Source organism: Coregonus lavaretus, assembly GCF_964263955.1.
Source record: "Coregonus lavaretus genome assembly, contig: SUPER_35_unloc_5, whole genome shotgun sequence".
Classification (NCBI taxonomy): Eukaryota; Metazoa; Chordata; class Actinopteri; order Salmoniformes; family Salmonidae; genus Coregonus; species Coregonus lavaretus.
The window spans coordinates 748191-812935 of NW_028167177.1; the positions used below are offsets into that span (position 1 = coordinate 748191).

The 64745-nt window shown below is 43.1% G+C and overlaps 4 protein-coding genes across 4 annotated transcripts in view; all 4 read right to left on the reverse strand.

Annotated features, from left to right (window-relative positions):
* LOC311110366 (uncharacterized protein) overlaps positions 1-1317 on the reverse strand; it is a 3778-nt gene extending 2461 nt beyond the window's left edge. Inside the window, exons 1-2 of the mRNA XM_084188912.1 lie at positions 802-1317; positions 108-235 (exon numbers count right to left, since the gene is read on the reverse strand). Coding sequence (XP_084045038.1) covers positions 108-235; positions 802-1084 — 411 coding nt within the window. The 5' untranslated portion in view covers positions 1085-1317. The remainder of the gene's footprint in view (positions 1-107; positions 236-801) is intronic.
* Positions 1318-8604: 7287 nt separating this feature from the next.
* LOC311110433 (uncharacterized protein) lies at positions 8605-20685 on the reverse strand. Its single transcript, XM_084188979.1, has 6 exons — positions 20173-20685; positions 18051-18181; positions 15907-16086; positions 12967-13128; positions 12513-12624; positions 8605-11293 (listed from the first exon to the last, which is right to left on the reverse strand). Exons 1-6 carry the CDS (start codon positions 20453-20455, stop codon positions 10338-10340), a joined length of 1824 nt encoding a protein of 607 aa, XP_084045105.1. The 5' UTR covers positions 20456-20685; the 3' UTR covers positions 8605-10337.
* Positions 20686-34189: 13504 nt separating this feature from the next.
* LOC311110430 (uncharacterized protein) lies at positions 34190-55779 on the reverse strand. The gene is made up of 7 exons (XM_084188977.1): positions 52132-55779; positions 41728-41858; positions 41377-41550; positions 37506-37667; positions 36981-37092; positions 36725-36852; positions 34190-35358 (listed from the first exon to the last, which is right to left on the reverse strand). The coding sequence occupies exons 1-7, from the start codon at positions 52412-52414 to the stop codon at positions 34447-34449; spliced, it is 1902 nt and encodes a 633-aa protein (XP_084045103.1). The 5' UTR covers positions 52415-55779; the 3' UTR covers positions 34190-34446.
* Positions 55780-55854: 75 nt separating this feature from the next.
* On the reverse strand, positions 55855-60704 carry LOC311110432 (uncharacterized protein). Its single transcript, XM_084188978.1, has 3 exons — positions 60190-60704; positions 58325-58455; positions 55855-58136 (listed from the first exon to the last, which is right to left on the reverse strand). Exons 1-3 carry the CDS (start codon positions 60470-60472, stop codon positions 56859-56861), a joined length of 1692 nt encoding a protein of 563 aa, XP_084045104.1. The 5' UTR covers positions 60473-60704; the 3' UTR covers positions 55855-56858.
* Between the last annotated feature and the right edge of the window lie 4041 nt (positions 60705-64745).

The window sequence follows — 64745 nt, forward strand, 5'->3', positions numbered from 1 at the left end:
ATGTACATGTAAGCAAGTGAATAGCTGAGGGGAGCCTTACTGAAATAAACGGCCACATTTGACTTACAAAGTAACTGTAATATTTTATGCAACACTATTACACTAACCTCTATCATGATAACGTGCTGGGTTGAGGTTCCACTCCCCTCATCAACAGTGATTGGTTGGTCATCTCCATGTATTGTGTCCCCTGGCATCACAAAGCTCCTGTGGCCTCCAGTGAGATGTCCTTCACCTGAGAGAGTGATTGGGGGAAAAGAGGTGGTTAGGTTAGCTACTTTCAATGCTTAATGGTATATTATACACTATTGACATGGTCTAGAAACGGGTCAACATTGAGCACATCTATCTCCTAAATGTTTTGGCAATCAGGTCCAAAAAGTTACTTTCTGAGCACTTCTACCGTCAGAAAATATGAATAGAAAGTTTCGTTCAAATCAAAAGGGGTGTGGTCAAAAAGTGATTGAAATCAAATTGAACTACCCAATATCATATTCTAAACAGATTATTGATTTACTGCATTATCTATTATTTGCTCACTTAAAACAATGTGATGCATGGAACATAATCAATCGAGCTATAAATTGAATTGTTTCTGTTAAGCTCATTTGGGGGAAAAAAGACGTGGAACGACCCTATTGTGTATTTCTACAAGATAGCTAAGTAATCAGGTGAATTATTGCGTAGTATCCAAAAACTGACCAAGAAGCAATTCTGGTTAAGCATATGTGGTTAACACATCTAAAGACACACATGCACATTGGAAGGGGGCGACAGCCCCCTCGGCCTTGCAAAATGTACCTCTTGCCATTCCTTTGTATTGGTCGAGGATGTTGACACTACTGGGACGACTGGCGAGGACGCGATCTCGCGTTGTCCTCTCTGCGCGCTCCCGTGCCTGCTTCAGTTCCAATAGCTGTAGTTTCCTCCGCAATCCACTGTTTTCTTTCTGGCTTTGAGTTATTTCCAAACGAAACACTGCATAGTCGTCGTCTACGAGTTTACAGATATTTGCAACGGCTTCATTCGCTAGCACCTCCATAATGGAGGCTATTTGAGTGTGAAAAACTACACAGTCAGCCATTGTTAGCTAACGATTGCAGCTAGCTTTACCTAGACAACATCAACCAAGTCCTGTCTCCAACGCGAATGAAAGACTACCTGGGGCAAGTATGTGATGCTGTGCAGTTAAATTAGCAATATTGTGAGTTCCATGGTGGTAATAAATGTCTAAATTACAACAATAAAAACGCTAACGTGAAAATTGTAAATGGTCAACGCTTACTTCCGTTTACTTCTTCGGTGAGGTTTTGTGGCAAATTTAACGCCAAAGGTGTATTGCCGCCACCAACTGGACGGGGTGAAAGAATGCACAAAAATCCCATTATGGGGAAGGGGAAATAATATTATTCCACACAAACTACAAAACATTTACAAAAACAAAAAAATCCCACTCCTTCAGTCATTCAAAAACTCAGAGACCCTGCTAAGGCTCTGGGGCCTGAGAGGGTGAGACTGCATGAGACAGTACTCCATCTGTCATTATGTTGTCTTATAATGGTCATATTCTGGTCACGATGTCATACGACCAAAATATGACTAGTTTAAGACATCTTTTTCTGAGATAAAAATATTGGATTTAAGCTGATTGGCCACTCTTTAAAGAGATTATCCGGTACTTTTGTATAATTTTTAGCCAGTAGTTCTGAGACCAGTAGTTTTGGCACTCACACGCCAAAAGTGGTCCCCGAAAATTGGGTACTACGTCACATATGTCCAGATATGTGCACCACGTCACTGCACTCTCTCTGCTGTGTCCACTGAGCCGTTGGGCCCACCCTGCAACCTCATTGGATAATGCTGCGAGGGGCTGAAGTACATTGGCTAGAACTTGAATTGCTAGGGGGGCTGGCCCCAGGTGGGGGGAAATTTAGGGAAAATGGCTTGGCAAAACTTCAAGAAAACAGTCGCTTCAAAACTGAAACAGTAATTCTGCTCATAGATTATGCATGTATGAACTACACATTGACACATCCAGCCAAAAGCAGGAGTTAAAAAAAATACACTACATGGCCACAAGTATGGCCCTTCAAATTAGTGGATTCGGCTATTTCAGCCACACCCGTTGCTGAGAAGTGTATAAAATCGAGCACACAGCCATGCAATCTCCATAGACAAACATTGGCAGTAGAATGGCTCCTACTGAAGAGTTCAGTGACTTTCAACGTGGCACCGTCATAGGATGCCACCTTTCTAACAAGTTAGTTCGTCAAAATTCTGCCCTGCTAGAGTTGACCGGTCAACTGTAAGTGCTGTTATTGTGAAGTGGAAACGTCTAGGAGCAACAACGGCTCAGCCACAAAGTGGTAGGCCACACAAGCACACAGAATGGGACTTCCAAGTGCTGAAGCACGTAGCGCGTAAAAATAGTCTGTCCTCGGTTGCATCACACTACCGAGTTCCAAAATACCTCTGGAAGCAACGTCAGCACAATAAAAGTTAGTCGGAAGCTTCATGAAAATGGTTTCCATGGCCGAGCAGCCGCACACCAGCCTAAGATCACTATGGAGTGGTGTAAAGGTCGCTGCCATTGGACTCTGGAACAGTGAAAACGTGTTCTCTGGAGTGATGAATCACGCTTCATCATCTGGCAGTCCGATGGACGAATCTGGGTTTGGCGGATGCCAGGAGAACGCTACCTGCCCGAATGCATAGTGCCAACTGTAAAGTTTGGTGGAGGAGGAATAATGGTCTGGGGCTGTTTTACATGGTTCGAGCTAAGCCCCTTAGTTCCAGTGAAGGGAAATCTTAACTCTACAGCATTGCTGCCCAACCCTCTTCCTGGAGATCTACTGTCCTCTAGGTTTTCAGTCCAACCCTCATTTAGCGTATCTGATTCAGCTAGTTAAGGTCTTGTTGAGCAGCTAATAAGTAGAATCAGGTGTGTTAAATTAGGGTTGGACTGAAAACCCACAGGACGATAGATCTCCAGGAAGAGGGTTGGACAGCCCTGCTCTACAGCATACAATGATGACATTCTAGACGATTCTGTGCTTCCAACTTTGTGGCAACTGTTTGGGGAAAGCCCTTTCCTGTTTCAGCATGACAAAGCAAGGTCCATACAGAAATGGTTTGTCGAGACCGGTGTGGAAGAACTTGACTGGCCTGCACAGAGCCCTGACCTCAACCCCTTGAATACCTTTGGGATGAATTGGAATACCGACTGAGAGCCAGGCCTAATCGCCCAACCTCACTAATGCTCGTGGCTGAATGGAAGCAAGTCCCCACAGCAATGTTCCAACATCTAGTGGAAAGCCTTCTCAGAAGAGTGGAGGCTGTTATAGCAGCAAAGGGGGGACCAACTCCATATGAATGCCCATGATTTTGGAATGAGATGTTCAACGAGCATGTGTTGACATACTTTTGGACATGTAGTGTACTTTCTTAGTAGCCAAAGTACTGGCGCATGTCTTTAAGGGCCGCAAAATGAGCAGGGATGTACCCAGAAGATCCAACACGTTTGCTTAAAGCTGCACTAGGGTCAGATAGCATTCCTGTGTAGATTAAGACACCGCGGAGCCGGCGGGAGATATGGCTCGGAAAATGTACCTCAATCCAGGGATTAGAAATGCGTTGTACTCCGAATTGTCCCATTATCCCAACTGTTACACAGAGAAGATTGAACGACTGCTAGCAGTAGCCACAGCAGCCATTATGGATGAATCCCGGAACATATTCCAGTCTGTGCTAGCAAAACAGTCCTGTAGTTTAGCATCCGCTTCATCTGACCACTTCCATATTGAGTGCGTCACTGGTACTTCCTGTTTGAGTTTTTGCTTGTAAGCAGGAATCAGGAGGATTAAGTCCGATTTGCAAAATGGAGGGTGGGGGAGAGCTTTGTATGCGTCTCTGTGTGTGGAGTATAGGAGATCTAGAGTTTTTATCCCTCTAGTTGCACAGGTGACATGCTGGTTGAAATGAGGTAAAACATATCAGTTTTCCTGCATTAAACTCACCGGCCATTGGGGGCCCCCTCTGGATGAGCATTTTCTTCTTTGCTTATGGCCCTATACAGCTCGTTGAGTGCGGTCTTAGTGCCAGCATCGGTTTGTGGTGGTAAATAGACAGCTACGAAAAATACAGATCAACTCTCTTTGTAAATAGTAGGGTTTACATGATGAGGTATTCTAACTCAGGCGAGCAGAACCTCGAGACTTCCTTAATATTAGAGACACACCATTACCCCTGTTCTTACCGTACTCTGCCGTTCTGTCCTGCCGATGCATAGAAAAACCAGCTAGATTTATATGATCCATATCCTTGTTCAGCCATGACACTGAGAAGCATAGTATATTACAGTTCTTAATGTCCCATTGATAGGATCGTCTCGAATGGAGCTCGTCCAGTTTATTTTCCAGCGATTGCTCATTTGCCAATAGAACAGAGGGGAGATGCGATTTATTCATTTGCCGCCGTAGTCTCACCAGGGTGCCTGCACGGCGGCCTCTATAATGCCTTCTATGAGTGTCTGGGATTAGGGCCTGGTCTGGGATAATCAATATGTCTTTAGCTTCCGACTCACTGAAGTAGAAGTTCACATCCAAATCGAGGTTAGTGAGAGCTGTTCTTATGTCCAGAAGCTCTTTACGGTCATAGGAAACGATGGCGGAAACATTATGTACCAAAAAAAGACACAAAATAGCACTATTGGTCAGGAGCCCGTAAAACTGCCGCCATTCCCTCCGGCGCCATTCAATAATTCGTAACATCTTGTAGGAATTGTAATTCGTAACATATCAGACAAATTCTAATTTGTAATATATCATACGAAATGGATGACGGACTTCCACAAATTAATACCTACCATACGAAACGTAACATATCATAACGTTTACTCTGGTCCAACGTTAAATCAACTCGGAAGTTCAAAGACACTGAGTTCTTCCATAGAAGCCGCTTCTCCATAGGTATAATTCTGTGGGCCTAATTCAGATAATGCATGTCATAAGAAGATGCCCAGCGCTTCAAGGCAAGCTTCCTCCATCCTCTCTCTCCTCACCCGCAAAATTTCATTTGCATCTCGCACCCTACACTGTGACTGGCAGGACAGCGTGTGTGTTTGTCTTTCATTATTATTAAACCATGCTGTTACGGCAAAATACAATTTGCTCTTAACAACTTTCCTATGCAGATTAAATCGCTTACCTGCTCCATAGCAAGCTGCTCTATCTGCACTGGGAAGTAATTTAATGTCGAGCTAAATGTAAAGAACATTTTGATTTCAGAGGTTTATAAAGAAACAGAAAGGAACAATATAAACCGTTACTTTTTTTTTTGTTCGAACCCCCTGCTGAAAAGTAGTAAGTAGTAGAACATTTGAGAAAGTTGTCAGTGATGAGATTCGAACACGCAACCTTTGGGTAGCTAGACGTTCACATTATACACCCACCCCGACCAACCACCTTCCTTGCATTTTTGCCTTAAGTAACCTTCTGTCTTATGTAACCATACCAAATGTAACATGTCATACTAACGTGAGTGTCCCGGATTTACGTTTACTATGTTACGTCTAGTCTATGAGACCAGGCTGGAACGCTTCACATCCCTAGCTTATGAAACACATTCCAGACACTGGCTCTTGCTATTTTACTATAACTGATTTGACAGAGAAATATCAGCTAGACAGGATAGTCAGCTGCAGCTATCACCAAGCTAAGCTAGGCCCCGTTTACACTGAAGAGAAAGGATCTTATTGGTTGGTGTCATATAGTTAAAATGGTGTGGTTAAATGAAAAAGGTATGCGCGCTGTTCTTTCAAATACGGTACTGCTTATTACATTACACATCCAATCTCCTATGACCAACATCTTTCAAGCTGAGAGCAGACTTTTTTTTAGAAAGAACAGTGTGTTAGCAAGAATAGAGTAGAAAATAATAATTAAACTATTCCATTTACATCACCTCAGTAAGGTAAATATTAAACTGCCCTTGTTCTAGCCTAGGTTTACTGTCTCTCTAAAAAACGGTATCTACACCAGCCTGTTAATTACCCTCTTACCCCAAAACACTTGACATGTTAACTGTAATACAGTGGGTATCATAAATATTCACCCCCCTTGGAATTTTTCACATTTTGTTGCGTTACAAAGTGGGATTGAAATAGATTTAGTGATTTTTTTTGTCATTGATCTACACAAAATACTCCATAATGTCAAAGTGAAAAGAACATTCTACAAATGTTTACAAATTAATACAATTGTAATAACTAAAATATAGCATAAGTATTCAGCCCCTTTGTTCAGACAAGCCTAAATTAGTTCAGGAGTAAAGTTTGGCTTAACAAATCACATAATAAGTTACATGGATTCACTGTGTGAAATAGGGATTGACCTGAATGACTACCCCTTCCTCTGTCCCCCATACATACAGTGCCATATTTTGCTACGTTAGAGCCTTATACTAAAATTGATTAAATACACATTTTCCCTAATCAATCTACACACAATACCCCATTATTACAAAGCGAAAACAGATAATAAAAAACAGAAATACCTTATTTACAGAAGTATTCAGACCCTTTGCTATGAGACTCGAAATTGAGCTCAGGTGCATCCTGTTTCCATTGATCATCCTTGAGCTGTTTCTACAACTTGATTGGAGTCCACCTGTGGTAAATTGAATTGATTGAACATGATTTGGAAAGGCACACACCTGTCATTATATGGTACCACAGTTGACAGTGCATGTCAGAGAAAGAAACTAAGCCATGAGGTTGAAGGAATTGTCCGTAGAGCTCCGAGACAGGATTGTGTCGAGGCATAGATCTGGGGAAGGGTACCAAAACATTTCTGCAGCATTGAAGGTTCCCAAGAACACAGTGGCCTCCATCATTCTTAAATGGAAGAAGTTTGGAACCACCAAGACTCTTCCTAGAGCTGGCCGCCTGGCCAAACTGATCAATCGGGGGAGAAGGGCCTTGGTCAGGGAGGTGACCAAGAACCCGATGGTCACATTAGAAATACATCAAAACACAATCATGTTGAAGTAAAGAGCCCTGCCAACTAATAGAAACACTTATATTTCATTTTGGATAACTGTTTCTGTACATTTAAGAAACATTGCCTTGTGCCTTGTAATTCCATTAACAAAGACCCACATCTTTTAAGATATTTTCTAAAATCTCTCCCTCATGAGGGAGGATAATGAAAGTTTACAGAAGTTACAAGTGAAGGTAGACTTACCAATTAGTTATAGTGTTTTTACTGATATCAAGTTTGTTTATTAATTATTAAGGGATTAAGACTTATAATTCTGTTACCAAATCGGTAATGCAATTACTGGAATTAAATTGGCTACCATGGGAAATCATAGTAGTCACAAACCACAGTTGGGTCACCTGCTACTGTCCTTCCTTCCGCTGGCATACTGTTATGTTCAGCTCCTAACTGTTTTCTTTCTCTTTCTGTCATCTGGTGGACAAAGCAAGACTGTGAAAACAGTCTGGAGAAACCCACACTCTCACTCACTCACCCACTCTCTCTCCTCTCCAGTTAATGTCTCCTCTCCCGTCTCCTACCACCTACCCTCTTTCCATTTACTGTAACAAGCATCCTCACCCACTGAGCACCAAGGGAAACCGGACGTCCATGGATGTTGAAAAGTAGTTGAACTTTGGTCAGTCCACCGTGGGCTGACCAATTCTGAACCAATCATAGATGTCTGTGTTTCACAAGTTTGGAAAGTACAGTAGAGTTCAGTACAGTCAAGTAGATTATAATGAACCGTACTGAACATATCTACTTTACTGTACTCTACTGTGCTGTCCAAACTTGTGAAACATAGTCGTATATGATTGGTTCAGATTTGGTCTGGTCCAGACCACTTAATTGTGGTCTTGTTTGGGGGCAGAGCTCATTAGAATAATAGCCAGTGCGTAGAATAATACACAAATATGCAAAGGATTATATTGCATATTTCTACCTTTGTGTACCTATTCAGGATACATCACCATGAAGAGAACGATATTCATATCCTAATTTTGCATTTCTGTATAGTACAGATCAGGGACCCATGATGTAATTCCATTACCGTAATTATGTTACCGGATGTAAATCCACTTCACTTACTGTAGTTCAATAAGCAAAATATATGTTTTCAAACTCAAGGTGTCATGTCATAGCTGACACCCCATTCTTTCTGCAGACATTTTTGAATCTTAATTCAGAGCAGATATTTAACAGTTTTTGGAAAACGTGGTCACATAAAAATACATGTTTTTTGTTTGGTAACATTTTAAAGTGAAAAATCTGAGTCTCAGCGTAAATCCGTTATTGTGGAATTGCCCAAATTGAACAGAAATGCATAAAGGTTTATATAAGGAACTCTTTGCTGTACACACATAAACATGACATTATAAAATGTTAACCACAGTCAAGCCCTTCTCTAAAACTGTGATTCAAGTACCTAACAATATGGAGCCATTGGAGTTTATCCAAAAAAAGGTTGATATGTGTTGATTCAAGAATTAAGTATAATGTTTTGGTTCGACTGAGATAAAGGAAACTCAGTCCCTGCAATGATACAAAAATAACCAAGTCAGTCAGCCCAGAGTCAATTTTGTATTTAATTTCAACAACACTCACATAACGTGAAGTACAGTACTTTTATTGCACAAAACAATACATGTGGCAAGTAGAATAACTGTTCTCACTATGGTAACACTTAACATTTTCTGTAAATCTGGTGCCATCGCTTTGATAATTTTTTTTGAATACTTTCGAAAAGGTTCAACATTACATTACACGGATCTTATCTACTTTGTCAAGTGAATTAAGGCACTATCATTATCTCACTATAAAAACACCAATATCAACCTAAAGGGACATACAGTGCCTTGCAAAAGTATTCATCCTCCTTGGCTTTTTTCCTATTTTGTTGCATTACAACCTGTAATTTAAATGGATTTTTATTTGGATTTCATGTAATGGACATACACAAAATAGTCCAAATTGGTGAAGTGAAAAATGCTAAAAAATAAATAACGGAAAAGTGGTGCGTGCATATGTATTCACCCCCTTTGCTATGAAGCCCCTGAATAAGATCTGGTGCAACCAATTACCTTCAGAAGTCACATAATTAGTTAAATAAAGTCCACCTGTGTGCAATCTAAGTGTCACATGATCTGTCACATGATCTCAGTATATATACACCTGTTCTGAAAGGCCCAAGAGTCTGCAACACCACTAAGCAAGGGGCACCACCAAGCAAGCGGCACCATGAAGATCAAGGAGCTCTCCAAACAGGTCAGGGACAAAGTTGTGGAGAAGTACAGATCAGGGTTGGGTTATAAGAAAATATCTGGTCAGATGAGACTAAAATTGAGCTTTTTGGCCATTAAGGAAAACGCTATGTCTGGCGCAAACCCAACACCTCTCATCACCCCGGGAACACCATCCCCACAGTGAAGCATGGTGGTGGCAGCATCATGCTGTGGGGATGTTTTTCATCGGCAGGGACTGGGAAACTGGTCAGAATTGAAGGAATGATGGATGGTGCTAAATACAGGGAAATTCTTGAGGGAAACCTGTTTCAGTCTTCCAGAGATTTGAGCCTGGGACGGAGGTTCACCTTCCAGCAGGACAATGACCCTAAGCATACTGCTAAAGCAACACTCGAGTGGTTTAAGGGGAAACATTTAAATGTCTTGGAATGGCCTAGTCAAAGCCCAGACCTCAATCCAATTGAGAATTTGTGGTATGACTTAAAGATTGCTGTACACCAGCGGAACCCATCCAACTTGAAGGAGCTGGAGCAGTTTTGCCTTGAAGAATGGGCAAAAATCCCAGTGGCTAGATGTGCCAAGCTTATAGAGAGACACACCCCAAGAGACTTGCAGCTGTAATTGCTGCAAAAGGTGGCTCTACAAAGTATTGACTTTGGGGGGGGTGAATAGTTACGCACGCTCAAGTTGTCTGTTTTTTTGTCTTATTTCTTGTTTGTTTCACAATAAAAAATATGTTGCATCTTCAAAGTGGTAGGCATGTTGTGTAAATCAAATGATACAAACCCCCCAAAAATCCATTTTAATTCCAGGTTGTAAGGCAACAAAAAAGGAAAAATGCCAAGGGGGGTGAATACTTTTGCATGCTACTGTTGTTGTCACTCCTAGTCAGTGAAGCATTTTTACAGACCCCATCACACCAACCATCACCATATCTACTCTGCCTCATCATACTAATTCTTTCCTCAGTTCACCTCATCCAGTTGAAGTTCCCTATATATCCAAAACCAAAATAATTGACTACAAACTAACTAGTAATATATTACGTCACTATACTCTATACATGGCCAGTGTGCATTTTCTGCTGGTGTATCCTGAGGTAGCTTCTCTCTGAGAACCTCTTCCCGCAGTGCGTACAGGCGAACGGCCTTTCTCCCGTGTGGATCTTCAGGTGCATCTTCAACTGGTGCTGGTGGGAGAACCTCTTCTCACACTGGGGACAGCTGTAGGGTTTCTCCCCTGTGTGGACCCTCTGGTGCCTCTTCAGGCTGGACGAGTGGGAGAAATTGGCCCGGCACAGGTGGCAGCCGAATGGTTTCTCCCCTGTGTGCATCCTCTGGTGGATCTCCACCTGTTTGGGGAAACTGAAGGCTTTCCCACAGAACGAACATGGGAAGCGCTTCTCTTTGGCGCTGCCACCCTTACTGATTCCGTCTCTATTACTGTCATTTGTCAATTGGCTTGTGTAGCCATTTAGTGTTGAGGCACTGGCATTGTCTGAGGTCTGGTTTAACATTAGGAGAGTGTGAGGAGGACGAAGGCCAGGGAGTGTCTGTGTTGTCGCAGGGTCCATGTTCCAGTTGATAGATCCTATAGAAGGCAGGCTGAAGGCAGCACCTGTTAGGGGGTTAACCTGAGGCACCATCAGCCCCTCTGAATCACAACTATAGGAGCAGGACGGAGCATCGCTAGCCAAGTCTGTGTCGGTTCTCTCCCGTCGCATACGGACACCTCCCCGTCCCTGCAGACCAAGTCTACGCCTCGCCCTGGTCTCAACCAGTCTGTTGTCATGGAGACTACGTTCGGTAGTTTTTTTATGTTCGACTCTCTGGTTAACAGTGTTGTTCCCCAGCCCAGAGTTGAGGACGCTGTCCCATCCACTGTCCTCCACTATACCACCTCTGGTCCTGGCCTGCTCAGTGATGTCATCCCCCAGGCCCTTGGCTGCACCCGTCTGGGTCTGGGAATCCAATATGGCCGCCCAGTCTCCTCTGTTAGCCTCCAGCCAATCACCTGCAGGAAGAGGTTACAAAATAGACTTTACAAACATGGCAGAGAAAACTCTACATATGGAGGTTTTTTTGGTCAATTACCTATTCAAGTTCATTCATTGTAATGTGTGTTTTTGTATGTAAACATAAATTGCATTGTTTTCTTCTTATGGAATGAAGAAAAAAATGAAAGAATAAGGGTTGTTCCACGAAATGAGTGCCTTTTGCATCACTTTCATATTTTAGCTAGAAATGATGCACCAATATTGCATTTTAAAATGAAGGGCCCTTTAATATAGACCACAATTTAATAAATCTGATATTTTATATGAATAACATTTCTAGTCTGTATCAAAATTCAGCATTTTGACATTTCCCTTTGTGCATCTACTGTGACTCGTAGGAAGATTTTAACCCACTTAACCCCAACATTTCTCTAAGTTTTCACCATAAAGCCCTAGTTATTTTTTTGCTTTGGCAAAGTAATTACTGAAGATTATATCCACAGAGTAGTGTTATCAACCTGACCTTCAGTATGCTGGTCTGTATATCGTTTGTATTTCCGGTTTTTATTTTCAATACTGATGCAATTTGCACGTGACAAACACTTGCACAATATGGCTGAGCCTAACCGAACAGCAAACACTACCAGCTGATTGTGAGAAAACGTGCTTCGGTCGACTACATTCGGTTACATTCGGCTATTGTTTACATATTGTGAAATGCGTTAACTGATTGAAAATACAAGTGACAGAACCTACCAGCGCCGCAAAAAGTTGGGTAAACAACACTTTCCTGTATATACCTTATCTCCACCTCCAACCACCAAAAGGACCAACAGCATGAACAACCAGTAAAGTAAGTGTAAATATAATTGTATTCAACATTCTGGCTTGTAGAGACTATTTATTTAAGACTGATAGCCACGGAGTAACCATGGTAACAGTCTGATGTTTAGGCAACCATTCCCCCTGTCACAAGGGGATTTATGGCTGATTTAAGATTAATTTGTCAACCCTGTTACGGTCAACCCTGTTACTTTATTTGGCACTTAATAGTCTTTTTTTTGGAGATAGGAAAAAGTGTTTTTTTATTCAATTGAATATGTGCTCTTTATTTTTTACACCAAGTTACACTACTCAAAAGCCACCAAATTGGTGGAACGACCCAATAGCCAGGTGCATCACTATTCCCATTGAAGATCTATTACTGTATGTAGGCTATATGTATTTCTACCTTACCTTGCTCCCCCATCTTTAGTCCACTCAGCAGATCAATGCTCTCTGGTCCGTCTTCTACTGTCTCCTCTTTGACTAGTAGCAGATCAGGCTTCCCATCCTCCATGTCTACTGACTGTAAGATATACAGAGATACAGTGAGAAAATCTGATATGAGCACCCTGCGATGGAGTATCTTCTGATTGTGCAATGAGGGATTGCTATGAGTACTATGCAAACGTATTAGTTGATTTTATTGCTTGACACTCTTTAATGGTTTCATAATTCAAAAGACATGGTCCCACACTTAAGACAGAATGTATCAGAGTAGTGCTGATCTAGGATATTTCCATATAACCTTATTCATTATAATCTAAAAGGCAAAACTGATCCTAGATCAGCACTCCTGCTCTGAGAGGCTTTGTGGATACGGGCCCTGACCTAATACCATTCAGACAGTAGTTCACATTGGGCTAACCTCAGTGAGACTGTGTGTGGTCCTGTGCTGCTCAGCTGGTTCCTCTGTGGGTTCAGGAGGAGGTGTAGTCTGGTTGTCCTCCATGACTATGGTCCCCTCAGGGTTCTCCAGACCCTCCTCACACCCCTCCTCCTTCACCAGCACCATCTCTGGACCCTCCTCCTGGAAGAGACAGGTGATACCATCAGGTACGTACACACCGGACATTTGACTGGAAGCATTTTCATTTATGTGACATTTGAGAAATTTACCGGACCCATATGCATTGGGTGCATGACCTGATTAGGCCGTCCACCCACAGTGCTCAGAATGACAGAAATCACCTTTAGATTATGGTAATTAATCTTACCAGAACATGTAATGGCGTGCATCATTCTTACCGAATTCCCATGCGCACTTTACTTTTCCTCAGCCAACAAGACGAGTAACGAACAGCAAAATCACTAGCCTATGTCAATCTACCATCCCCCATAGTAGAAAAGTGTACCTATTATATTGGTCAGCTTGTCATTCTGTGCGAGAAAGAAGTAGCCTATTCCAAACAGACTCTGGGACAGTTGTGGGACGATAGATCCCAAATTCATACAACCAGTAGAACTAGGCTACATCAAAAAAACGTTAAAAAGCAATGAGGTTGCCTCCCAAGTGGCGCAGCGGTCTAAGGCACTGCATCACAGTGCTTGAGGTGTCACTACAGACCCGGGTTCAATCCCAGGTTGTGTCGCAGCCAGCCTTCGACCGGGAGACCCATGAGGCGGCGCACAATTGGCCCAGCCTTGTCCGGGTTAGGGGAGGGTTTGGACAGCTGGGATGTCCTTGTCCCATCGCACTCTAGCGACTCCTTGTGGCGAGCCGGGCGCATGCATGCTGACTTCGGTCGCCAGTTGTACGCCGTTTCCTCCGACACATTGGTGCGGCTGGCTTCCGGGTTAAGCGAGCAGTGTGTCAAGAAGCAGTGCGGCTTGGCAGGGTCGTGTTTCGGAGGATGCATGGCTCTCGACCTTCGCCTCTCCCGAGACCGTATGGGAGTTGCAGCGATGGGACAAGACTGTAACTACCAATTTGGAAATCACGAAATTGGGGAGAAAAAAAAAAGCTATGAGGCTGATTCAACAGATCAGAACGTTTACCTTAAAATGTTGATAAACTATTTTTTCACATTTTTGTGCGAATATTCATTCCATAATGCAATTAGCGGGAAAACAGTCGTTAAAAGCGCACCCCACATGCGAGTGTTAAAACAGTTTTGAAGCCACTATTAAAAAAGAGCTTCTGTTTTTAATTCTCAACTGGTAATTGAAGCATGCTTCCCATTCGCCCTTCAAGTGCATAGGCAACTGTAGGCAATGTGAGTAGGAGGCAGTATGCATTTTGAAAACATTTACTTCATTGTTTGAAACAACGTTTTACTTCATATTATGTGGCATGTCTTACCTTGCTTCAAAGCAGCCTAGCCAAAATCCCACCATAAAAAAACGAGACAATTTCTCAAATGCTCTGTAAATTAAAATGCTGCTGGTCAAATGTCCAGTGCCACATTTTCCTAATGGAAACCCTGGTAGGTATATTTAGTAAGTGTATATTGGTTATAAAGCGCTGTTGGGTGTATGCAGAATAGGGTGAGATCAGATGTGATGTATACTAAAGAGAGTCTCAATTAAAGTCTTAGAATGAAAAGTCCCATTGTGTGTTTATTACACATAAACAAGTGTTAAATACACCATATGAAAACCACAAAAAATCTGCATGAACTTCATGAATTGCATTCATTTTCTTAGGAATTTTTTTTAGTTGAATGAAAGTAATGAAATAGGCATTTGTGAACATGATATAGCCTACACAGTACAAACACAATATGTAACAGACTTTTAAGGCTTTATATACAGTATCACACAATGTCTGGATGCAATATTCTACCCAGGAATATTCAACACTCTTAGTCTTACTCACATTATTCCAAATGCATCTGTGGATCTTTTATGCTGACAACAATGACAATTCATCTTTGTCTTTAATGCAGGATTTGATCTAAATGTCAGAAGACCTTTCTCCCGTGTGGACCTTCAGGTGCATCTTCAGGTTACCAGCCTGGGCGAAGCGCATGTGACACTGGGTACAGCTGTAGGGTTTCTCCCCAGTGTGGACCCTCTGGTGCCTCTTCAGGGTGCAAGCCTGGGCGAAGCGCATGTGACACTGGGTACAGCTGTAGGGTTTCTCCCCTGTGTGGACCCTCTGGTGAATCTCCACCTTCTGGGGGCAGCTGAAGCCTTTGTTACAGAACATGCAGAGGAACCGTTTCTCTTTACTATTGCCTGATGTGGCTCCCCCTCCCTGAGCCTTGGCTCTAGCCCTTTTGTTTGAGTTCAATACCTGATCGAAAAGGATGCGACCGTGTGAATCGGAAGGTGCCATCGATGTGGACAATGGGTTGCAGTCCCTGAACGTGAGTAAAGGGAGGTGAGTCACAACATTTTGATTGTTTTCTAAGCTTTCCCTGTAGTCTAAGAAGTCACTGGTGTTGCCCTGCGAGTGTCCTTCTCCTAAGTGAGTCTTGTCTACATTCCATGTCAGAGGAGCGTCACCCTCCACTTTCACAGTCACCTCATCTACGACCAGACCCTCCCCTTTCTTATCTAGGCACCCTTCAGAGTATACACTACTACTGTACCTGTTCATTTCCCCTCTCATTGGATTAGTATGTGTATCTAAGCCCACAGGCATGTCACCAGGTATCATCTCTGTCTTTGTAGCGTATGAACAGGACGGATCATTGCCAGTCTGTAACGCGTCACCTGAGTCCTGATGGGACAGAACCGGGCTCGAGTTACCATAAAGTAAATACTCTGAGCGGGGATTAGGAGGACAGCCCAGTCGCCCCAGCCCCATTAAAGTCTCGGTGTCTGTCTCTGACTTGAGGGCGGCGTTCGGCGTTCCACTGACCTCCGTGATGCTGCATCGGGTCCTGGTCTGCACTGGGGCAGTGGTGGGGTCCTCTGTGGCTACAGCTGGTGCCACTCCAGCCGCTGCTCCAGTCTGGATGTCTCTGCTGTGCCGTGGGTCCTCCTCTCCTTCAGACCTCTCCAGCTTGACCCCAGGACCTGCAGCCTCTGCATCTGCAGACTAACACAAGTACGTTTTTTTAATGGGCTTCAAGCTTATATCATCAAATTCATGAAAACGCGGTCAAATAAGATATACAGTGCCTTCAGAAAGTATTCATACCCCTTGACTTATTCCACATTTTGTTGTGTTACAGCCTGAATTCAACATTTATTAAATCAATTGTTTTTCTCACCCATCTATACACAATATCCCATAATGACAAAGTGAAAACATGTTTTTAGAAATGTTTTCAAATTTATTGAAAATGAAATACAGAAATATCTCATTTACATAAGTATTCACATTAGAATCACTTTTGGCAGCGATTACAGCTGTGAGTTTTTCTAGGTAAGTCTCTAAGAGCTTTGCACACCTGGATTATACAATATTTGTACATTATTCTTTTTTAAATTCTTCAAGCTGTCAAGTTGGTTGTTGATCATTGCTAGACAGCCATTTTCAGGTCTTGCCATAGATTTTCAAGCCGATTGAAGTCAAAACTGTAATTAGGCCACTAAGGAACATTCAATGTCATCTTGGTAAGCAACTCCAATGTATATTTGGCCTTGTGTTTTAGGTTATTGTCCTGCTGAAAGCTGAATTTGTCTCCCAGTGTCTGTTGGAAAGCAGACTGAACCAAGTTTTCCTCTAGGATTTTGCCTGTGCTTAGCTCTATTCCTTTACTTTTTATCTTAAAAAACTCCCTAGTCCTTGCCGATGACAAGCATACCCATAACAGGATGCAGCCACCACCATGCTTGAAAATATCAACAATGGTACTCAGTGATGTGGTGTGTTCGACTTTCCCCAAACAACGCTTTGTATTCAGGACATAAAGTTAATTTCTTTGCCACATTCTTTGCAGATTTACGTTAGTGCCTTATTGCAAACAGGATGCATGTTTTGGAATATTTGTATTCTTTACAGGCTTCCTTCTTTTCGTTAGAATTGTGGAGTAACTGAAATGTTGTTTATCCATCCTCAGATTTCTCCTATCACAGCCATTACACTCTAACTGTTTTAAAAATCACCATTGGCCTCATGGTGAAATCCCTGAGCAGTTTCCTTCCTCTCCAGCAAATGAGTTAGGAAGGACGCCTGTATCTTTGTAGTGACTGGGTGTATTGATACACTATTCAAAGCCTAATTAATTACTTCACCATGCTCAAAGGTGCCCTTCTTTGCGAGACATGGAAAAAACCTCTTTGTGGTTGAATCTGTGCTTGAAATTCACTGCTCGAATGAGAGACCTTACAGATAATTGTATGTGTGGGGTACAGAGATTGGCAAGTTATTAAAAAATCATGTTAACCACTATTATTGAACACTGAATGAGTCCATGCAACTTATGCAATTTGTTAAGCACATTTTTAGTCCTGAACTTATTTAGGCTTGCCAAACCAAAGGGGTTGAAAACTCATTGACTCAAGACATTTCAGCTATTAATTTCTAAAAATGTCTACAAACAAAATTCCACAATTACCTCGGAAACACGTATACATTTTTATATATATACAGTACCAGTCAAACGTTTGGACACAGCTACTCATTCCAGGGTTTTTCTTTATTTTTACTATTTTCTACATTGTAGAATAATAGTGAAGACATCAAAACTATGAAATAACACATATGTAGTAACCACTTTTTTTTTTACAAATCAAAATATATTTTATATTTGAGATTCTTCAAAGTAGCCACCCTTTGCCTTGATGACAGCTTTGCACACTCTTGGCATTCTCTCAACCAGCTTCACCTGGATGTATATCAATGTATATTTTAAGCAAATTCTTAACCTACAAAACGAGGAACCACGAAGTATCACTTTCATGGCATACTGGATAACAATGTCCTAGGGAAGTCTCTCAAGCTCCCCTAAGGCAGATAGCTCAAGTGAATAGCTGAAGGGAGCCTTTCTGAAATAAACAGGCCACATTTGATTTACAAAGTGACTGTAATTTCTTATGCAACACTATTACACTAACCTCTATCACGATAACGTGTTGGGTTGAGGTTCCACTCCCCTCATCAACAGTGATTGGTTGGTCATCTCTCCATTTATTGTGTCCCGCTGGCTTCACAAAGCTCCTGTGGCTTCCAATGAGATGTCCGCCACCTGAATGAGTGATTGGGGAAAAGAGGTGGTTAAGTTACCTACTGTCAATGCTCAACAGTATACATTAATGGTCAAAAGTTTTGAGAATGACACAAGTATTGGTCTTCACAAAGTTCGCTGCTTCAGTGTTATGAGATATTTCTGTCAGATGTTACTATGGTATACTGAAGTATAATTACAAGCATTCCATAAGTGTAAAAGGCTTTCAATAACAATTACATTAAGTTTTCATTAACAATTACATTAAGTTTATGCAAAGAGTCAATATTTGCAGTGTTGACCCTTCTTTTTCAAGATCTCTGCAATCCGCCCTGGCATGCTGTCAATTAACTTCTGGGCCACATCCTGACTGATGGCAGCCCATTCTTGCATAATCAATGCTTGGAGTTTGTCAGAATTTGTGGGGTTTTGTTTGTCCACCCGCCTCTTGAGGATCGACCACAAGTTCTCAATGGGATTAAGGTCTGGGGAGTTTCCTGGCCATGGACCCAAAATGTCGATGTTTTGTTTTTCCAGCCACTTAGTTATCACTTTTGCCTTATGGCAAGGTGCTCCATCATGCTGGAAAAGGCATTGGTCGTCACCAAACTGTTCTTGGATGGTTGGGAGAAGTTGCTGTCGGAGGATGTGTTGGTACCATTCTTTATTCATGGCTGTGTTCTTAGGCAAAAATGTGAGTGAGCCCACTCCCTTGGCTGAGAAGCAACCCCACACATGAATGGTCTCAGGATACTTTACTGTTGGCATGACACAGGACTGATGGTAGCGCTCACCTTGTCTTCTCTGGACAAGGTGTTTTCCGGATGCCCCAAACAATCGGAAAGGGGATTCATCAGAGAAAATGACTTTACCCCAGTCCTCAGCAGTCCAATCCCTGTACCTTTTGCAGAATATCAGTCTGTCCCTGATGTTTTTCCTGGAGAGAAGTGGCTTCTTTGCTGCCCTTCTTTGACACCAGGCCATCCTCCAAGTCTTTGCCTCACTGTGCGTGCAGATGCACTCACACCTGCCTGCTGCCATTCCTGAGCAAGCTCTGCACTGGTGGTGCCCCGATCCCGCAGCTGAATCAACTTTAGGAGACGGTCCTGGCGCTTGCTGGACTTTCTTGGGCGCCCTGACGCCTTCTTCACAACAATTGAACCTCTCTTCTTGAAGTTCTTGATGATCCAATAAATGTTTGATTTAGGTGCAATCTTACTAGCAGCAATATCCTTGCCTGTGAAGCCTTTTTGTGCAAAGCAATGATGACGGCACGTGTTTCCTTGCAGGTAACCATGGTTAACAGAGGAAGAACAATGATTTCAAGCACCACCCTCCTTTTAAAGCTTCCAGTCTGTTATTCTAACTCAATCAGCATGACAGAGTGATCTCCAGCCTTGTCCTCTGATGAGAGAAATAATGAGAGAATCACTGACAGGATGGCAGCTGGTCCTTTTGTGGCAGGGCTGAAATGCAGTGGAAATGTTTTTGGGGGATTAAGTTCATTTTCATGGCAAAGAGGGACTTTTCAATTAATTGCGTTTAATCTGATCACTCTTCATGACATTCTGGAGTATATGCAAATTGCCATAATCAAAACTGAGGCAGTAGACTTTGTGAAAATTAGTATGTGTCATTCTCAAAACTTTTGACCACGACTGTATTCACACTATTGACAGTTTTGACACTGTCTAGAATGGCCAAGGATGTAAGGTAACACTTCTCATAACTTCTTGATATACTTATTTATTGATTGATGTATTCTATTCCATGCATCACATTGTTTTCATTGAGTAAATAATAGGAAATGCAGTAAATCAAGAATCTGGTTAGAATATGATAGTGTCTTTGCGCATGATAGCCAAGTAATCAGGGGAAATATTGCGTACTATCCTAAATCTGACCAAGACCTTATTCTGGGTAACACATCTGAACACATGTGCAGAGGGGAATGGGTACTGAGCTACAGTAGTTATGAACCGCGACAGGCCGCGCAGCCTCGGCCTTCCTACCTCTTGCCATTCCTCTGTATTGGTTGAGGATCTTGACACTACTTGGACGACTGGCGAGGACGCGCTCTCGCATTGTCCTGTCTGCGCGCTCCCGTGTCACCTTCAATTCCTGTAGCTGTAGTTTCCTCCGCAATGCCCTGTTTTCTTTCTGGCTTTGAGAAATTTCCAAACGAAGCACAGCATAGTCGTCGTCTACGAGTTTACAGATCTCTGCCACGGCTGCATTTGCTAGCACCTCCATGATGGAGGCTATTTGAGTGTGAAAAACCATACAGTTAGCCATTGTTAGCAGCTAGCTAGCGTTACCTAGATAACATATATCAACCAAGTCCTGTCTCCAACGCGAATTAAAGACTACATGGCGTAAGTATGTGATGCTGTGCACTTAAAATAATCATATTTTGAGCTCCATGGCGTTAATAAACGTCTAAATAACAACAATAACGATAACGTGGAAATTGTTCTCGGTCACTGTTCACTTCTGTTTACAGTGAAGAGAAACGTTATTGGTGTGCGTCACATCACAAGGGGTGTGGCTAAATGAAAAGCGAATGCGCGCTGTTCTTTGAAATACGGTAGTGCTTATTACATTTACATTTTAGTCATTTAGCAGACGCTCTTATCCAGAGCGACTTACAGTTAGTGAATACATTTTTTTTATTTTTTTATACTGGCCCCCCGTGGGAATCAAACCCACAACCCTGGCGTTGCAAACGCCATGCTCTATCAACTGAGCTACATCCCTGCCGGCCATTCCCTCCCCTACCCTGGACGACGCTGGGCCAATTGTGCGCCGCCCATGAGTCTCCCTGTCGCGGCCGGCTGCGACAGAGCCTGGATTCGAACCAGGATCTCTAGGAGTCTCAGGACTCAGGAGTTTATATTACATTTTATAAACTGGGTGGTTCGATCCCTGAATGCTGATTGGTTGACAGCCGTGGTATATCAGAGTATACCACCAGTATGACAAAACAATTAGAGCAGTAAAAATAAATATGTTGGTAACCAGTTTATAATAGCACCCCCTTGTGCCTTATTGCTTAAACATTACACATCAAGGGCTCTATTTTAACAAACCTAACGCAATGGTAAATCTTACCGCTGGCGGTAGGGCTATAGGTTCAGGGGTGTGTCAGATATGTTTGCTATTTTCACAACCATAATTATAGGCGCAGTAGCTGGCGGTGGCGCAAAAGGGCTGGGTTTTGATGAATAAACAAGTTGAAGGTGTGTCAAGGCTTGACCCCTCACTGGCCAATCAGAATGTGCTCCATGGCTAAATATGTGGTTGCTTCAAGTTGTTTATTAAAGGTATTTCATATACAGTGCATTCAGAAAGTATTCAGACCCCTTGACTTTTTCCACATTTTGTTACGTTACAGCCTTATTTTAAAATGGATGAAATTGTTCCCCCCCCAAATCTACACACAATACCCCATAATGACAAAGCAAAAACATATTTTTTTTACATTTACATAAGTATTCAGACCCTTTACTCAGTACTTTGTTGAAGCACCTTTGGCAGTGATTACAGCCTGGAGTCTTCTTGAGTATGACGCTACAAGCGTGGCACACCTGTATTTGGGGAGTTTCTCCCATTCTTCTCTGCAGATCCTCTCAAGCGCTGCACAGCTATTTTCAGGTCTCTCCAGAAATGTTAGATTGGGTTCAAGTCTGGGCTCTGGCTGGGCCACTCAAGAACATTCAGAGACTTGTCCAGAAGCCACTCCTGCATTGTCTTGGCTGTGTGCTTAGGGTCGTTGTCCTGTTGGAAGGTGAACCTTCGCCCCAGTCTGAGGTTCTGAGTTCTCTGGAGCAGGTTTTCATTAAGGATCGCTCTGTACTTTGCTCCGCTCATCTTTCCCTCGATCCTGACTAGTCTCCCAATCCCTGCCAGTGAAAAACATCCCCACAACATGATGCTGCCACCACCATGCTTCACCGTAGGGATGGTGCCAGGTTTCCTCCAGACATGATGCTAGGCATTCAGGCCAAAAAGTTAAATCTTGGTTTCATCAGACCAGAGAATCTTGATTCTCATGGTGTGAGAGTCCTTTAGGTGCCTTTTGGCAAACTCCAAGGGGGCTGTCATGTGTCTTTTACTGAGGAGTGGTTTCTGTCTGGCCACCCTACCATAAAGGCCTGATTGGTGGAGTGCTGCAGAGATGGTTGTCCTTCTGGAAGGTTCTCCCATCTCCAAAGATGAACTCTGGAGCTCTGTCAGAGTGACCATCGGGTTCTTGGTCACCTCCCTGACCAAGAAGAGCATGTGACACTGGGTACAGAGACAGACACTGAGACCGTAACTGTAACAGACAGGCTCTTACACACAGGATCTGACCACAGATCAGACCCAGAGAGACTGCAGCTGGGACCACTGGGCAGACAGGCTCTTACACACAGGAAACCCGCAGACACTCGGCCCTCCGTGGAATGAGTTTGACGTGCTCTAGACAGATCAGCCTGTGTCTCTAAACCCAAGGGCATGTTGCCAGGGTCCATCTCTGTAGTGTAAGCTTAGCCGCGGAAAGTTGCAGGCTGAGGGTGCTGCAGCACCCCCTGAAAAAATAAATAAATATTAATTAATTAAAAAAGATAAATACACTACCGGTCAAAAGTTTTATAACACCTACTCATTCAAGGGTTTTTCTTTATTTTGACTATTTTCTACATTGTAGAATAATAGTGAAGACATCAAAACTATGAAATAACACATATGGAATCATGTAGTAACCAAAAAAGTGTTAAACTAATCAAAATATATTTTCTTCAAATAGCCACCCTTTGCCTTGATGACAGCTTTGTACACTCTTGGCATTCTCACAACCAGCTTCATGAGGTAGTCACCTGGAATGCATTTCAATTAACAGGTGTGCCTTGTTAAAAGTTCATTTGTGGAATTTGTGGAATTTCTTTCCTTCGTAATGCGTTTGAGCCAATCAGTTGTGTTGTGACAAGGTAGGGGGGTATACAGAAGATAGCCCTATTTGGTAAAAGACCAAGTCCATATTATGGCAAGAACAGCTCAAATAAGCAAAGAGAAACGACAGTCCATCATTACTTTAAGACATGAAGGTCAGTCAATACGGAACATTTCAAGAACTTTTAACATTTCTTCAAGTGCAGTACCAAAAAAAATCAAGCGCTATGATGAAACTGGCTCTCATGAGGACCACAACCGGAATGGAAGACGCAGAGTTACCTCTGCTGCAGAGGATAAGTTCATTAGAGTTACCAGCCTCAGAAATTGCAGCCCAAATAAATGCTTCACAGAGTTCAAGTAACAGACACATCTCAACATCAACTGTTCAGAGGAGACTGTGTGAATCAGGCCTTCATGGTCGAATTGCTGCAAAGAAACCACTACTAAAGGACACCAATAATAAGAAGAGACTTACTTGGGCCAAGAAACATGAGCAATGTCAATACGGAAATAATTTTGATGTCTTCACTATTATTCTACAATGTAGAAAATAGTAAAAATAAAGAAAAACCCTTGAATGAGTAGGTGTTCTCAAACTATTGACCAGTAGTGTGTAACAAAGTGAAAATGTAGAGTTTCCATCAACCTCGCGCGCAATGTAGACATCAAAGTACGCCACAGTTCGCGGTAGAGTAGTGGGTGAAACCATTCACTTCAGGAAAAGGGGTGATATAAATAAAGTTTCCTTTAATTTTGTGTTACTGAATTCATAAAAATATTTGCTGCCATAGTAGTAAAGTTGGTAATATGAGAGGTCTTCCGACTTACCATTTTTTGTACTATTTTCTTTTGAAAGAAAAGCTAGTGAGTTTTGAGTGCTTCTCCCCTATTTGGGAAGTTGGTCTGCTTGCTCTTCAGTCTGAGAGAGATATTCTGAGAGCAGGTTCGTGTCTCCTTCCTCTGTATATAAAAAACTGTTTAAAACTGTATAACATAAGTGTTTTTGGAAAACGGGTTTATATATCCTAAAGTCAATAGCAAATGTGGCTATGTATATATTTATTTTGCCGTTAATGTATTGAAGACCTATTTCAGCAAGTTAACCAAGTTTTTGCTGGCTTAGCTAGCCATGTTAATGATGAGGTAACTAGCACCGTTGGTCACTGCACTACAACGTCACGCTAGCTATTGCCAGCAGGTGATTTGCTAGCAGGTGACTTATTGAAATTAAGTGAATGTTTATTTTCTTACTACCTTCAAAGGTTTTGTCGTATCGAGTGAGTGGTGGCAATTATTGCTGATGAACAAAAGGAGTCTGCTCATACGGAACGTTGATCATAAGGTTTATTCAGATCACAAGCTTCAGCATGAGTAACAGACTCGCGAGGTCTGGAGAGCAGTGTCCTCCAATTCTAATGGCTGCTCTGCCCTCTCTTCTTCGTGTACCCCTATTTATAAACAATGCAACAAGATGGGCTCCCTCTTCTGGCCAATCACCAGTCTCCCCTGTCTACAACACACACTTCCTGTCTATTGTATATGACATTATACTAAACATTGCCTTTTGATACTAACATAACCAACATTCCATTTCTTCATGAAAAACATTTAACAAAGACAATCTTAATATACTACATATTCCCCCCTTCGAGACAAAACTAAAAAGTCTCGACAACAATAGGATTATGACCAGTAACAATTTCTTATTGAGTATCTTTAACCTTAAACCAAAAACATTCTCCTCTAGAGTGTAAATACCCTTCTATGAAATATGAATAACTGTTTATGAAATGTGAATACATTACTATGAAATATGAACAAATCTCTATGGAGTGTAAGAGCGAAAAACTGTCCGGCAACCTTCCATCCATATCAATCAAGACAGTAAAATTCTCTCACGGTCCCTCTGCCCCAGGCAACCACCTCGGTACTCCAGATAACCTCATAAACAATGTAAATGCATTTGAAACTATGATGCAATTAAATACACATGTAAGCCCCTGCAAACAAAATCCTATCCAAAAACATCCACTGTAAGGCTGGTCAACCCATTGGACCGTACAGTGAAACTCTCCCTTCCTAGCCTCTCTGTCCCTAAACATTCACGAAATAAACAAAAACATCTAAAATCCTCACATGTATTCAATAACATCAAACATCATTCTACAAAAATTAATACCTAAGAATATGACCCAAATTATGTATTACACATGTCTATATTTCATTGCAGACACTGGAATGTAGTCCACTACACTTCATCTCCCCGTAGTCTCCTCTTCCAATGGATTGTTGATGATGGAATCAGCCACACCCTCCTTGTTTCATCTCCTCCAGTCATTGTCATTTCATATTGTCCCTTCATATTGTCCTTGTTTGAGTCACATGTTCCCCCAAATGCTTCTGGAAGAAAAGAAAAGAAACGACCAAACAGTATCTTTTTGCAAAACAAACACTTTCAAATTAAACATGAATATCAACTAAGAATATAAAACTGATATATAAATGATGCATGAATCACTTAAACCTATTCCCCCCTTTGATTCATAAATCATACCAACATCACCCTAATATTGAAAAAAAAAAAAAAAAAAAAAATTTTTTTTTTGAAAAATCATCAAAATGATATTTATCCATCAGTTCCACTTGTCCATCTTTATCCAGATCAGGAACAGTCAACACCGGCATCTGAGTGTTGTCTCCAGGCACTCTCCAACCTATCTTAATATCATAGCTTTCTCAAAGGTCAGTAACAAATTACAAACATCACACAGTGTTATCAAAGCTGAAACTAAAATCTGACCCATCACTGCCCCTACTGGCCTACCTGATCTTGCAACCAAATCTTCTCAGATCTCCCAAACACATCCCTTATAATGCATATATAACCCTAGTGATAATATCTGAACTATCTGGACTCAAAGTATCTACTATTATCAATATGATCTTCCCAAATGTTACACCATACCATGGAAAAAATCCCCCCTTCTCCCTTAGATTCATCCTTCAATGATAGGCTTGAAGACTATGACATGTCGCCATGTCACCCTTTTAACCCTAGATTTAGCTGTGTCCGGTGCTATCCCTCTTATAATGGTAAAAACCTCATATGGAAGCTTCAACGTTGACATGTAACAAAATCCTATCCATCCATAATGTAAGAATATATATGCTTTATCACCACAACCCCTCCAAATATCTCTAAAATTCTCCATAGTCACATTGTCAGGCAAAAGCTAATCTTTTAACCCTCAAAGTCCTGCTGTTCCTACTACCTGGAACATAAAAAGTAACATATTTCTCATTACTACCCTTAAGATCATACATACCCAAAGTTATCATATAACCTCACAATCTGATATTCCCATAAACATACCCCTTACCTCATATGTTTTATTAGAACAAAAACAACTTTTAACCCTCAATGGTTACACCTCAAATGCTCCAGGATTCGCTGTTACCTGATTTTACTTCACATCTAACAAATTCACACAAGTTAATTCACTTAACCCAATACCACCTACCCCTAGGCTTAAACAAATGTTTTGATAATGACATTATTTTATCGGTTACTGATTATTGTTGATACCACAGTCATGACAAAGCATAAGATTGACACATACTTGATAGAGGTCAAACGACCGTCGCTAACATGTTTGGTGGTGGAATTCTCAACAGACATGGACCCTCAAGATTCCTCACTGATCTTACAGAATAAGCTGCTGGAACCTTCCCATCTATCTCTAATCTTCACAACAGAAGAATCAAACCACTCCCTTTAGTTTCTCTCTCCCCTAACGAGCGGTACTGATCAGATACCTCTCCTTGTCTGTCATTAAAATCAAAGACCTCATTCTGTCCTCCATGATAGTATCCTTCACTATTCTCTCTACTACTATCTGCTCTCCTATTTTAATCCTATTCATCTTGCTACCCCCTTTAATTTCAGAAAAGTTGTTGTCGGTGTCATACTCCCTACATTTGCTTATTGCCATCGTATCATTAATCCCTTCCAAAGTTACCATTAAAGTAGTTGATGTATTAACCTTAATTATTTCTAGTGGCAAAGCTACCAATATCCTATGTGTATTATCTACTGTTGAATGATTACTGTAATCTACTCCTCCTGAACTCCCTCAATGACTGTGGAGACTACAACAGACCTCAACTCTTCCATTATAAGCATTACTTTATGAATTACATAGCCCTTTAACCAATAATTCCTAACCGGAACAAATTCTAATGCTTGCACTAGATAAGTATACTTCTTCTCCATAATTATCTCTGTAACATTACGCAACATAAGTGAACAGTCACTCCTAACCCTCTTCTAAACTATACCTCCTTTAATTAGGTGCCACAGCTTCTACTCTTGGTCCTGATAACAATACTTCTTCTCCATAATTATCTCTCCATGGGGGAGAAACGTCCCCATCCTAACCCTAATAAGTATTTTCCCTAAAATTGGCGCTGGAGCTATTGGTTCCCTTATAATCAAATGCGATATATTTATGGCTTTAATAACTATCAATGTTGAAAGAGTTAACCTGCTTCTCACTGTTGTTATAATAGACTGAAGTGTTAATGTCCTTAGTTACTCCTAGTTTTTCCCCAAAGAAAAAAGTTGTCTTTGCTTGTACTTCCATCTATCACCACTAGTGTCACTTTTTCCCAACTCTCAGTCCTCTCCCTAATTCCTAACTTTCAAACTTTTGATTATAAAAAATACCCCTATAATTACCTTGATCTCCCTACTCTAAAATGTCCTTCACCATTGTTCTCTCTCTCTTACTACTAACTTTGAAACTTAGCTTACTGTCTTAGAGTTCCTTCAACCTAGTCCTCCTAACTTATTTTACTGTAATCTTTTCTCTCCTAACCTTTTAAAAACATTTTCCACTGATTTATTCACACATCCCTTTACCACCAAATTTTTAGAATATGTGATTGGGAAAGTTCCCAACTGCCTTTGACTTTTTACACACACTTGGCAAACGACTAAACACATTTTAGCCTATCCTGAAACCTCTTAGTGTAAGAATGTGACCCAGAATAAACAGTCACCCCTTTTAACTTTATTTTTCCAGACAGATTGTCTAATAGACAGAACAATAGATTATCATCCTTCCTATGATATTATCTTTTTTAAGCACATGATTCCCAGATTCCCAAAAACCCAGTCGTCTAGTGTACATCTTATTGTACAATTCAATTTAAACAATGCATCTCTTCCCAACACTGCCATAACAGTATCTTCTAATATTAGTATGTCTATTTTGATTTCTCTTTGATTTTTATAGCAGAGCTCCATTGATTCCCTAACTTCAATTGTTAGCTATTTTCTCTTCTCTAATCGATTCTCTCAGCTGACACCCCCCTTCGTCTCTTCTAGGCACTAACAGGGGATCTTCACTTGCTCCTTTATCTTCCTCTGTTGTTTTCTCCTGGTGCATTTCCATCCCAGGTAAAGTAACCAATCTGTCCACAATTATAACAGTCTTCTGAAAGTTGCTGGAAGTGTAGCTGAAATCTTCCTCCTTCTATTTCTTCTTTGTTCTTCTCCAATTCTTGGGATCCTCTCAGCAGTTTCTCCTCTTCTGTATCTTCAGCGTCTCGAGCTGTTCCTCTAGCTCTCTTACCTCTCCCAAAGTCGTCACTTCCTCCAGGCCTGATACGCCTCGGTCTATATCTCCTATTTCTTCTTTGCCAGTCATTGTAGAATAAAATCCTCTTGAACATAAAGCACCTTTAATCTCCAAATCTTCATCGCTTTCTTCATCATCGTCGTTTCTGCTTGTCCTCTATCTATTATTCGTTCATCTTCATCTCTGATGCAACAATCACCCTCCTGGATGATCACTGAAAGCTTCCTACTCATAAGGTGGATGTCTTTTTGCTGAATCCGTATGTGAGAAAGGTGTACTAACATCTGCCATTAGTTTCTCCTAACACTACTTTAGTTAAAGAACTATCCTAATTAGTCAATTTTCCCCTATATCAACCCTTTTATATTCCTTTATTGTGAACTATCTTATTTTAGACTGTATAGCCTATGGCTTCCCCCTGTAATTATTTTTTAAATAAATCAATTAAAAATCATGAATAATTAAAACCAATTTGTATTCCTATATCACTAAGTTATCAATTAGTGTTGGCTATCTTACCACAACCCATCAAATGCAAGTAAATGTAACCATAAACTCCATTGTTTAATATGCACCCAAGTAAATGTAAGTTAGTCAACTTCAAAGCAATCCCAAAAACAAAGCCTCTAACCCTATCATTACTACAATTCCCATAAACCCCCTTGCTCTATAGGCACCTAATTATCTTAAATTTACAGATTGAATGTCAGTCTTTGATTCCCAACACATCTGTAATCAAACCCCAGTGATACACAGGGCTTCCAAAATGCAATTTTTAATGAAATAGTATTTGCCAAGCCTATGTAAAATTGTCATAACATCACATATCTTGTTAGGATGATCTTGTGAACTAGCCTGATATCTGATCCTCTGCCTCTGCCACGTCACGTGATGTCACGTCAGCACTTCCTGTATCTCCTCTCTCCCCCTCTCTCCTGTCTCTCATGACAAGGGACAAAGACACAGAAACAGCTTTTAGTAGTTAATGCAATCACTGAGTATTTCCAACCATTCAATATTTGTTCGTTCTACATTATTCACTCTAAGACTAAACTCAGAACTAAATAGATCGCTCAAAACATTTTTATTTTATTTTAACAAAACATTTTTATTTTATTTTAATCCGTCATTTAATTCAATGCATTATACTTCGCCAACATATATTTACTTTATCAATTCAATAGGTCACACAACAAGTTTCATCTTTAACCAACCGCCGTTTAAACTAGAATACCCGTGTCAAAATATATCTTCTCTTTGTCCGTGTGTTTCTCTGTCTGCCCCTGCAGCCCCCAGATGGGACCTATGACCTTAACCAACCATTTTGTTTTGTAGGCTGAGCACAACCGCATGTCGTAGTTTTAGCCCCGTAAAATCATGCACATGCGCACATCCATTCAATCCCATGCTTGCCATACAATAGAACGATAGCATTACGCTACAGCTTCACTATTTTATACGTTATACTCACACAATTACACATAACAGAGCTCACATTTGCGTAGAACTTTCAGTTCCCCCCACATACAAACAAGTTTAAGAGGCTTGAATCCATCGCAGTGGACCTCTAAGGTTAAGATTATCATGTAGCACGCAACACAATTAGCATTTAGCAATTAGCCTTAGCATTAGCTTTAGGTACAATGTGACACAACACACATTTAGCATTTAGCCTTAGCATTAGCCTTTAGCCAACTGCGGCCTACAACATGTAACAAAACCCGCATTGCGTCTTTAATTATTGTTTCGTTTGTCCTAAATTTATTCTGCCGTGAGTATGGCTATTTAAATGAGCAGTTCCACCCACGCAAATATCCCGTTGGACAGAAGATGAGCAGCCAACCCCCAAGAAAATTTTCAACCACCTCCAGTCCCAGACTGACCTGAAAACTCCTAACGCGTTTCCCGGATTCATGGCCCACCCTGCGGTCGCCCCGTGTGTCACGAGGGCTTATCTAAACCTGCAATGCTCTAAAATTGTATACATATCTTGGCCCCGACTGTTCTTGACTTACTATTCAAGCAACACATCTCTATAAACAATCCCTAAACTCTAACCACTTTTGCGCTATTTTTAAAATTTGTATAATGATTAGCCAGACCCCAGTCATCAGCAAAAACACCACCTGAGGCACGGTCGTAATGGTACATTCCTCCAGTGTACACAAGCAGTACCAAAACTAACAACTTAGCTGTGAGAAACACTCACCCTGGTTGGGTCATGACTCCAGACCGAAGTTAGCTTGAGTTAGCTTGGCGACTGCAAATGCAACAGAGGAGGATTGCAAAACCACTCCTGGCAAGCTCGCCATTTGTCGTATTGAGTGAGTGGTGGCAATTATTGCTGATGAACAAAAGGAGTCTGCTCATACGGAACGTTGATCATAAGGTTTATTCAGATCACAAGCTTCAGCATGAGTAACAGACTCGCGAGGTCTGGAGAGCAGTGTCCTCCAATTCTAATGGCTGCTCTGCCCTCTCTTCTTCGTGTACCCCTATTTATAAACAATGCAACAAGATGGGCTCCCTCTTCTGGCCAATCACCAGTCTCCCCTGTCTACAATAAATAATATAATAATAATAATAATAATATGCCATTTAGCAGACGCTTTTATCCAAAGCGACTTACAGTCATGCGTGCATACATCTTTTGTGTATGGGTGGTCCCGGGGATCGTACACTTCCTGTCTATTGTATATGACATTATACTAAACATTGCCTTTTGATACTAACATAACCAACATTCCATTTCTTCATGAAAAACATTTAACAAAGACAATCTTAATATACTACATATTATATAAAAGGGTTGTACTTGTGCTCTGTATTTATGGATTAATATTACTTCACATTGAGGGTATGTATCACTACTGTTGCTCCTGTCTAAAATATATATTGTGTTCTACCTAACCAGTGAATGTGTGGCTGTGACCGTCCTGTCAATGCCTGTCACCACTGTTTGATATCTTTTACTGCAGGTATGCTTTTCTGTATTTTTGTTATTTTCTAAACACAACACATGTATACTATACGATCACTTTGTGGATTCAGTCTGAGAGAGATATTGTGAGAGCAGTGAATGTGTGGCTGTGACTGTCCTGTCAATGCCTGTCATCACTGTTTGATTTATTTTACTGCAGATAAAAACCGAGTCAACCTGAAGTGTGGGTGTCTGTGTGCCTTTCTTCTGGGGGGATATGTGAAGTTGGTTACAAGTGTATATATATTTTTTATTTCACAAAAGTAGTGCACTGGGCCTTTACTAGTCCTGTATTAGTGGACCGGTATAGCCGGTTTGGCCCCAAACATCTTCCCGCAGCTAGGAGTGTAAGAACAAGACGGATCATTGCCAGTCTCTAACGCGTCACCTGAGTCCCGATGGGAATTAACCGTCCTCGGGCTCCGATTACCGTAAAGTAAATACTCTGAGCCGGGAGCAGGACGACAGCCCAGTGGTCCCAGCTGCAGTCTCTCTGGGTCTGATCTGTGGTGTGTAAGAGCCTGTCTGTTACAGTTACGGTCTCAGTGTCTGTCTCTGACTTGAGGACGGCGTCCAGCCTTCCACTAACTTCTGTGATGCTGCGAAGGGATGGTGGTGGGGTCCTCCGTGACTACAGGGAGCGCTCCAACTACTCCAGTCTGGATTTCTCTGCTGTGCCGTGGGTCCTCCTCTCCTTCAGACCTCTCCAGCTTGACCCCAGACTGACAAGAAGAGAGGAGGTTATTATCGGAACATGAGTTAAATTGGATAACTATTTCATAGGGAAGTCTCACAAGCTCCCCTATGGCAGATAAATAAGGATGTACATGTAAGCAAGTGAATAGCTGAGGGGAGCCTTTCTGAAAAATACCGGTCAAATTTGATTGACAAAGTAACTGTAATTTTAATGTAACACAATTACACTAACCTCTATCACAATAACATGCTGGGTTGAAGTTCCAATCCCCTCATCAACAGTGAATGGTTGGTCATCTCCATGTATTGTGTCCCCTGGCATCACAAAGCTCCTGTGGCCTCCAGTGAGATGTCCTTCACCTGAGAGTGATTGGGGGAAAAGAGGCGGTTAGGTTAGGTACTGTCAATGCTCAATGGTATATTGTACACTATTGACAGTTTTGACACCGTCTAGAATTAGCCAGGATGAAAGGTAACACTTTGCATAACTTCTTGATATACTTTTTATAGATCGATTGATTCATGCATCATATTGTTTTCAATGAGTAAATAATAGGAAATGCAGTAAATCGAGAATCTGGTTTGAATATGATATGTCTTTGCGCAAGATAGCTTAGTAATTGCGGGAATTATTGCATAATATCCAAAAACTGACCAAGAATCACCGCAGCCTCCGTCTTCTGCAAAATGTACAGTACCTCTTGCCATTCCTCTGTGTGGGTCGACGACCTTGACACTACTGGGACGACTGGCGATGACGCGCTCTCTCGTTGTCCTCTCTGTGCGCTCCCGTGCCACCTTCAGTTCCAGTAGCTGTAGTTTCCTCCGCAATGACCTGTTTTCTTTCTGGCTTTTAGTTATTTCCAAACGAAACACTGCATTGTCGTCATCTACGAGTTTACAGATCTCTGCCACGGCTGCATTGCTAGCACCTCTATAATGGAGGCTATTTGAGTGTGAAAAACCATAGCCATTGTCAGTTAACGTTAGATGTAAATGTAAAATGTTAGCAGCTACAGGTAACTGCTAAAATAAAGGAAACACCAACAAAGTGTCTTAATAGGGCGTTGGGCCACCACAAACCAGTTGATGGTGGTGGAAAACGCTGTCTCAGGCGCTGCTCCAGAATGCCCGAAAAGTGTTCAATTGGGTTGAGGTCTGGTGACTGAGACACACACACACACCTTTTAAACTCCCAATGCTCCTTTGAGACCCGTCTTTCAAAGTCACTGAAATCTCTTCTTCTAGGCATGGTAGCCAAAATAATGGGCAACATGACGCTAAGCATGAAGGGATGTTAATTGCTTAATTAACTCAGGAACCTGTGTGGAAGCCTTCCTTTCAATATACTTTGTATCCCTCATTTACTTAAGTGTTTCCTTTATTTTGGCATTTACCTGTAGCTAGCTAGTGTTACCTAGATAACATCTGTTAAAGTCCTGTCTCCAACGGGAATTAAAGACTAATGTTACCTGGGGTAAGTATGTGATGCTGTGCAGTTAAATGAGTCATATTTTGAGTTCCATGGTGTTAATAAACGTCTAATTAACAATAAATGAAAGCAATAACGTGAAAATTGTTGTTGGTCACTGTTCACTTAACGTCACAATGAAGAGAAAGGATCTTATTGGTTGGCGTCATAGCTCAAAGGGTGTGGTTAAATGGAAAAGGTATGGGCGCTGTTCTTTGAAAACCTCCAATGATCAGTATCTTTCAAGATGAGCGCAGACTTGTTTAGAAGGAATAGTTTGTTCGCAAGAATAGAGTAGAAACAAATAGAATGAATGACTTTATTCCATCTACATCACCTCAGTAAGGTAAATATTCAACTATACTTGTTCTAGCCTTGGTTTACTGTCTCTCTAAACACAGGTATTTACACAAGCCTGTTTCAAATTAAAAGTTAACTAAGGGTTAATGAGGGGTATGTGGTTAATTACCCTCTTACCCCAAGACACTTCACATGATAATTATAATATGTCAGCTAAAGAATGGTTCCCAGATATCCCCTGTGTACATCTCAAGCCACACTGCTACGATTTTTCCCCATTGTGGACACTCCTATGTCTGATAAGGCTACTCAGGAAGGAGAAGCTCTTGTGACATAATTTGCACTTGAAGCTGTCCTTGGTGTGAACAGTCTGGTGCTGCTTCACATACCTAGCCTCAGCAAAGTGCTTCCCACACGTGGGGCAGGCATATGGCTTGTCTGCGTCCGTCCTAACGCTCGGCCTCCCACATTGTGACCCAATGACACCAGAGGAGGTAGAAGCAAGAGTCTTTGAGCTCCCTCCTTGACCTCTAGCCATTGTTTGGGTGTTGTTGGGATTCTGTACTGTGTTATAGGCTAGGTACCTCTTGTGGTGAATGCCCATCCTGACCCTGTCTGTATTGGTGGGGTAACCATGAGGTAACTGAGGAAGGCTAGACCCAGGCTTCCTATGAACCCATTCACTAGGCATTAGACGAGGCCCTGAAGGAGAAGACAAACTTGATGATAGACTACCACCAGGGGGGTCTCCCACCACTCTCTGTGAAGGCCCAGGGTGACCTGCTCTGTTCATCATGGATACTGTGGTGTTTTTATCATAGGAACAGGAGGGTCCATCTCTATCAGCCCCAGGCCCTGCTTCATCCCTGTACTGAGACTGTGAAGAGAAGGGTCTGGGCTGCAGACTGGATCCCTGACTGGAGCCTCTGTCTCTCTGATGACCACCAGGACTGAGGTTGTTCAGTCCTCCTGTCCACTGGTTGTGTTCTGTGTGGTGGTTGTGGGGGAGTCTCTGTCCCTTGTGGTTCGGTCCAGGTTCCGACTCGGGAAGGAAGAGCGACGGCTCCTGATCCAGGGTTCTGATCCGGACCCAGGGTTTTTGACCAGTCGCTGCAGAGGTCCAGTCTCTCCTGTCAGCAACACCGGACATCAGCAGGTCCTCATGGACTGCAGACTGTAAACACAAAATTTTACAGAAAAGTTTATATAAGAAACACTTTGTGTACACACAGAAACATGACATTATAAAATGTTAACCAGAGTCAAGTACCTAACCATATGGAGCCATTGGAGTTTATTATTTAAAAAAAGGTCCATATGTGTTGATTCAAGAATGAAGTATAATGTTTTGGTTCGACTGAGACAAGGGAAACTAAGTCTGCAATGATACAAACATAACGTGAAGTACAGTACTTTTATTGCACAAAACGATACGTGACAAGTAGAATAACCTTTCTCACTATGGTAACCTTTTCTGTAAATCTGGTACCCTTACTTTGATCAAATGAATGTTAGAATACTTTGGAAAAGGTTCAACATTACATTACACACATCTTCACTACTTTATGTCAAGTAAACATGAATTAAGGCACTATCATTCTCACTATAAAACACCAGCATCAAACAACAGGTCAGGGTTGTCACTTAATCAGTGAAGCATTTTTACAGACACCAACCATCACCATATCATCTACTCTGCCTCATCATACTCATTCTTTCCTCAGCTCACCTCATCCAGTTCCCTACTACATCCAAAACCAATAGAATTAACTACAAACTAACTAACTAGTACTACATTACATGTCACTATACTCTATACATGGGCCGTGTGCATTTTCTGCTGTTGGATCCTGAGGTAGAACCTCTTGCCACAGTGCGTACAGGCAAACGGCCTCTTGCCCGTGTGGACCTTTAGGTACGTCTTCAGCTGGTGCTGGTGGGAGAACCTCTTCTCACACTGGGGACAGCTGTAGGATTTCTCCCATGTGTGGACCCTCTGGTGTCTCTTCAGGTGACCAGCCTGGGCGAAGCACATGTGACACTGGGTGCAGCTGGAACGGGAAGCGGGATTCCGTCTGTACTACTCTCATTTGTCAGTGGGCTTGTGTAGCCATTTAGTGTTGAGGCACTGGCATTGTTTGAGGTCTGGTTTAACATTAGGAGAGTGGGTGGAGGATGAAGGCCAGGTAGTGTCTGTGTTGTCGCAGGGTCCATGTTCCAGTTGATAGATCCTATAGAAGGCAGGCTGAAGGCAGCACCTGTTAGGGGGTTAACCTGAGGCGCCATCAGTCTCTCTGAATCACAACTATAGGAGCAGGACGGAGCATCTTTAGCCAAGTCTGTGTCTGTTCTCTCCTGTCGCATACAAACTTGGCTTCCAGTCCCCGCAGACCGAATCTACACCTCGCCCTGTTCTCAGCCAGTGTGTTGTCATGGAGACTAAGTTTGGTTGTTGTTTTGTGTTCAACTGTCTGTTTCTGGTTTTGGTTAACAGTGTTATTACCCAGCCCAGAGTTGAGGACGCTGTCCCATCCACTGACCTCCACTATGTCGCCTCTGGTCCTGGTCTGCTCAGTGATGTCATCCCCTGGGCCCTTAGCTGCACCGGTCAGGGTCTGGAAATCCAAGATGGCCGCCCAGTCTCCTCTGTTAGCCTCCAGCCAACCACCTGCAGAAGGAGGTTAGAAAATGTATATTTTTTAAAAATTACCTGCTGAAGTTCATACATTAAGACGTGTGTTTTTGTATGCAAACATAAGTTGCTGTATGCTATATATATATATATTTCTCCCTTACCTTGCTCCCCCATCTTTAGTCCACTCAGCAGATCAATGTTTTCTGGTCCGTCCTCTATTGTCTCCTCTTTGACCAGCAGCAGATCTGGCTTCCCATCCTCCATGTCTACTGACTGTAAGAGATACAGAGTGGGAGGATGTTGGAATTAAGAAGGCTGATAGCACCCTGCTATGGAGCATCTTCTGATTGGGCAATGAGGGATTGCTATGAGTATTATGTAAACATGTAAGTTGATTTGATACTATGAAAACTTTGATTTAATTACTTGACACTCTTTAATGGTTTGATCATTCAAACTCATGGTCCCACACTTAAGACAAAATTCATCAAGACCTCGGCCCATATCCACAAAGAGTCCGAGTAGAAGTTCTGATCGAGGATCAGGTCCCCACCTGTCTACATAGTCTCATTCATTATAATCTAAAAGGCTAAACTGATCCTAGATCAGCACTCCTGCTCTGAGAGGCTTTGTGGATACGGGCCCTGACCTAATACCATTCAGACAGTAGTTCACAGTGGGCTCACCTCAGTGAGACTGTGTGTGGTCCTGTGCTGCTCAGCTGGTTCCTCTGTGGGTTCAGGAGGTGTAGTCTGGTTGTCCTCCATAACTATGGTCCCCTCAGGGTTCCCCAGACCCTCCTCACACCCCTCCAACTTCACCAGCAGCACCTCTGGACCCTCCTCCTCCTGGAAGAGACAGGTGATACAGATTACGCAGACATACACTCCCTCAGGTATGTACAGTGGGGGAAAAAAGTATTTAGTCAGCCACCAATTGTGCAAGTTCTCCCACTTAAAAAGATGAGAGAGGCCTGTAATTTTCATCATAGGTACACGTCAACTATGACAGACAAAATGAGAAAAAAAGAATCCAGAAAATCACATTGTAGGATTTTTAATGTATTTATTTGCAAATGATGGTGGAAAATAAGTATTTGGTCAATAACAATAGTTTCTCAATACTTTGTTATATACCCTTTGTTGGCAATGACACAGGTCAAACGTTTTCTGTAAGTCTTAACAAGGTTTTCACACACTGTTGCTGGTATTTTGGCCCATTCCTCCATGCAGATCTCATTTTACATTTACATTTTAGTCATTTAGCAGACGCTCTTATCCAGAGCGACTTACAGTTAGTGCATACATATTATTATTATTATTTTTTCATACCCCCTGTGGGAAACGAACCCACAACCCAGGCGTTGCAAACACCATGCTCTATCTACTGAGCTACATCCCTGCCGGCCATTCCCTCCCCTACCCTGGACGACGCTGGGCCAATTGCGCGCCGCCCCATGGGTCTCCCGGTCGCGGCCGGCTACGACAGAGCCTGGATTCGAACCAGGATCTCTAGTGGCACAGCTAGCACTGCGTTTTGGGGCTGTCGCTGGGCAACACGGACTTTCAACTCCCTCCAAAGAATTTCCATGGGGTTGAGATCTGGAGACTGGCTAGGCCACTCCAGGACCTTGAAATGCTTCTTACGAAGCCACTCCTTCGTTGCCCGGGCGGTGTGTTTGGGATCATTGTCATGCTGAAAGACCCAGCCACGTTTCATCTTCAATGCCCTTGCTGATGGAAGGAGGTTTTCACTCAAAATCTCACGATACATGGCCCCATTCATTCTTTCCTTTACACGGATCAGTCGTCCTGGTCCCTTTGCAGAAAAACAGCCCCAAAGCATGATGTTTCCACCCCCATGCTTCACAGTAGGTATGGTGTTCTTTGGATGCAACTCAGCATTCTTTGTCCTCCAAACACAACGAGTTGAGTTTTTACCAAAAAGTTCTATTTTGGTTTCATCTGACCATATGACATTCTCCCAATCCTCTTCTGGATCATCCAAATGCACTCTAGCAAACTTCAGACGGGCCTGGACATGTACTGGCTTAAGCAGGGGGACACGTCTGGCACTGCAGGATTTGAATCCCTGGCGGCGTAGTGTGTTACTGATGGTAGGCTTTGTTACTTTGGTCCCAGCTCTCTGCAGGTCATTCACTAGGTCCCCCCGTGTGGTTCTGGGATTTTTGCTCACCGTTCTTGTGATAATTTTGACCCCACGGGGTGAGATCTTGCGTGGAGCCCCAGATCGAGGGAGATTATCAGTGGTCTTGTATGTCTTCCATTTCCTAATAATTGCTCCCACAGTTGATTTCTTCAAACCAAGCTGCTTACCTATTGCAGATTCAGTCTTCCCAGCCTGGTGCAGGTCTACAATGTTGTTTCTGGTGTCCTTTGACAGCTCTTTGGTCTTGGCCATAGTGGAGTTTAGAGTGTGACTGTTTGAGGTTGTGGACAGGTGTCTTTTATACTGATAACAAGTTCAAACAGGTGCCATTAATACAGGTAACGAGTGGAGGACAGAGGAGCCTCTTAAAGAAGAAGTTACAGGTCTGTGAGAGCCAGAAATCTTGCTTGTTTGTAGGTGACCAAATACTTATTTTCCACCATAATTTGCAAATAAATTCATTAAAAATCCTACAAAAAAATTCTCAATTTGTCTGTCATAGTTGACGTGTACTTATGATGAAAATTACAGGACTCTCTCATCTTTTTAAGTGGGAGAACTTGCACAATTGGTGGCTGACTAAATACTTTTTTCCCCCACTGTACACACAGATAATAAACACACTTTCAACATGGAGTGTTTACCCATCCCCACTACGTTTGAGTCCTATACTGTAGTTACAGAATGACTTCATTGTTGTTAAACCCATCATGGGGGACATAAATATGATGTTGTGGGTAAATATGAGACATCATCAGACAAACCCGACAGTGTAATAAAAAATAAAATAAAAAAAGATACATTTTTAATAAAAACAATTAAGGATAAAAATAAGTCAGCTATGATAAGTCAAAAGTCAGACAAACCTGACTAAACTATTGTGACGTGTACAGTAGGTGTTTGTTAGTGTGTGGGTATGTGTAGGTATATTTAGTACGTGTATAATGGTTATAAAGCGCTGTTGGGTATATGCAGAATAGGGTGAGATCAGATGTGATGTAGACTAAAGAGTCTCAATGAAAGTCTTAGAATAAAAAGTCCCATTTTGTGTTTATTAAACAAGTATTAAATACACCATATGAAAACCACATACAGGTCTCAACAAAAAAATTATAACTTGCATACATTTTCTCATTGAAAGTGTCTTGGGAAAAACATTTTGTAGTTGAATGGAAGTAATGAAATAGGCATTTGTGAACATCAAATATCCTACACAGTACAAACACAATATGTAAAATACTTTTTAGGCTTATGTCTGGATGCAATATTCTACCCAGGAATATTCAACACTGAAATCTGTTACTCTTGTTATTCCAAATGCATCTGTGGATCTTTTCTGCTGACAACCGTGAAAATGTATATATTTTCCTGTTATAGAGTGGAATGGTTTTTCTGCTGGTGTATCCTGAGGTAGCTCCTCTCTGAGAACCTCTTCCCGCAGTGAGTACAGGCGAACGGCCTCTCTCCCGTGTGGACCATATGGTGCCTCTTCAGCTGGTCCTGGCGGGAGAACCGCTTCTCACACTGGGGGCAGCTGTAGGGTTTCTCCCCTGAGTGGACCCTCTGGTGCCTCTTCAGGTCACCAGCCTGGGCGAAGCACACGTGACACTGGGTACAGCTGAAGGGTTTCTCCCCAGTGTGGACCCTCTTGTGGATCTCCACCTTCTGCGGGCAGCTGAAGCCTTTGTTACAGAACATGCAGAGGAACTGTTTCTCTTTACTATTGCCTGATGTGGTTCCCCCTCCCTGAGCCTGGGCTCTAGCCCTGTCGTTTGAGTTCAATACCTGATCGAAAAGGACGCGGCCGTGTGAATCAGAAGGCCCCATCGACATGGACACTGGGTCGCGATCCCTGAACGCGTGTAAAACATTTTGATTTGTCTCAAAGCTTTCCCTGTAATCTAAGAAATCTCTGCCCTGTGAGTGTCTGTCTCCTAGGTGACTATCTGTATTCCATGTGGGAGGAACGTTGCCCTCCACTTTCACAGTCACTTCATCTACGACCAGACCCTCCCCTTTCTTATCTAGGCACCCTTCAGAGTACACACTACTACTGTACCGGTTCCAGTCCTCTCTAGACAGATCAGTCTGTGTCTCTAAACCCAAGGGCATGTTGCCAGGGTCCATCTCTGTAGTGTAAGAACAAGAAGGATCATCAACACCAGTGTCTAACGCGTCACCATCACCACGGGAATGAACCATCCTCTGGCTCTGGTGAAATACAGGTAAATACTCTGAGCCGGGAGCAGGAGGACAGCCGAGTGGCCCCAGCCCCTGTCTCTCTGGGTCTGATATGTGGTCAGATCCTGTGTGTAAGAGCCTGTGTGTTACAGTTACAGTCTTGGTGTCTGTCTCTGACTTGAGGACGGCGTTCGGCGTTCCACTGACCTCCGTGATACTGCGTCGGGTCCTGGCCTGGGGCACGGTGGCGAGGTCCTCCGTGGCTACAGGGGGCGCCACTCCAGCTGCTGCTTCAGTCTGGATGTCTCTGCTGTGTCTTGTGTCCTCCCCTTCAGACCGCTCCTGCTTGACCCCAGGACCTGCAGCCTCTGCATCTGCAGACTGACACAAGAAGAGTGGGGTTATTATCGGTACATGAGTTGAATTGGATAACAATGTCTTAGGGAAGTATCACAAAGTCCTCTATTGCAGATAAATGAATAGCTGAGGGGAGCATTTCTGAAATAAACGGGCCACATTTGATGTACTGTTATTTTAATGTTACATTATGACACTAACCTCTATCACGATAACGTGCTGGGTTGAGGTTCCACTCCCCTCATCAACAGTGATTGGTTGGTTATCTCTCAATGTGTTGTGTCCCGCTGGCTTTACAAAGCTTCTGTGGCCTCCAGTGAGATGTCCTTCCCCTAAGAGAGTGATTTGGGGAAAGGGGTGGTTAAGTTAGGTACTGTCAATGCTCCACGCTATATTGTACACTTGACACAAGTGGCAAGGATGTCACTTCTCATAACTTCTTGACATACTATTTATTGATTGATTATGTTCCATGCATCACATTCTTTTGAGTATGAGAATAGGAAGTTCAGTAAATCAGGAATCTGGTTAGAATATGATAATGTGAATTGTATAATATTGTGTCTTTGTGTAAGAAGAATGTTCTTAATTGACCTGCCTGGTAAAATAGCTAAGTAATCAGGGGAAGTAGTGCATCAGGGCAGGCTCAAGGCATAAGTGACATAAGCAGTCGCTTCGGGGCCCCATCTACTAGGACCCCCCCCCCAAAGAAATGTATGTATAGAGTGCCTTGAGAAAGTATTGACACCCCTTGACTTTTCCACATTTTGTTGTGTTACAGCCTGAATTAAAAATGGACAACCATCTTTTTGGGGTCACTGGCCTACAAACAATACCCCATAATGTCAAAGTGGAATTATGTTTTTCCTTTTTTTTAACAAATGAAATTAAAAAGAAATGCTGAAATGTCTTGAGTCAATAAGTATTCAACCCCTTTGTTATGGCAAGCCTAAAAATTTGCTTAATAAGTCACATAATAAGTTGCATGGACTCACTCTGTGTGCAATAATAGTGTTTAACGTGATTTTTGAATGACTACCTCATCTCTGTACCCTACACATACAGATAATTGTAAGGTATCTCAGTCGAGCAGTGAATTTAAAACAGAGATTCAACCACAAAGACCAGGGAGGTTTTCCAATACCTCGCAAAGAAGGGCACCTATTGGTAGATGGGGAAAAAAACAAAGCAGGCATTGAATAGCCCTTTGAGTATGGTGAAGTTATTAATTACACTTTGAATGGTGTATCAATACACCCAGTCACTTCAAAGATACAGGTGTCCTTCCTAACTCAGTTGCCAGAGAGGAAGGAAACCGCTCAGGGATTTCACCATGAGGCCAATGGTGACCTTAAAACGGTTACAGAGTTTAATGGCTGTGAAACTGAGGATGGATCAACAACATTGTAGTTACTTCACAATACTAAGCTAATTGACAGTGAAAAGAAGGAAGCCTGTACAGAATAAAAAATATTCCAAAACATGCAACAAAGCAATTAACTTTTTGTCCTGAATATAAAGTATTATGTTTGGGGCAAATCCAATATAAAACACATTACTGAGTACCACTCTCCATATTTTCAAGCATAGTGGTGTCTGAATCATGTTATGGGAATTATTGTAATCATTAAGGACAAAAAAAGAAACGTAATGGAGCAAAGCACAGGCAAAATCCTAGAGGAAAACCTGGTTCGGTCTGCTTTCCAACAGTCATAGGGAGATGAATTCACCTTTCAGCAGGACAATAACCTAAAACACAAGGCCAAATCTACACTGGAGTTGCTTACCAAGAAGACAGTGAATGTTCCTGAGCGGCTGAGTTAAATTTACTTGAAAATCTATGGCAAGAAGAACTGAAAATGGTTGTCTAGCAACAACAACCTATTTGACAGAGCTCGAAGAATTTTGAAAAGAATAATGGGCAAATGTTGCACAATCCAGGTGTGGAAAGCTTTTAGAGACTTACCCAGAAAGACTCACAGCTGTCATCGCTGCCAAAGGTAAGTCTACAAAGTATTGACTCAGGGGTGTGAATACTTATGTAAATTAGATATTTTAGTATTTCATTTTCAATACATTTGCTAACATTTCTAAAAACATGTTTTCACTTTGTCATTACAGGGTATTGTGTGTAGATGGGTGAGAAAAAAAGTATAATTAAATCCATTTTGAATTCAGGCTGTAACACAACAAAATGTGTAATAAGCCAAGGGGTATGAATACTTTCTGAAGGCACTCACCGGCCAGTTTATTAGGTATACCACTCCGTTCACGAAAATGTGACAACGGAAGGCAGGCTTCATCAGCGCCGCATACACCACTTTGCAATCTGGAGGCAGTATGCATTTTGAAAACATTTTCTCTGTGCCCCATGGCAAAATGTGTAGAATTGCAGGAAATTAACTCTAAAACATTTTTTTCTCTGCCTTCAAACTTTTGCTTAGGGCCCCCAAAAGGCTAGGGCCGGCCGGAAAACATGTGGCGAGACAACATTTGCCACAGTACTTTTCAATCTTTCAAAGCAGCAGCAACAAATGGGTTTACCAGACATATTCATTAGTTCATGTCATAGAAAAATGTTTTGCAACGGAAAAGAAAGCAGGTGTTTCTTATTGGACAAGTTTACATAGTACCTCCCCCAATTTCAGCCTGTTTTCCTCAGTTTTGTCTAGTGACGCGGTAGCCCCCACGCTTGCTGTGACAGGTGGATTCACTTGTCAGTCACAGAGGTCTCCTAGCTACAGCCTACAGAGCCTCATCAACCACGCCTCTCAACAACTAGTTTGGTTGCACCAGCACCTTGTCAAAGACAGTACAGTATGAAGATAGGCAGAAACTGCTTCTCCAATAGAAATCCCCGATCACGCTTGTAGGCGATGTCATTGCAACGTTGTCTAGCTATACTCATGCGCAGAAACATGTCATCGGGTCTAACGGTCGTCTCGCGCCGAACTGCGCATGTGCAGACACTACTTCGATCTAAAGTTGTTTTTGTTCTCTCATCGACCTCTCAAACCTCAAACCCCGGCCTGGTCTGTTTGGTCTGCTTCGCAAGCGTTCCCGGAAGTCTCGCAATGTTGCGCCTCTGGGTTTAGAAACTCTGTGACCTCGTTGTTTGACTGTCCTTGCTATCAGGGATCCTTGGGACGTCCCTACCCCATTGAAGTTGAAAGTTAAAATGGTTAGGGCTTTAGGATAGGGATGTCCAAAGGATTTCGGATAGCACTAAACATTGTTTGACTCGCACTTTACCGCTTTCTTCGCTCACGTTCCGTTCTGTGGAATCTGACTTTGTGGCTGTGGTATCTAGTGTAAACAGTCCTCTCCTGCCTGCCTCATGAGAGAGCAAACACACATTTTCATGGAAAACAGGGCATGTGTTAATAAAAGCAGTTAATAAAAGCAGTTTAGTTGTCTAAAACTAGGTAGAACGATTAAATCTATAGATACTAACGCTAGACTAGACTAGCTAGATAACATTAGCTAGATATGTTGATGCAGCCAGCAGCTAACATTAATATGAATTTAGACCAGGGGTGCAACTTTGGTTTTAGAAGTGGGGGGGATTTTCCAATCGTTTCATTCTGAACAGAACCATTATTTTTTTTATTCCGTTCCGACCAGCAAAATACATTTCTGAACCGGTTCGAACCAAAGAAAAGTACTGGATTATATAGCTCCTTTCTGTTCCTTTTTAAACCTATGAAATATAATTTCGTTATTTTCCGGTTTTCGGTTCTGTTCCCTGAACGGGTTCCAACCTACTGATATGAACTGGTAATGCAGGTTTGGTTAGAATAGAGTGCAATGGAATGAGTGATATTCAATTAAATATACTTATTCTGCCCTTGAGTTGCGTTCCCGTGCAAAACTAGACAGATAGCTAACAACTGAGTCTTCAATAAAACTTCCAAGGCGTGACTTTTCTTGAACGAATGTATTGAAAACGTTTATGTTGTGAAACTGCAAATACAGAAAAGAATATACTTTAGTATTCAATTCACATTGACATACTGTAGCTGTACATTATACATTTCAAGTTGAAGTTGCATAAATACAAAGCAAGTGCCAAGTTACCATGTATCTGGCATGACGACAACTAAATAGATAATTACTCTATGAGTAACAACTAGCCAACTCCTTTCATTACTCTAATAATGTACAAACACCTCTGTACAATAACAAAGCATATTACACTAGAAACAGTAACAAACTATAGTATGTTTTACACTTCTTTTACATGACGCACGAGCAAACTAATACAGCTAACGGCATCCATGAAAGTCAATGCAATTTGCGTGAGTAAATGTAACCAATTAACTTTGATAAGTAAGCAATTCTGTCAATAAACAATATTATCATCACTTGCAATATGCTTGAATTGAACTTACAAACAAATATTTTCCGAGGCTGAAGCGTAACAAGAAATAGTTGCACTGAAAGAACTGTACAGTAACGTTGTTTCTAGCTGCTTGTCGCGTGCATAATAACAACTTTACTTCCGGGTTTTCGTACATAATTCTAAGTACCAGAAAGCTCCACTAGGGGGCGCTAAACAGCATGGAACACAATGAAAGTCACTCTTAATCACTATAATAAAATAAATCTGTTACCTTCTAACAAGATGGCAGCACACTCCCCGCCTGGTATAATGAGATTGTGCCACTATGAAATAAAATATTTCTCCTCTAGGATGCTTCAGAAAGAAGAACAACAATCTCTGAGATTGGTCTCAGAAACACCTTAGCAATCCCTTGCTTGACAACCTTTAGTTCTACTTTCCTGACCTTTCCGTCAGTACTGGGAAAGGTTTTGACCACAAGTCCGACTGGCCAGTCATTTCTGTGCGTCTGACTGTCTTTCAATAAGACAACATCTCCCACTTTCACATTTGGCTTTTCTGCTGTCCATTTTCTGCGTCTCTGCAGTGTTGTCAGGTACTCCTGTCTCCACCTTTTCCAAAAAGTGTCAGCGAGACACTGGACTTGCTTCCATTGTTTTCCATGAAGATCGTTCATGTGGAAATATCCAGAAGGGGCTGAGGTAGCGTTGGTCTTTTGTGTCAGTAACATTGAGGGTGTAAGAATGGCAGGCATGTCAGGATCGGTTGACACTGACACTAGGGGTCTCGCATTGATTATTGCCATAACTTCAGACATAAGAGTGCTCAAGACCTCATGTGTGAGACGAGTGGAGCCCGTATGAAACAGCATTGCATCAAGGATACGTCTGGCAACCCCAATGAGTCTCTCCCAAGAACCACCCATATGAGACGAGTGTGGGGGATTAAATATCCAAGTACATCCCTTGTCTGAGAGGTATTTAGTCAACTCTGAGTCATTTGTGTCGATTCCCAGTTCCCTGCAGGCACCTATAAAGTTTGTACCTCGATCAGAGCGTAGCACTTTTGCTGGACCGCGGATAGAGAAAAAACGCCTCAGCGCGTTGATGAAGCTGGATGTGGACATGGATTCGATGAGCTCAATATGGACTGCTCTAGTAGACATACATGTAAAGAGTACCGCCCAGCGCTTGGAGTCTGCACTACCACCTCTAGTGCGACGAGTTATGACATTCCATGGTCCAAACACATCAAGTCCAACGCTGGTGAATGGTGGCTCTGATGTGAGTCTGTCTGCAGGTAAGTCCGCCATCTTTTGGTCAACTGACTTTCCTCTAACCTTACGGCAGGTGACACACTTGTGGATGATACCAGAGACCAGATGTTTGCTCCCAATAATCCAGAAGCCTGCTGCTCGAATAGCTCCATCTGAAAAATGACGGCCCTGGTGAGCCACTTGCTCGTGATAATGTCTTACCAGCAGAGTGGCGACATGATGCGTCCGTGGGATGATGAGAGGATGTTTTTCGTCTTGTGACAGGTCGGCAGAGGATAATCGGCCTCCCACCCTCAGCAACCCATCCTCATCAATCACTGGGTTCAGCTTTTTGAGTGTACTTTGTTTTGGTAACTCTTTTCCTTTCTCAAGGCATTTGAATTCCTCTTTGAAGGCTTCATGTTGCACACAGTGAATGATTGCTGTTTTGGCTTGTGACAACTCACTTGTACTGCATGGTTTTTTACACTGATGCCAGCCTCTGCAGTTGTTGTCGTCCGCACTTTTGTGAAAGGATCTGGCAACATGAATGAGTCGTGCTGTGGCTCGATTGAGAGCTTTCCAGTTTGAGAACCTCTCAAAGCGATGAGAGCCGAATTGAGCTCCAGAAACCTTAGTGACGAAGGCAGTGACGTCTGGCCGAATCTCTGCGTCCGCGTCAGGCTCTACAAGGTCAAAATTGATGGTCTCAGACTCACTTGAGTTTGCTTGAGCCAGAAAAGGGGGACCTGAGAACCAATTGGTGTGCTTTAAGAGTGCGGCTCGTATGGGCCTGGTTGCATGGTCTGCTGGATTGCTGTCAGTGTTTACAGTTGTGCTTGGATCTCTCGAGTGCCCTGTAGAGAGAGAAATGTGTTGCTGAGCTACGCTGCTGTAGTTCTCTTTCACCTGGATGATGTCAGGGCAAGGGCTCAGATAGGACGTGCGACCATTTTGAAGTATGTTTGTCCTGAACACGTTAACACTGGCTGGTCGGTGAGCCGTTCCCAGACAAACTTCACCCACGATGACCCACCCGAGGTCGAGTCGCTGTGCATAAGGAGTGTCGTGGGGCCCATTGATTTGTTCTCGTACCTTGTGTACCCTTAAGATGTCTCGTCCTAAGAGCAGGAGGATGGGAGCGTCTGGGTCCACAGCTGGAATTTTGTCCGCCACTGGTTGCAGATGGGGATGATGATGCGCAATGTCTGGGGAGGGAATCTCCATTCTATCGTCTGGCATCATGTCACACTCTATCAGAGTAGGGAGAGTGACTATCAGAGTAGGGAGAGTGAGCTGCTTGTGTCCGTCTATAGACTCCACCATGAAGTTGACGGCTCTCCTGCCTGAAGTCTCTGTTACCCCAGAACAGGTCTTCATGGTGTATGGAGCAGAGTTGTCATTGATGTTGAAGAGATTGAAAAACTCTGTCTTGGCCAGAGATTTGTTGCTCTGTTCATCAAGCACTGCATACATTTTGACAGCTTTCTCTCTTTTCCCAGCTGGATAAGCTTTGACTAGGCATATTTTTGAACATGATCTTGGATTGGCTGCCTCACCACAGATCTCGGTACACTTTGAGGTGACTGATAGAAGAGCATCTTCACCTTGCTCCCCGCCATGCTCTTTCTCTGCTGTAGCGGTGTCTATCGTTGAAGGAGCTGGACCTGGATGCAGAGCAGCAAGATGTCTGTCACTGTCACACTCGGAGCACTTGATTGACACCTTACAGTCTTTAGCTCTGTGCTGAGTTGACCCACAACATCGGAAACAAATGCCATTCTCTTTGAGATATGATTTGCGCTCATCTAGGGTTTTGTATCTAAACCCGCGACACTTTTTAAGAGGATGAGGCTTGTTATGTATTGGACAGTGATGGTCAGGGCTTTCAACCTTTGTCTTACTGGGTTTGGTTTGGTGGTCTGAGGGCTCAGATGACACATCTGTTTTGTGTACAGTCACAGGTGTCTTGCTGCTGTACCTGACAGGTTTCTCACTTTTCACAGACACCTGGGTAGTTGAGGTGTAGAGGGTGAAGCTGGGGTCGTTTCTAATTTTCGCCTGGTTCCTGATGAATCTCGAGAAAAACGAGAATGGTGGGAATGCTACCCGATAGTCCTCCTTGTATTTGGATCCCTGTGCTATCCATTTCTCTTGTAAACTGAATGGAAGTTTCTCTACTATAGGGTTTACCCCACGAGATGTGTCCAGATAAGCGAGGCCTGGAAGGTACCCTTCTTCTTTAGCACACTCCAGTTCGAGAAGAATGTCACCCAGTTCTCTTAGTTTGTGATTGTCTTTGTTAGACAGTTTTGGAAATTCATCAATTTTCTTCAACAGTGCATTCTCGATCACTTCAGGTGTACCATAGCACTCTTCTAGTCGTTGCCAGACCATGTTAAGCCCTGCTGTTGCATTGAGAATATAGACAGATCTAATTCTCTTTGCTTGCTCAGACGACTCTACCCCTAGCCACTTGGTAATTAGATCTAACTCTTCCCTGGCTGATAGATTCAAGTCTCTGGTCGCATTGAGAAAAGATGCTTTCCATGCCCAATAATTTTCAGGACGATCATCAAACTTCAGGAGTCCGGAACTCACCATCTCACGGCGCAGGAGGTACTTGGTGAGTTCTGGTGCCACTTGTGACTCAGGGAAGCTTTGTGTCGGTGACTGGAAGTGGGTCTGTTTTCCCTTTCCACCATGCTGCTTTTCATTTCTTTTGTACGGAGAGTCTCTGCTCATGCTCCGTTGTTTGCTACTTTCTGGATTGTGGCCTGTAGCTGGGTCAACACTAAGCTCTTGTGTCTCTACTTCAAATGGCATTTCAGCAAAGTAGGGCCTAGCATGTTGTTGCACATACTCACAAGTACGTTGGACTGGACTTAAGGGCTGTGTCCCTGTGTTGAGTTCTCTGTGGAGCTCTCTGCGTTCAGACTCTACAGCTTCTTCAAAGGCTATAGCTTCAGCCAACGCAGCAGCAGCTGTTCTCTCAACTTGGAGAACATATAAACTTGCATCCAGTTCCGCTTTTTGTTTCATCATAGAAGCTTCCTTTTCAGCATAGGAGACTCTAGCACGCGCTGCGTCCGCCTTGGCACGTGCTTTGATGGCTGCATAACTCGCCGTTGAGGATCTGCTTGACTGTTTTGATGACCTTGATCTTGTAGACTGAGACTTGGTCTCAATGTGCTGAAGAGGCTCCTCCATCTCTCTTACTCGCTCCTCTTCCTCTTTCTGTCGAACACTTGCCTCTGGTTGCTGCATCGTAGACTGCTGGTCATCCCTAGGATCAGAGGCTTTGTTGGCTAATGAACGTAGAATCATAACCACCACGTGCAATTATTCTTGTGCTTGAGCCCGCCGTGATGATGTTTTTTCACTATTCTGCCCTTGAGTTGCGTTCCCGTGCAAAACTAGACAGATAGCTAACAACTGAGTCTTCAATAAAACTTCCAAGGCGTGACTTTTCTTGAACGAATGTATTGAAAACGTTTATGTTGTGAAACTGCAAATACAGAAAAGAATATACTTTAGTATTCAATTCACATTGACATACTGTAGCTGTACATTATACATTTCAAGTTGAAGTTGCATAAATACAAAGCAAGTGCCAAGTTACCATGTATCTGGCATGACGACAACTAAATAGATAATTACTCTATGAGTAACAACTAGCCAACTCCTTTCATTACTCTAATAATGTACAAACACCTCTGTACAATAACAAAGCATATTACACTAGAAACAGTAACAAACTATAGTATGTTTTACACTTCTTTTACATGACGCACGAGCAAACTAATACAGCTAACGGCATCCATGAAAGTCAATGCAATTTGCGTGAGTAAATGTAACCAATTAACTTTGATAAGTAAGCAATTCTGTCAATAAACAATATTATCATCACTTGCAATATGCTTGAATTGAACTTACAAACAAATATTTTCCGAGGCTGAAGCGTAACAAGAAATAGTTGCACTGAAAGAACTGTACAGTAACGTTGTTTCTAGCTGCTTGTCGCGTGCATAATAACAACTTTACTTCCGGGTTTTCGTACATAATTCTAAGTACCAGAAAGCTCCACTAGGGGGCGCTAAACAGCATGGAACACAATGAAAGTCACTCTTAATCACTATAATAAAATAAATCTGTTACCTTCTAACAAGATGGCAGCACAATACTTCATGAAAAGGGGGATATTATTTTCAATGAAACTTTAGAAAGTAGTTGATTTAATGATTGAATATATGGATTTTACAGACAATCAGTACCTACAGTGAGCGCCAGGAAACCAACCTCTGGTGGGACAGATGGAGACCAGGACAACAACACAAGGTTAGTGGTTTTATGACTTACACATAAAAAACTGTTACAAAGCCTACTGTGTATAGTGTTAAATGTAACCCTGCCTTGCATAAAGATTACAAAATGAATAATTGCAGAAGAGCACTGTAATCAGATGAACAAATAGGTTTTATGACATTAAATTAAGACTTTTCAACATTCAAACCTGCATTTATTTTTATTTTTCAAAGTCCACTGTTTAACATTGTGTGTATAGAGTGAAATTAATATTTAAAGACACTGTAACCATTCTTTGCATAACGCTCAGCCCTGCTATAGTAGTTCACTAAACTACAGAGCATGTTGTCCATTGAAGTTGTCATCTCTGGCTCTTTTGATATTTGATTCAGAATGAATAATAACAAGGTTTGTGGTAGTTTGAAAGGGTTTGATCCACCTTAGGCCAGAAGTGTTTCCAATTCACATGACCCGACAAAAAAATCCCATCCCTATGGTCATAACACAGATGAAAAGGGAAGCTATCTATAACAATATTTTGTCACAGCCTATGAATAGGACCCAGAGTTTTACCGAAACAGGAAAAAAATCTAAACAACCAAGCATTCTATTGCATACCATCTAAAAACTGACCAAGTCACAATTCTGGGTAACATCTGAACACATGCGCAGAGGGGAACGGGACGACTTCTGAAAAATGTACCTCTTGCCATTCCTCTGTATCGGTCGAGGATCTTGACACTACTGGGACGACTGGCGAAGACGCGCTCTCTAACTGTCCTCTCTGCGCGCTCCCGTGCCACCTTCAATTCCAGTAGCTGTAGTTTCCGCCGCAATCCCCTGTTTTCTTTCTGGCTTTGAGTTATTTCCAAACGGAACACAGCATAGTCGTCATCTACGAGTTTACAGATCTCTGCCACGGCTGCATTCGCTAGCACCTCCATGATGGAGGCTATTTGAGTGTGAAAAACCATACAGTTAGCCATTGTTGTTAGCGGCTACCTAGCTAGCTAAATAACATCAATCAACCAAGTCCTCTCTCCAACGCGAATTAAAGACTACCTGAGGTAAGTATGTAATGCTGTGCAGTTAAATTAGACATATTGAGTTCCAGGGTCTTAATAAACGTCTAAATAACAACAATACAAACGCTAACGTGGAAATGGTTCTTGGTCACTGTTTACTTCCTTTCACACTGACGAGAAATGATCATATTTGTTGGCGTCATAGCTCAAAGGGTGTGGTTAAATGAAAAAGGTATGCGCGCTGTTCTTTGAATTACGGTACAGCTATTACATTACCAGCGCTTCAGACTAAGGTTCTATCTGCAATTTTTGTCAAAATTAAGTTGACGTATAGCCTTGTTCTGTTCTCCAACTATATAGTACTCTAAATACCCCCAATTCATATTATTCAGTTCAAAAGAAAACAATAAAAAAAATTGTTGACACCATTCAAACCAATGAGGATTCAGAACTTTAAAGCCAATTATCTCAGAATCATATTTTTGAAGTTAAAGGCCCATTGCAGTCAAAAACGTGATTTTCCTGTGTTTTATATACATTTCCACACTGAGGTTAGAATAATACTGTGTAATTGTGAACATGATGATAATGCCCTTTTGGTGTAAGAGCTGTTTGAAATTTCAGCCTGATTTGGTGGGATGGAGTTGTGGCCTTCCATTGTGACATCACCATGCTATAAATTAGTTAATAGATATTTTTCAATTAAACGTCACAATATGTTTGATTTGGCTGCTGGGGGGTCACATGTCAAACGGCACATGTCAATAGTTTTAGTGGAGCTGGGGGTCTCCTTGCCCCCCCCCCCTCCTGAAAGTTAGCTTGCTAACTAGCCATTTTGACGTGATGTTATTATCTAGCTAGCCAATTTGATGTGGTCCATCAATCAATGTAGCCTATATCATATCAATAGAGCTCCTGAGTGGCGCAGTGGTCTAAGGCACTGCATCGCAGTGCTAACTGTTCCACTAGAGATCCTGGTTCGAATCCAGGCTCTGTCGCAGCCGGCCGCGACCGGGAGACTCATGGGCGGCGCACAATTGGCCCAGCGTCGTCCAGGGTAGGGGAGGGAATGGCTGGCAGGGATGTAACTCAGTTGATAGAGCATGGCGTTTGCAACGCCAGGGTTGTGGGTTTGATTCCCACGGGGGGCCAGTATAAAAAAATAAATAAATATGTATTCACTAACTGTAAGTCGCTCTGGATAAGAGCGTCTGCTAAATGACTAAAATGTAAATGTAAATCAATGTAGTCTATATCATGTATGTTAGCAGCAATCGTAATTGAACACTCTTATAAACAATGTTGAAAAGGGGATCATGTTAGCTAACTTCCCTAGGTAGGCCTTCATTGGTTGGGTCTACTTACCACTATATGTTTAGCCAACTGTACAAAGTTTTACATGGAATAATCATAAATGTGTAGGTCTGACTATGCTCTTCAAGAGGTGATGATATTACAACCAAATAGTTAACATTTATTTAACAATCCCTTAAAATGGCACGCAGTTGTCAATGGTTTTAGTGGAGCTGGGGGTCTCCTTGCCCCCCAGCAGGCAAATCGAACACTCTACACCTTAATGAGGTTTAATTGAAAACGAGCTATAGACCAAGAAAGAGAGTTCTAAACCTCTCTGCCAATAACAGCTAATTTTCTGTTTTCCCCTCCCCACTCAGACCACTCCCAGACAGTCCTAGCAAAATTGAGAAATTGCTCTTTGCTAAGAAGCTATTTTTGTTTATTTTTGACAGTTTTAATTGAAAACAACCACAGTAAGGTACCTAATTGTTACCCAGAAATGATTTGATATTGAAATGTCTACATTGGACCTTTAAAAGAATGTACACTCCCCAGTTTGTAGAGACCTACAGTCAGTCTGGAATATCAAGTACAGGTTCACATTCTTCATGTTTAATATTTCAACCCAGTCATCACAAGACCTGAATGAAGCCTTCAGGCCATTTACTGAAAACAGCTTGAGGTCAAGGACTGTTTGTAAAGATCTCATACCACAAATTATAGATCTAGATAAGCTTGTGAGCCCTGTAAAAAAAAAAAAAAAACAACAGTTAAGAGGGACTTGACTTGAGCATGTTTTGGTCATTGTTGCAGGTAGCCTAGAGGTTAAGTGCGTTGGACCAGTAACCAAAAGGAATCTCCGAGCAGACTAGGTGAATAAATCTGTCGACGTGCCCTTGATCAAGGCACTTAACCCTAATTGCGCCAGTGAGCTAAATCAGTGGTTCCAAAACTGTGGGGCGTGAGGGGTCGGAACTCAGTCCCGCTTTCAACTCACTTTTGAAAGTTGTAATAGTAGAATGCACAAGGTGAAATTTCGAAATTGGGTAGTGCATCATCACTATTCCTCGTCATGTCAGTCATTGCATACCTTAGAGAGCTATTTATAACTTGTCAGAAATGTCCAGATCAACTAGGCCAGCTAACGTTTTTTAGCCCATAGATTTTGCAGTAATGTTCGAGTCACTCAAATATCACACGAATACACATTAGACATGGCATAATGTATAGAATTGCAAGAACATTTGCTTTAAAACTGCAAAATGTTCTCTGCACCCCATGACAAAATGTGTAGAATTGCAGGAAATAAGCTTTAAACCTGCAAAATGTTATCTCCGACAACAAGAGGGGTGTGAACAGTTTGTCATGAACAGTGCTTGTTGAACCCCTGTGCTAAATTACTTAAATGTAAAACGGTCAGCTTCCAGGAATTGTGTACAGATCCTTGCGGCATGGGGCCATGCATTATCATGCTGAAACATGAGGTGATGGCAGCGGATGAATGGCACGAAAATGGGCCTCAGGATCTCGTCACTGTATCTCTATGCATTCAAATTGACATCGATAAAATGCACTTGTATTCATTGTCCGTGGCTTATGCCTGTCCATACCATAACCCCACCACCACGGAGCACTCTGTTCACAACATCGACATCAGCAAACCGCTCACCCACACAAAGCCATACACGCTGTCTACCATCTGCCTGGTACAGTTGAAACCAGGATTCATCCATGAAGACCACACTTCTCCAGCGTGCCAGTGAGCATTTGCCCACTGAAGTCAGTTATTACGCCGAACTGCAGTCAGGTCAAGACCCTGGTGAAGACGACAAGCACGCAGATGAGCTTCCCTGAGATGGTTTCTGACAGTTTGTGCAGAAATTCTTGGGTTGTGCAAACCCAGTTTCATCGGCTGGTGCTCTTCCTCCCGGGGAGGCCTGCCGGTCCATCACGGTTGAACACTCCACCGTGTCCCCCTCCCACAGTGCAAAGAACCTTGGCGTGACCCTAGACAACACCCTGTCATTCTCTGCAAACATCAAAGCAGTGACTCGCTCGCAGGTTCATGCTCTACAACATCCGTAGAGTACGACCCTTCCTCACACAGGAAGCAGTGCAGGTCCTAATCCAGGCTCTTGTCATCTCCAGTCTAGACTACTGCAACTCTCTGTTGGCTGGGCTCCCTGCTTGTGCCATCAAACCCCTGCAACTTATCCAGAACACTGCAGCCCGCCTGGTGTTCAACCCTCCCAAGTCACCCCGCTGCTCCGCACACTCAACTGGCTTCCAGTCAAAGCTCGCATCCACTACAAGACCATGGTGCTTGCCTTCAGAGCAGCAAGGGGAACTGCCCCTCTCTGCCTTCATGCTATGCTCAAACCCTACACCCCTACCCGAGCACTCCGTGCTGCCACCTCTGGTATCTTGGCCCTCCCACCCTTCCCATTCATCCCAGACAAAGCTCTTCCCTGTCCTTGCACAGCAATGGTGGAACCAACTTCCTTCCCCGAGTCCCTGCCCGTCTTCGGAAAAAATCTGAAACCTGACCTTTTCAAAGAGTATCTTATCTTAAATGAATCTCACGGTGCCTCCTACCCACCCATACAACAAAAAACGAAAAAGCACTGACTTTGCTGATAACAAATTTGATGGAAAATGTACTTGCTACGACTGTGTGGTTGTCTCATCCAGCTTTCTTAATGCACTAATAGTAAGACGGTCTGGATAAGAGCGCCTGCTAAATGACAAAAATGTCAATATAAAATGTAAAGTCTCAACAAAAAATCTGCATGAACTGCATTTGTTTTCTCATAAATGTATTGGGGGGAAAATGGAGTAGTTCAATGAAAGTAATGAAAGAGGCATTTGTGAACATCATATAGCCTACACAGTACAAACACTATGTAACAGCCGTTTTAGGCTTATATATCACACAATGTCTGGATGCAATATTCTACCCAGGAATATTCAACACTGAAATCTGTTACTCTCGTTATTCCAAATGCATCTGTGGATATTTTCTGCTGACAACAATGAAAATTAATCTGTCTTTAATGCAGGGTTAGATCTAAACATCAGAAGCTATCGAGTGGAATGGTTACTTTCTATGTTATAGAGTGGAATGGTGTTTCTGCTGGTGTATCCTGAGGTAGCTCCTCTCTGAGAACCTCTTCTCGCAGTGCGTACAGGCAAACTGCCTTTCTCCCGTGTGAACCTTCAGGTGCATCTTCAGCTGGTTCTGGTGGGAGAAGCTTTTCTCACACTGGGGGCAGCTGTAGGATTTCTCCCCTGTATGGACCCTCTGGTGCCTCTTTAGGCTGAAAGAGTGGGAGAAGCACATATGACACTGAGTACAGCTGAAGGGTTTCTCTCCTGTGTGGACCCTCTGGTGCCTCTTCAGACTGCCAGCCTCGGCGAAGCGCATACCACACTGGGCACAGCTGAAGGGTTTCTCCCCTGTGTGGACCCTCTGATGGATTTCCACCTTCTGGGGGCAGCTGAAGCCTTTGTTACAGAACATGCAGAGGAACCGTTTCTCTTTACTATTGCCTGATGTGGCTCCTCCCTGAGCCTGGGCCCTAGCCCTGTCGTTTGGGTCCAATACCTGATCGAAGAGGACCCGGCTGTGTGAATCGGAAGGCCCCATTGAAGTGGACACTGGGTCGCGATCCCTGAACGCAGGTAAAGGGGAGTGGGTCTTTACATTTGGATTTGTCTCTAAGCTCTCCGTGTAATCTAAGAAATCACTGCCTTGTGAGTGTTCTTCTAAGTGAGTCTCGTCTGCATTCCATGTCAGAGGAGCGTTGTCCTCCACTTTCACAGTCATCTCATCTACGACTATAACCTCCCCTTTCTTATCTAGGCACCCTTCAGAGTATAGACTACTACTGTACTGGTTCCAGTCCCCTCTAGACAGATCAGTCTGTGTCTCTAAACCCAAGGATATGTTGCCAGGGTCCATCTCTGTTGTGTAAGAACAAGAAGGATCATCACCACCAGTGTCTAACGCGTCACGATCACCATGGGAATTAACCATCCTCTGGCTCTGGTGAAATACCGGTAAATACTCTGAGCCGGGAGCAGGAGGACAGCCCAGTCTCCCCAGCCCCAGTCTCTCTGGGTCTGATCTGTGGTCAGATCCTGTGTGTAAGAGCCTGTGTGTTACAGTTAAAGTCTCTGTGTCTGTCTCTGACTTGAGGACGGCGTTCTGCGTTCCACTGACCTCCATGACGCTGCGTCGCATCCTGGGCTGCGCTGGGGCGGTGGTGGGGTCCTCTGTGGCTACAGGGGGCGCTCCAGTCTGGATGTCTTTGCTTTGCCGTTGGTCCTCCTCTCCTTCAGACCTCTCCTGCTTGACCCCAGGACCTGCAGCCTCTGCATCTGCAGACTGACACAAGAAGAAAGGAGGTTATTACTGGTACATGAGTTGAATTGGATAACAATGTCATACGGAAGTCTCAAAAGCTCCCCTACGGCAGACAAATTAGTCCATGTGAGCAAGTGAATAGCTGAAATAAATGCTCCACATTTGCTATACAAAGTAACTAATTTTTAATGCAACATTACTACACTAACCTCTATCACGATAAGGTGCTGGGTTGAGGTTCCACTCCCCTCATCAACAGTGATTGGTTGGTCATCTCTCCATGTATTGTGTCCCGCTGGCTTCACAAAGCTCCTGTGGCCTCCATTGAGATGTCCTTCACCTGAGAGAGTGATTGGGGGGAAAAGAGGTGGTTAAGTTAGCTACTGTCAATGCTCAATGGTATGTATTGTCCACTATTGACAGTTTCGACACTGTATAGAATTGGAAAGGATGTAAGGTAACACTTTGTATAACTTCTTGATATACTATTGTTTTCAATTAGTAAATAATAGAAAATGCAGTAAATCAAGAATCTGGTTAGAATATGAGTGTCTTTGTGCTAGACAGACAGACAGATAGATACATTTACATTTAAGTCATTTAGCAGACGCTCTTATCCAGAGCGACTTACAAATTGGTGCATTCAATTTAGGATAGCCAGTGGGACAACCACATCTTGATCACAGTAAGTACACTTCTTCAAACAAGCAGCTGTGAGCAAAGTCAGTGCAAAAGGAACAACTACATCTCAATCACAATAAGTACATTTATTTAAACAAGTCAGTGCTAGCAGGTGAAATAAGTCAGGTGTTAGTTTAGACAAAAGACAGTGGTAGTAAAGGGGGGTAGAAGGATTACTATTATACTATTCCAGGTATTCCTTAAAGAGGTAGGGTTTCAAGTGTCTCTGGAAGGTGGTCAGTGACTCCGCTGTCCTGGCGTCGTGGGGTGTCCTGGCGTCGTGGGGGAGCTTGTTCCACCATTGGGGTGCCAGAGAAGCGAATAGCTTTGACTGGGCTGAGCGGGAACTGTGCTTCCGTAGAGGTAGGGGTGGATGAACGTAGTGCCCTCGTTTGGGTGTAGGGTCTGATCAGAGCCTGAAGGTAAGGAGGTGCCGTTCCCCTCACAGCTCCGTAGGCAAGCACCATGGTTTTGTAGTAGATGCGAGCTTCAACTGGAAGCCAGTGGAGTGTGCTGAGGAGCGGGGTGACGTGAGAGAACTTGGGAAGGTTGAACACCAGACGGGCTGCAGCGTTCTGGATAAGTTGCAGGGGTTTAATGGCACAGGCAGGGAGCCCAGCCAACAGTGAGTTGCAGTAATCCAGACGGGAGATGACAAGTGCCTGGATTAGGACCTGTGCCTTTTTCTGTGTAAGGTAGGGTCGTACTCTGCGAATGTTGTAGAGCATGAACCTGCAGGATCGGGTCACCGCTTTGATGTTAGCAGAGAACGACAGGGTGTTGTCCAGGGTCACGCCAAGGTTCTTTGCACTCTGGGAGGAGGACACAATGGAGTTGTCAACCGTGATGGCGAGATCATGGAGCGGGCAGTCCTTACCCGGGAGGAAGAGCAGCTCCGTCTAGATAGATAGATATATGCACTCACTAACTGTATGCACTCACTTTGCTCTGGATAAGAGCGTCTGCTAAATAACTAAAAGGTAAAAATGTAATAGACAGACAGACAGACAGACAGACAGACAGACAGACAGACAGACAGACAGACAGACAGACAGACAGACAGACAGACAGACAGACAGACAGACAGACAGACAGACAGACAGACAGACAGACAGACAGACAGACAGACAGACAGACAGACAGACAGACAGACAGACAGACAGACAGACAGACAGACAGACAGACAGACAGACAGACAGATAGATAGATAGATAGATAGATAGATAGATAGATAGATAGATAGATAGATAGATAGATAGCAGGGCAATTAATGCATAGTATCCAAAAACTGACCAAGACCCAATTCTGGTTAACCATATGTGGGTAACACATCTAGTAACACATGCGCAAAGTGGAACGGGGCGACAGGCCCTCAGCCTTCAGCAAAATGTACCTCTCGCCATTCCTCTGTGTCCGTCGAGAATCTTGACACTACTGGGAGGACTGGCGAGGACGCGCTCTCGCATTGTCCTCCCTGCGCGCTCCCGTGCCACCTTCAGTTCCAGTAGCTGAAGTTTCCTCCGCAATGCCCCGTTTTCCTTCTGACTTTGAGAAATTTCCAAACGAAACACTGCATAGTCGTCGTCTACGAGTTTACATATCTCTGCCACGGCTGCATTCGCTAGCACCTCTATAATGGAGGCTATTTGAGTGTGAAAAACCACACAGTTAGCCATTGTTAGCTGATGTTAACTGCTAGCTAGCGTTAAGTTACCTAGATAACATCTATCAACTAAATGATATCGCCAACGCCAATTAATGACTACCCGGAGCAGGTATGTGATGCTATGAAGTTATATTAGTCATATTTTGAGTTCCGTGATGTTAATATGTAAATGAAAACGCTAACGTGGAAATTGTTCTTCGTCACTGTTTACGTCCTTTTACTTCTTTTTTAAATTTCTATTGGCGGATCGCAACCAACTGAAAGGTGCATATACCGCCACCTACTGTACTGGAGTGTGTGGACGGTCACGGCCTCCTTACTACTATTCTATAACATAATTTCTAATAAAATAATTCGCAACAATCCTCACTGCTCCCATCCCCCCCACCACCCAAAATGCAACCCAATCCCCATCCCCGTCCTACCTCTCTAACCCTATCAAATAAACTCTCCCTTCCTACATCATTTCACAATAATAATACATGTTCAACCATTTCCTCTACCATACACCCATCACACATTCCAGGACCATGTTTCCATATCAATTTCAAAGAAAGATTAAATCCCGTATGCCCTAATCTCATCCTATACAACATAACTTCCTCCCTTCTGTTCCCATTACATGACACCATCTTCTTTCTTTTCTTTCAAAGACACGTGTTGTCTCAGACCAACTCTCGCTATCTCTCTCAGAACAATCTTCTTGACCCTAACCAGTCAGTCTTCAAGACGGGTCACTCAACCGAGATTGCTCTCCTCTGTGTCACGGAGGCTCTCAGCACTGCCAAAGCTGACTCTCTCTCCTCTGTTCTCATCCTCCTAGATCGATCCTCTGCATTTGACACTGAACCATCAGATCCTCCTCTCCGCCCTCTAAGGACTGGGCGTCTCAGGCTCTGCACACTCTTGGATTGCATCCTACCTGGCAGGCCACCCCTACCAGGTGACGTGGAGATGATCTGTCTGCACCACATACTGTCACTACTGGTGTCCTCCAGGACTCGGTTCTAGGCCCCCTCTTCTCTCTATACACCAAAGCAGATATCTCAGCTTGGATGTTGGCCCACCACCTCAAGCTCAACCTTGACAAGACAGAGCTGCTCTTCCTCCCGGGGAAGGCCTCCCCGCTCCAAGTCCTCTCCATCACGGTTGACAACTCCACAGTGTCTCCCTCCCAGAGTGCAAAGAACCCTGTCGTTCTCTGCAAACATCAAAGCAGTGACTCGCTCCTGCAGGTTCATGCTCTACAACATCTGTAGAGTATGACCCTTCCTCACACAGGAAGCGGCGCAGGTCCTAATCCTGGCACTTGTCATCTCCCGTCTGGACTACTGCAACTCGCTGTTGGCTGGGCTCCCCGTTTGTGCCATCAAATCCCTGCAACTTATCCAGAACGCAGCAGCCCGCCTGGTGCTCAACCTTCCCAAGTTCTCCCATGTCACCCCGCTCCTCAGCACACTCCACTGACCTCCAGTCGAAGCTTGCATCCACTACAAGACCAAGGTACTTGCCTACGGAGCATCAAGAGGAACTGCCATTCCTTACCATCAGGCTATGCTCAAAGCCTACACCCCAACCTATGGGGAAATGAATGTTTTTTTTGTAGGGGTTTGGACAAACGCAGAACCATGAGGTAATCAAGGGGTCGTTCCATTTGATTTCAATCACTCTTTGACCCACCCTGTATTCAAGAGCATGCTGTGTGTCAACCAATGGCGGGCACAACACAAACACCTCAGATTATGTAAACATATGCAGGGGGTAAAAAATATGTGATAAAGAAATTATAAAATAGTTTGCCAAGCCTGTTTGTACAGGATTACAGGAAACATCCGCACTGAGCTAAAGGGTAGAGCTGCCGCTTTCAAGGAACGGGACTCTAACCCGGACGCTTATAAGAAATCCCGCTATGACCTCCGACGAACCATCAAACAGGCAAAGAGTCAATACAGGTCTAAGATTGAATCGTACTACACTGGCTCTGACGCTCGTCGGATGTGGCAGGGCTTGAAAACTATTACAGACTACAAAGGGAAGCACAGCCGCGAGCTGCCCAGTGACACAAGCCTACCAGACGAGCTAAACCACTTCTATGCTCGCTTCAAAGCAAGCAACACTGAAGCATGCATGAGAGCACCAGCTGTTCCGGATGACTATGTGATCACGCTCTCCGTAGCCGATGTGAGTAAGACTTTTAAGCAGGTCAACATTCACAAGGCCGCAGGGCCAGACGGATTACCAGGACGTGTACTCCGAGCATGTGCTGACCAACTGGCAAGTGTCTTCACTGACATTTTCAACATGTCCCTGACTGAGTCTGTAATACCAACATGTTTCAAGCAGACCACCATAGTCCCCGTGCCCAAGGACTAAGATAATCTGCCTAAATGACTACCGACCCGTAGCACTGACGTCTGTAGCCATGAAGTGCTTTGAAAGGCTGGTCATGGCTCACATCAACAGCATTATCCCAGAAACCCTAGACCCACTCCAATTTGCATACCGCCCCAACAGATCCACAGATGATGCAATCTCTATTGCACTCCACACTGCCCTTTCCCACCTGGACAAGAGGAACACCTACGTGAGAATGCTATTCATTGACTACAGCTCAGCATTCAACACCATAGTGCCCTCTAAGCTCATCACTAAGCTAAGGATCCTGGGACTAAACACCTCCCTCTGCAACTGGATCCTGGACTTCCTGACGGGCCGCCCCCAGGTGGTAAGGGTAGGTAACAACACATCTGCCACACTGATCCTCAACACGGGGGCCCCTCAGGGGTGCGTGCTCAGTCCCCTCCTGTACTCTCTGTTCACCCATGACTGCATGGCCAGGCACGACTCCAACACCATCATTAAGTTTGCCGACGACACAACAGTGGTAGGCCTGATCACCGACAACGATGAGACAGCCTATAGGGAGGAGGTCAGAGATCTGGCCGTGTGTTGCCAGGACAACAACCTCGCCCTCAACGTGACCAAGACAAAGGAGATGATTGTGGACTACAGGAAAAAAAAGAGGACTGAGCACGCCCCCATTCTCATCGACGGGGCTGTAGTGGAACAGGTTGAGAGCTTCAAGTTCCTTGGTGTCCACATCACCAACGAACTATCATGGTCCAAACACACCAAGACAGTCGTGAAGAGGGCACGACAAAGCCTATTCCCCCTCAGGAGACTAAAAAGATTTGGCATGGGTCCTCAGATCCTCAAAAAATTCTACAGCTGCACCATCGAGAGCATCCTGACTGGTTGCATCACCGCCTGGTATGGCAACTGCTTGGCCTCCGACCGCAAGGCACTACAGAGGGTAGTGCGTACGGCCCAGTACATCACTGGGGCAAAGCTTCCTGCCATCCTGGACCTCTATACCAGGCGGTGTCAGAGGAAGGCCCTCAAAATTGTCAAAGACTCCAGCCACCCTAGTCATAGACTGTTCTCTCTGCTACCGCACGGCAAGCGGTACCGGAGTGCCAAGTCTAGGTCCAAAAGACTTCTCAACAGCTTCTACCCCCAAGCCATAAGACTCCTGAACAGCTAATCATGGCTACCCGGACTATTTGCACTGCCCCCCCCACCCCATCCTTTTTACGCTGCTGCTACTCTGTTAAGTATTTATGCATAGTCACTTTAACTCTACCCACATGTACATATTACCTCAACTACCTCAACTAGCCGGTGCCCCCGCACATTGACTCTGCAACGGTACCCCACTGTATATATAGCCTCCCTACTGTCACTTTATTTTACTTCTGCTCTTTTTTTTCTCAACACTTTTTTTTGTTGTTGTTTTATTCTTACTTTTTTTGTTTAAAATAAATGCACTGTTGGTTAAGGGCTGTAAGTAAGCATTTCACTGTAATGTCTGCACCTGTTGTATTCGGCGCATGTGACCAATAAAATTTGATTTGATTTGATTTGTACGATTTTAAATGATAATATCATTTAAAAGCGATATTATCAAACTCAACAGTTCATACCTTCCAGTGATGAAGACATGGATGTCTCATGGTATGGTGGAGTATTCAAAATGGGTCCAATTTGAGGACCTCTATCTTCTGAGTGTTTTGGCATTCAGGTCCAAAAAGTCACTTTCTGACCACTTCTACCATGGGCAAATACACTACATTACCAAATGTATGTGGACACCTGCTTGTCGAACATCTCATTCCAAAATCATGGGCATTAATATGGAGTTGGTCCCCCCTTTACTGCTATAACAGCCTCCACTCTTCTGGGAAGGCTTTCCACTAGATCTTGGAACATTGCTGCGGGGACTT

Bases quoted from the DNA above. Each gene is read 5' to 3' on its own strand.
- LOC311110433 (XM_084188979.1), bottom strand. From the start codon at position 20,455: ATGGCTAACTGTATGGTTTTTCACACTCAAATAGCCTCCATCATGGAG. The intron at 16,087-18,050 runs GTTAGTGTAATA...TACTTGTGTTAG, and splicing joins AACACGTTATCGTGATAGAG to TCTGCAGATGCAGAGGCTGC. The intron at 11,294-12,512 runs GTAAGGTAGAAA...CTCTTCCTGCAG, and splicing joins ACTAAAGATGGGGGAGCAAG to GTGATTGGCTGGAGGCTAAC.
- LOC311110432 (XM_084188978.1), bottom strand. From the start codon at position 60,472: ATGGCTAACTGTGTGGTTTTTCACACTCAAATAGCCTCCATTATAGAG. The intron at 58,456-60,189 runs GTACATTTTGCT...TCACTCTCTCAG, and splicing joins ACACAGAGGAATGGCGAGAG to GTGAAGGACATCTCAATGGA. The intron at 58,137-58,324 runs GTTAGTGTAGTA...TTCTTGTGTCAG, and splicing joins AGCACCTTATCGTGATAGAG to TCTGCAGATGCAGAGGCTGC.
- LOC311110430 (XM_084188977.1), bottom strand. From the start codon at position 52,414: ATGGCTAACTGTATGGTTTTTCACACTCAAATAGCCTCCATCATGGAG. The intron at 37,668-41,376 runs GTCAGTGGAACG...TGTCTCTTCCAG, and splicing joins CCCGACGCAGTATCACGGAG to GAGGAGGAGGGTCCAGAGGT. The intron at 35,359-36,724 runs GTCAGTGGATGG...TTGTGTTTACAG, and splicing joins CCAGAGGCGACATAGTGGAG to TCTGCAGTCCATGAGGACCT.